Source organism: Manis javanica, chromosome 4, assembly GCF_040802235.1.
Source record: "Manis javanica isolate MJ-LG chromosome 4, MJ_LKY, whole genome shotgun sequence".
Lineage (NCBI taxonomy): Eukaryota > Metazoa > Chordata > Mammalia > Pholidota > Manidae > Manis > Manis javanica.
The window spans coordinates 100,707,984-100,779,757 of NC_133159.1; the positions used below are offsets into that span (position 1 = coordinate 100,707,984).

The window sequence follows — 71,774 nt, forward strand, 5'->3', positions numbered from 1 at the left end:
CTTGATGAAACATTCTCACTCTTTCTTTTAGTTCAATATGTGGTTTCCTTCAGTTTTCAACCTATTTAGGAATAACTGACATAGTCTGTCTAATACATCGATGTGTCTGCATCCTTAGGGACAGTTTCTACTGATTGTTTTTTTCCTTGTGCATGTGCCATCACGTCTCATTGTTTTTTGTTTGGAAACTAGACATCTTAAATACACAACATTACAACTCTGATCAGAATCCTTCTCTCCCCAGAGTCTGTTGTTGTTTATCTATTGTAATTATTTTTATTTGTTTAGTGATTTTTCTGAACTAAATTTCTAGTCGTTGTTCTCTGTTGTATGTGGCCATGGAAGTCTTTGCTCATTTAAGTTAGTGGTCAGCTAATGATGGGACATGGATTTTCTTAACTACCTGGAAACAATGTCTCCCAGCCTTTGCCAAGCGACTGTGTTGTGTGTGGGGTTTTGCCTTCAACAAACAGCCAGTCAGTTCACAATTCTGCATCAGCCTTTACTTCTGCTTGTGCAAAGCCTCCAGATAGCCAGAGGTGAGAGCTTAGGCTCTTCCCAGATCTTTCCTGAACATGTTTATAGCCCTGGAACTATGCACAACCCTATGTATAGGCATAGCCTGCTAGATTTTGAGAAATATACTGGTGCTCTCCAAAACCCCTAAGAACATCTCATTCTCCATATCTTCCTTTTAAGCTCTTAGTTAGTCTATTGTTTGCCCCAACTGTTATTCACCTCTTCAGGTGAAGTTAAACAGCCATCAAGTTAAACAATTGACTGTAATTTTTTGTGACAAATGTCCTTAGGGATGAATCTGTTTACTGAAGAACACTGGGTCAGTGAGGCCTCCTAGGGAGCCACTAGCCAGACTGAATGATGAAGTTCTCTGTGAATGAGGCTTTGGAGGATCCACCCCTGTTCTGCTTCCTCTGGTGGCTGCCAAACCAAGCTGTTGGATTTAACAGTGAGTATGGGCTATTAATTTTAAAGATACTGTGGAGTTGGAGAGTAAAATATAGGAAAAGTTAAAGTATCACAAAGCTCTCTTGTCTTAGCAACAAGATTCAGCTGTATTTCTTGAATAAAAACTCCCCAGATTGCTATAAGCTTTTGGTTAATTTCCTGATTTTTGAAAAAGTTTATTTCACCCATTTTTTTGCCAGTTTTTTCATTATTTTAGGAGGAAATAATTTTTGAAGGTCTTTTACTCTGCCATTTTCACTGACATCACTTGCTTCCATGCTTTTGAATCTGTTGTTTTCTTTTTCCTGGTCCACCTTTCCCTTTCTAAACTCCCTTATGAATCCTTTCCACCTTTCAAGTATCTGTGTAAATGTTCCTTCTTCAGTGAAGTTTCCCCTCACTTGTGAGGCAATATTACACTCATTAGCTTGTCACAATCAATAGTCTTGCTTGTACTTATCACTGCTGTATTTATTATCACCCTGTATTGTAATTAAGCACCTGTGTTTCTGTTATTAAAATGGGCCTTTTTTGTTTCTCTTCTGTGTTTGCAGTTCTTCATTGTAGGGGCATACGCATAAGTAGAAAATACAAAATCTACTTATCAAGAGATTAAGACCAACTTATTGATAGACCTCCAAATGGAAGACAGGTTTGTCAATTATGTGTTCTTCTATCTACCTTACGTATAATTTTTCTGGGAATAATTGGCTTTTAACAAATTCAGGATTACAAAATATATGAAGAATGATTATTATATCCCCATCTTGTAAAGAAAAGCTATTGTAATTCCCTAGTAATTATTGCCATGGCTTCTTAATCTTTAACTGGGTCATCTCAATTAAGCTGAAGTATTTATAACAGATATTTTGCTTTATAAGCTTCTAGAGGTAGTTAATAAGGAGTTAAGGTGAGCTATACTGTGTACCCAAGCTGAAAGCAGTGGGCCTGTGTGCCATTTCTTTCATCAGAAAGGAAACTTTCTGATAGGACCTACCTATGATTAATTTGCTGCACAGTGTCATTCAACATTGCCTTTTACCTTAGATCATTTTAGTTTCATTTAATGCTTGAGGTATAGTTAGACTGAGCTGTGAAGCTGAGAATTTATGTAATCTTGATCTTCATTGGATATTGAAGAGGAAACCAGAATCCAAGCTGTACCTGGTGCCAAGAGCCCAGGAGCCCTTGCATATCTCCACTGCTACTGACTGGCAACTCGGAGTTATAATAAGGCAAGAAACAGGATCACTATTTGAAATAAAGCCATATGATCTGGGGATAAAGGCTTACTCTACTTCTTGGTTGACGGTGTTCTCGCTGCTTATGGTTGATGGGTGTTGTCATGGGGATGGGAGAGAATGATTTGGGGGGTAGCCAGGATAGGCATTGCAATGTGGAAGAAGGGGACTTAGCCTTTACATCCTTTGTTAATAGGACTTCATAAGGGCCTCCCCTCTGAAGAGGGCCTGAAATGTCATGTTGCCTCTCCTGAAGTTCAAATGCAAAATGAAGACAGTAAAAGTACACCACAGTTCTGCAAATCAGACTTGTCTCTCTCTTCACTCTGTTAGCCCATGATCCCAAGGAGACTTAGCTAGTGAAACAAGAACACGGGAGCAAGAAAATTTTCAGTGTTTATATGATGAGTTTAGGAACTGAAGTGAAAGGGTTATTTCAACCGGTATCAGTCATTTGGCAATTTGTTCCACAAGATTTTTTTAATGAAATTATTATAATAAAAACTCATTGATATTTAGGTATCAAACTTCATTCATTTCTAGTCTTTCTTACTGTTGTTATTGTTCTGTTTGGGTGGTTTGGCCGTGATCACTTTCACTGAAGGAGCACCTGCCCCAAACAAAGAGCTGAACTTATTTTCTCAACGTTGATTGTAGATATTAGCTTCCATAAACCAGTTGCAGGAAGCCACTTTTTCCTTGGCATTTGGTGTCCTTAATTGTGCTTGAAGAACAAATACTGTGGTTTCTGAGAGTTCCTTTCAGTGAGGATACCCCAGCTTGCACTTGAGAGTTTTTACCTTTTGCAGAGGTAGGAGAGGGTGTCCCCTGGAAGAAAGATTTTACTTTAGTAGAATTCTGATTTGGATGCCTAATTAAGAATACTATGTAATCAAGACATCATCAGGAGACTCATTTGGAGTAACTACTAGACCTCCTGAAGAAAAATAAGAAAGAGGAATCATTCCCTCATTTGTGGAGTGTAACAACAAAGCAAAACTGAAGGAACAAAATAGCAGGAGACTCATAGACTCCAAGAAGGGACTAGCAGTTAACAAAGGGGAGGGCAGGGGAAGGGCGGGTGGGGAGGGAGGGAGAAGGGGATTGAGGGGTATTATGTTTGGCACATATGGTATATGTGGTGTCACGGGGAAGACAAGTAGTGACTCTGGCATCTTGCTGCACTGATGGACAGTGACTGCAGTGAGGTACTGGGGGGAACTCGATAATATGGGTGAATGTAGCAATGACATTATTTTTCTTGTGAAACTTTGATAAGATTGTATATCAGTGATACCTTAATAAAAATAAAAAAAGAAAGCGGGAGTCAAGGTTATGATAATAGTAAGCTTCCTATGGTCCCAGGATTGAAACTGCTGAGCCAGAGAGGAGAGAGAGAGAGCTGTCCCCAGCTTCCCGTAGACATGGAAAGACTAGCAGAAATATGCTCCACAAAAGCAAGAAACTCACCCTTCAGAAGACACAAGTTAAAAGGTTGTTGCACTCTCCTGGGCAATTGGTTGACGGGTGGCAGGGAGTGCAACAAAAGGTGGGACCACTATGAGGTCTCTGTCTAGCCCTGGGAAACCCAGTTGAGTGTCTTATCTGCTTGGTGGTGATCACAGAGTGCCGCACACTGGGAGGCTTAAAACCATGAGATGTGACTTCTCATAGTCCCAAGAGCTAGTAGTCAAGATTGTGGTGTCGGCAGATTTGGCGTCCCCTGAGGTCCATCCTGCTGGCCCGCGCAGGGCCACCCTCTTCATTGTGTCTTCACATGACCTTACCTCTGTGCACACTCGTGCTGGTGTCTCTTCCTCTTTTATAAGGATGCCAGTCTGACTGAATTAAGGCCCCACTCGGCCTCGGTTTATTTTTTTCCTTCAAGTCCCTCACTCCAAATACAGTCGTATTGAGAGATTCTGTGGGTTAGGAATTCAACATATGAATTTGGGGGTAGACATAATTCAGTTCATAACAAGAGGGTCAGTAAACTCCACCACTGTGGGGTGGGGAAGGGAGAAGCCTACTAAAAAGGACCTGTAATTTACTTGGCAACTAATGACCATATAAGGATAGTCTGAAAACTCTTGGATGGTTGGGACTTTTCTCCCGATTTACCTTTTACTGACAGCAGCAGTGGGTTTGGTGTAAGGAAAAATGCTAACACTCCTGAGGGAGCCAAGTGTTATCAACATACCAAATTAGCCAGAAACCTGCTGAGCACTCAGGAGAACACCAGGAGGTGTAAGACACCGTCCCAGACATCAGAGAGCACAAAATCTCATTAAAGCACAAGGTAGAAACATGTGGAAAGTTATTAAATACAGAAACGGCTGCCCTGCCATGGGCCAGGCACCGAGAACTCAGCAGGGATCCAAGCAGACCTGGGCCTGGCGTCTTGTGGCTTCTACTCTCGAGGAGGGGACAGACATTGGTCTAATAGCCACTCTAATAATTTCAAACTATGACAAGTGCTCTGAAAGTAAAGGACAGTGGGGCAGGACTGAGTGTGACAGAGAGAAGAAATCCATCCCCAGGGAATTCTGAGGAACTGACATGTAAGTTAACGATTCGAGAATAAAGAAGAGTTAACCAGGCCAAGAGTCAAAGGAATGTTGTCCCAGCAGAGGGTGATGGGCTGTGAGTGCTAAAGCCATAAGCAAAACATACTGTAAAGAAAAAAGAAGATAACAGTTTTTTATGATTATATAAATGATGCAAACTTATAGAAAATATATTTTACACCAGAAAGAATTTAAAAAATTACCTGAAATCTCACCTTCTTGAGATAACTATTATGAGAATATAGGCTGAGTGATTTGTACCCCATTTATTAACTAATAAAAACCATATGTACATTTCCATACTTTTTTGTGTTTTACATGTGATACTCTTTCCATGTTACTATATGGAAATATAAATATATACTATATATTATTATATCTTTTCCACATTACTACAAATTATATTATTTATATAAATATACCAAAGAAATAATCATATATCAGATATATGTAATGATATATTAATATGTATATTATGTATGCATATTATAATAATATGGAAAAGTTATAACAGTATGTAATTTATGTATTATGTCTACATCTATATTGTGTGTACCTCTATCTTCAGACTATATTTGTAGTACACAGATATAGAGACACACATACACACACCAAGTGGGTGTTTTGTATGTCACTGTTTTCAAGACTGGAATTATAGTATGTATCCTTCTAGGCATGCTTAGTAATTTGTTATGGACAGCCCTCCTTGTTAACTGACAAATATGTAACTCAATGACCCGTACCCTAATTGGCCCCCAGAAAGTGATTTAATTGGCTTGGGGTGGGGCCCAAGCATCTGTGTTTTTCAACAGTTCCCCAGATGATCCTATGTATAGGCAGGGCTGAGAACCACTAATCCTAATCATTCTTTTAAATAGTTGCACACTATTGTGTAATATAGATGGTCCCACTTTTATTCAGGTATTCCACCATTGCCAATCCCTTTCTCTGCATTATAAATAATGCTGTAATTAACATCCTTGTACTTACATTTTCCAGCTTATTTGTAAAATGGAAATAATAATAGTACTCATCTCATTGGGCTGTCTTGTAGATAAAGCAGCTTAATATTCGTAAAACATTTTAAATAGTACCTGGCATGTAAAATGTACTTAATATGGTAGCTATTTTTTTGATGATCAATATTTATCTCTCTTGCATGCATTATTAGCTATTATTATTAAAGATAGCATCATTATTACTAGTATCTGATAGTCTTATATATGATTAGTTCTTTGGTTTGGATCCCCAAGGGTGAGATTTCTAGAATATATTTTTTTAAATTTGGGTAGATAGCCAGATTACTTTCCAAAAAGGAATAATAATTCAGTTATACCAGCAATATTTCTGAAGTACCATTTCTTCGAATCCTTACCAGCAACAGGATTTCCTACTCTTTTTAACACTTGCCAGTCAGATAAGTAAAAAGTGATATTACTTCTTCAATTCATTACTTTATTTTGTATTTCTCACAGTGCAAGGTGAGCTGAACATCTTTCCCATTTTTTAGGTCAATTTGATTTGTTGGTGGTGATTTGTGAATGAGAAAGAGAGAAAGAAGAGGGGAGGGAGGAAAAGATTCTTCTACTGTCCTTTGCCTGTATTTTCTATTTGGATATTTGTCTTTCACTTATTATTTGTAAGAGCTCTTTGTTGACACATATAGTGACCTTATTTCTTCATTTGTCATAAATGTTTTATCCCAAGCTATTGTTTAACTTTTTAGTTTTTTATGGTACCTTTTATTGACATAATCAGTTGTAATGTTTGTGTTATCAAATATACCCAACTTTTCTTCTATATCTTCTGGGTTTCTTAACCCAATTCTTACATTATACATATATTCTCTTAAAATGGTTTTTTAAATATGGACTTATTTTACATTAAAAATATGGTGTGAGGTAAAGAAAACTTAATTGTCTTCAGATGAGGAGCCAGTTTTTATAGCACCATTTATTAAGCCACCCTTTCTAGCTTGATGCTTTTAGAGAAAAAATAAGTTACTGGGGCTAAAACTTTGTGGGATTGTGGGGAGAAGAGTAGTAAAAGCTGAGAGTTGAAAAGTAGGCAGGAATCAGGTTACACAGGGCTGTAGGCAAAAAATGGACTTTGGAATTTACCATAATAATGCAATTCTGTTTAAGAGTTTTGAGTGGGAGAGTGATATGATCCAGTGGAATTTTAAACCCCAGGAGTCTCATATCTTTGTGGGACTCCCATATGTCTATATGTAATATAATTTTTTTTCTCTCCTTTTAGAAAAAAAGAGTTCTCACTTCAGTGTGGAAATGGTGCAGAGAGGAGCAAGTGAGGAAGTAGAGGGATAATTTAGAAGGAATTGCAATAGTCCAGGAAAGATATGATGACAATGTAGAGTAGCAGTGGTAATGACAGTCAAGAGGATGGATGGATGGGCCTAAGGGCTCTTTTAGGGGCACACAGGATTGAATGGAAGATTGGATGTGGGAGGTGAAGGCTAAGAATTAGTCAAAGATGACTTTAATTTGGGGATGATGGTGGTTCCTTTTTCTGATCCCCTTAAAAGTGGATAAAGAGCAGATTTTAGAGAAATATTAAGAGTTTAATATGAAAGAGATGAAAATACTCATAAAGAAACATTATAAGTAAATCTATGGCATAAGCTTTGGAGAAAAGACCTTTGTTATATTATTTAAGCCATTCTAGATGATCAAAAAATATAGATGACTTGCAGCATTGTTTGTTTCAAAAGCAGAAACTTTGAAACAAAGGAAATGCCCATCAGAAATGGAGTAAATTGTGGCACATTTATACTCTGGACTATTATATAGCCAAAGAATGAATTCTGTCTATAGCAGTAAATATGGTGGGGTGGGGTAGGAATTTCTACACTATAGTTAGGGAGTGAGATGCAGAGAAAGTTTATTTAATATTATCCAATTTTTATAAAAAGAAACAACAAAAAGAAAACCTAAATGGTATGTATATGCAAATGTAGTGGTGATGCAGAGATTTTTTTTTCTTTTCATATTGCTAATGTATCCACTAGTAGTAAGAATATATTAATTTTATGATAGAAAACAAAAACTAATCAATTAGGTTTGTTGATTTTGAGAAATCTTTAAGATATCTAAAACGAGATTCCCAGTTGTCAAGATATTATAAGGCCTGCTGTTTGGAAGAGAGGTATGGGCTGGAGGTCATCGGGAAGAGTCATGGCAGCCAGGGTGCTTGAAACCATAGGAAGAGAGAAAACTACTAAATGGTGTGTGTAAAGTGAGTGGAAGATAAAATCCAAGACCAAGCCCGAAGGAACTCTAGCAAAGAGATGTTCAGTGGAAGAGGAAAGTGCTAATGAAAGAGACAGACATGGAGCAACCAGAAATGCCACAAGAGAAACAAGTGTTTTGGGGACAGTAGACATTGAGTGCTCTGAGATTTAATGAACCTCACTTTAATGAAAGTGGTCTTTGTGGATAACCTGTAAGAGAAATGACTTCCCACCCCCACCATTTCCTTTTCACCACAAGGATATTATTGTCAACAATTTGTTCAGCGTCTTTCAAAGCTTCTTTCTAAGATAACATGAAGACAGGTATTCATAAGCATATACAACTCAAAAGAACAAAGCTTCCTAGGGTAAATTGTCATGCTTAAACACCATCCATCCAGTGGTAATGGAAGAAACTGGGGTCAATCTATGAAGAAACAAGGCCTTAGGACAATAAATTTTTAAAACAGAATTTTTTTTAGCAGAAGCATCATCGACAAGCTGAATGGAGCAAATTGTTAGATAGTCCTGTGCTTGTGGCAGAAAATACCCAGGATGCCTTGGAGCAGCCATTCCAGTTAAAGTGTGGGAGAGTGTGTCTCCCAGACCTACCTCTCCTCTCCTTTCTAACTCCACTGCCATTACCTTAGTTCACTGTCTAATCTGATCACCTCTGAACTAGTTCCCTGCTAGACCCTACTAGTCCTCAGGGTCTCCACCTACCATTATTCAGGTGGTGTATTACACGAGGAAGCCTGAGTGAGGGACAGGTAGAGCTGAAATCTCATGTGCTCTCCTTACCAAACCATGAGCCTTCGTGTGGGCTGCTTCTCCTGGAAAATCTTTCTCACACTGGTGTGGCTGGCTCACCAAGCATTGGCTTTTAGGACTGGGTCTGCCCAGAGGGGATGGATGCCTGCTCTAGTTTGTGCAAAGGTATTAAAGTGGCTGGGATCAGTCCTGAATCCCAAGACAGCAGTGAACCAGAATCAGTCTCTGCCTACAAGGCTGACAGGCTAGTAGATATGGATAATCTCACAGACAGCTAGCTGCAAAGTAAATCACTTTAAAGAGCAATTTCTGCTGTGTTATCATATTGCTCAAAACCCTTCAAAGGCTCTCCAATGCCCTTAAATCCAGACACCTTAACCTTGAAATGAGGACATGTGTAACTCTCTCTGAAGAAATCTGACATCCTCCAGGTATGATTTCTGTAATTTGACTATGATATGCCTAGGTTCATTTTTTATTTTTTTGCATTTATTCTTCTTGGTGTTCTCTAAGTTTTCTGGATCTGTAGTGTGGTATTTACTATTCATTTGGGAAAATACTCAGTCCTTATTGTTTCAACTATTTCTTCTGTGTATTTCTCTCTGTTTCTTTTGATATTCTCATTGTGTGTATGCTACACCTTTTGTAGTTATCCCACAGGTAGACTGCCCTGACCATAGTAGCTGACTGTATTTCCATGCCTGTTTCCAGCTGTTATCCCTACCCTAGTTTGCCCCGCCCACCTATCTGAGCACTTACCTCCTGAGTGTGCACTCAGCCTTTCCTCCCAGGCTTCCCTGCAGCCGCTCCTGTCTGGACCTGCTGGGACTTGACCCATCAGTACAGGCTGATAATAGTCTTTAAACTTCGGGCCTCTCTCCCTCTACCTAAACGAACAACCTATGAAATCAATTGGATCTTCGCATTTTTGGCACCCAGCACAGGGCTCGTGCCAAGCAGAGAGGCAATGAGTTTGTTACTGTCTGAGGAGGTTCTTTTAAAATTTCTCCGTGTACTTTCAAGTATTTCTGTCAAATGCTTGCCCTTGAAGTTGTGTAGCTACCTTGAGAAGATAGATATGTACCACAGAATGATATATGAATGTTCTCTTACTGTCTCTGACCTACATATATTTTTGTTGCTTTTTCTATCTTTTCTGCCTCAGCATGATACATCTTATAAAGAGAGCCAACACACAGGAATATCTATTTCACAGTTGTGCTAATAGTATTTTCCTGCTTTTGAACATTTATGTTATAGGATCGGGTCTGTTTTCTAATTATGCAGAATAATGTTTGCAAGACTGGAAAGCAAATATAAAAGAAGCATCAAGAAATGAGTTCATTTTATTATATTTTAAATAGCATTTTAACATTTCTACCTTTTTTATTGTAAATAGCATATATTTATTGTAGAAAATATATAAACAAGTTCACCAAAGGAAAAGATATAATGATTCCCCTATCAAAAAAGAACAACTGTTAACTTCATTGTGTATTTTTCCTCCCCACTCCTCCTTTCTCCAACATACTGTTAAAGTTTTCCAGAACACCTGTTTATTAAAATATATCATTCAGAAAGACCATTGTCCATGGCATTACTAGAACATCTACATTTCCAGAATTACCCTCCTGACCTTCCACTGATAATATTGGAATTAGTTATTTAAACCTGACTTGTTAGCTGTCTCCTTTTAAAGGTCAAAATCATCATGAGCATTTCAATAATTATAATTTACAAGTATGATTAATATGCTAAAAGGCTGTGGTGGATAAAGTGGACAGCATGCAGGAAGAGATGGGCAAAGAGAAGGAATATCTAAGAACAACAAAGAATGCTTGAGATAAAAACTGCTGAAACAGAAATGAAGAATGCCTTTGATGGGCTTATTACTAGACTGGACGTGGCTGAGGAAAGAATCTGAACTAAAAGTTCTGTCAATAGAAACCTCCAAAACTGAAAAGCAAAGAGAAGAAATATTGTAATAAACAGAACCAAGTATCTAAAGACCGTGGGGTAACTAAAAAAGGTGTAACATACACATAATGAAAATAACAAAAGAAAAGAGAAATACACAGAAGAAATACTTGAAACAATGACTGAGAATTTCCCCAAATAGTAGATACCATGCCACAGATCCAGAAAGCTTAGAGAACACTAAGAAGAATAAATGCCAAAAAAAGTAAACCTAGGCATATCTTACTCAAATTACAGAAATTAATAACAAAATCCTGCAAGAATGAAAAATTACCTACCTATAGATGAACAAAGATAAGAATTATATCTGACTTCTCAGAAGTGATGCAAGAAGATAAACTGAAAAATTTAAAGTGTCGAGTGTAAGAAACACCACCCCTGAATACTGTGAAATTATCCTTCAAAAGTGAAGGAAAAAGAAAGACTTTCTCATACAAAAATTGAGAGAACACGTAGCCAGTAGACTTGTTTTACAAGAAATGTGAAAAAAAGTTCTTTAGAGAAGGAAAATAATATTAGAAACATGGAACTACATAAAGAGGAACACTGAAGAAGGAATGAGTGAAGGTAAAATAAAACCTTTATTGCTCTTATTATTTGATGTAACAGAAAATAGTTCAGTTCGTTCAAAATAATAGCAACAATGTATTTGAGGATTTATGCTTATATCTCTTTTGGGGGAGGGTACTTATTATGCTTATATATAAATGAAATGAAATGATAGCAATGAAGGAGGGATAAAGGCATGGAAAGAAGGAATTAGGATTATTTTGTTATTAAAATGTACTCAACACCACCCATGAAGTCTATAAAATGGACTACTTATAAATTTATAAACTCCATTTCAACCACTAAAACTTTTAAATATAAGTTTAACTGTTATGCTTAGAGAAGAGAAAATGGAAACACATAAAATGCTTAATTAAAACTACAAAAGGCAGAAAAAGAGTGGAAGACAAAAATAGGAACACAGATCAAGGGCAACAAATAAAAAACAGTAAAAAATATGGTAGATATGAATCCAACTATCAATAATCACTTTAAAAATCAATGGTTTAAACATTAATTCACCGAATAAAAGACTGTCAGTATAGATCTAAAAACAAGGCCCAACTATATGTTGTCTACAAGAAACCCATATGAGGAAAACTATAAAACTCTGATTAACAAAATTAAAAAACTAATAATGCAGAGATATTCCGTGAGTTAGGAAGACTCAATATTGTCAAGATATCAGTTCTTTCCAACTTGATTAAATGCAAGCCCAATCCCAGCAAGTCATTTTATGGATATTGAGAAACTAATTCCAAAGTTTATATGGAGAGGCAAAAGACCCAGAATAATTAACACAATATTTAAAGAGAAGAACAAAGTTGGAGGACTGACAATACATGAGTCTTACTATAGAGCTATAGTAATCAAGACAGATGGTGTCAGCAAAAGAAGAGACAAACCGATCAAAAATGGAGAGCCTAGAAATAGGCCCCCATAAATATAGGCAGCTAATCTCTGACAAAGGAGCAAAGGCAACACAATTGATCAGAGGCAGTCTCTTCAACAAATGATGCTGGGACAACTGGACATTGACAAGCAAAAAAAAAAAAAGAATCTAGACAGAGATCTTACCTCCTTCATAAAAACTAAGTCAGAATGGATCAGACACATAAATGTAAAACAACCTATAAAACTCTTAGAAGATAACATATGAGAAAACCTAGGTGACCTTGGACTTTTTAAATATAACACCAAAGAAACAATCCAAAGGAACTAATGGATAAGTTGAACTTAATTAAAAGTAAAAACTTCTGCTTTGCAAAGATGATATCAAATGAATGAGAAGACAAGCCATGGACTGGGAGAAAATACTTACAAAAGACACATCTGAAAAAGGACTATTTATCCAAAATATACAAAGAATTTGTATAAAACTTCTTAAAACCAACAATAAGAAAACAAAAGCCCAATTAAAAAAATAGGCCAAAGACCTTACAGACACCTCATCACTATCATATAGATAACAAATAAGCATATGAGATGATGTTCCATCTCATATGTCATCAGGAAATTGCAAATGAAAACAACGAGATGCCACTACACATCCATGAGAGAAGCCCAAATCTGAACACTGACAAAAGCTGGAGAGGATGTGAGGTGGCAGGAACTTCCTGCCATTGCTGGTGGGAGTGGCACAGCCACTTCAGAAGACAGTGTAGTGGTTTCTTGCAACACTAAACATACCCTTTCTATAAGATTCAGCAATCCCCCTCTTTAGTATTTACCCAAAAGAATTGAAAATATATATCCACACAAAAACCTGTAACTGGATGTTTGTAGCAGCTCTATTCATATTTGCCTGAACTTAGGAGCAATGAATATGTCCTCAGTAGGTGATGGATAAATGAACTGTAGTACATCCAGAGAATGAATTATTATTCAGCGCTGAACAGAAATGGGCTATCTAGTTATGAAAAGACATGGAGGGGCCTTAAATGCATATCATTATGTGAAAGAAGCAATCTGAAAAGACTACATATTGTGGGATTCTAACTATATGACATTCAGGAAAATGCAGATCTATGGAGACAGAAAAGAGCAGTAGTTTTGCTGGAATTTATTGGAGAGCAGGAGGAAGGATCAATAGGCAGACCACAAAAAATTTAAAAATTATCTATGGTGACTTTTTTAGGGGAGGCAAAAGTTCTGAATTTTAGCACACGTATTGCTTCATGAAAACCCCCAAATCAAGACACACGACAAATTCACCATCAAAAGCTCCCTCATGCTTTGCCTTTCTAGTCACACCCTCACCTCACCCCAAATCCCTGGCAACCTCTGATCTGTTCTCCACTGTTACAGCTTGGCCTGTATTGACAATTTTTGCAAATGCCAAATAAATGGAATCATACTATATACAACCTTTTGAAACTGGGTTCTGTCCCGGGCATAATGTCTTTAAGATCCATCTAAGTTCAGTGTCTCAACAGTTTGTTCCTTTGTAAGATGTACCAGTTGGTTTATCCATTCACCTGTTGAAGGGCTCTCAGGTGGTGTCTCACTTTCAACTATCACAAATTTAACTATCATGAACAATCATGTACAAGTTTTTATGTAAACAAAGTTTTCATTTCTCTGGGCTATATACATAGGAGTGGATTGCTGGGGGTCAAATAGTTGACTTCATAAGAAGTTACCAAGGCATTTTCCAGAGTGGCTGTACCATTTACATTCCCATCAGAAATTTATGAAAGTTCTAGTTGTATCATATGCTTGTATTATCAGTATTTTAAAAAATAACTATTTTAACACTTTATATTATCAGTATTTTTAAAAATTTTAGCCATTCAAATAAGTATGCAAGTAATGGTATCTCACCCTGTTTTTAATTTGCCTTTTTCTGATGGCTAATGATATTGACCAAGTTTCCAAGTGCTTATCTGTCATCCTTCTATCCTCTTTGATGAGGTTTCTTTTCAACACTTTACCCATTTTTAAATTGTGTTATTTGTTTTCTTATTGTTGAGTTTGAGAGTTCTTTGTATATTTTGGATACAAATCCTTCATTGGATATGTAGTTTTAAAATATATTCTCCTAGTCCATATCTTGATTCTTCATTCTCATGACAGTATTTTTGGAAGAACAAAATGTATAAAATCTGATGAAGTTTAACTTACCATCTTTTTTCTTTTATGGATCATTGTTTGGTGTCATTTCTAAGAACTGCCCAACCCCAGGTCACAAGGATTTTTCCTCTGTTTCTTCTGAAACCTTTATAGTTTTATGTTTTTCATTTAGATCTATGATCCATTTTGAGTTAATTTTTATTTAAAGTATGAGCTTTTTATCAAGGTTTATTTCTTTTCCTGTGGGTGTCCAATTATTCCAAAACCTATCAGTTAAAAGGAATATCTTTCCTCCACTGTATCGTGTTTATACTTTGTCAAAGATCAAACGGCTGTGTTTGTGTGAGTCTATTTCTGGACTTTCTATTTTGTTCCATTGATCCCAGTGTCTGTATCTGTTCTCTGGCTCTCTGTTAACTAAAAAAAAACTACAAATTTGTCAGATGTCGTGAGCAGCAGAGAGTGGGAGGGAAAGCATTCCCCCATGTCCCCAAGAACTAGAAATAATTCATTCCTCCCATCACCTTTATCCCACCACCTCCCAACTCAGATATCCCAGGAACTGAGGCAAACAGCTCAATAAAGTGACCAGTTAGCTTCATGATGTAACCAATTAATAATGTCTTCTTCCTTAAATGGTCTCCTCATTCTCAGTGTTTTCCTGGTGGTGTCAACTGAAAAGTGTGCCAGCCTCACATGACCCAGAGTAGAGGGGAAGGGAGCTGTACCCTGAGTTAGGGAGAAGTTTCAGATGAAAATATGCCTCTTAACCAGGGAGGGAGATAACGAAAACTGAGAAATCTATTACTATTTAATTTGAAAATAAAGGGTCACCCAAGCCACAGTGGGAGTTTTATTACGTTGACAGCTTGTCTCTGTTAAAAATAAGCTCCTGAGCTTTTGCCTTTCAGCTTGGGCTGTTTGAATGAGGAGGATCCAGAATAACATTCCAATGCACAGAAATACAGATGGATGGACACACAGGCAGGTGGCAACAGATCTAGATAGTATCCATTCCTATCCCCTGGCATAATCTGGGATCATTTAATATATACTATTTTGTAACTAAAACAGATCGTCTTTTCTGCAGAGAAAGCTGGCATTGACAGTGCTAATTATTTATTATTTCTTTTGATCACCAGCTATACAAGTGGTAGAGTTGTTGCTGTTAAAGTACACAAACGTTTTCTCCCTTCATGCTGACGCTGAAGGGCTACTCCTCTTTCTGTATGTATTGGAATGATAATTGAATTTAAGAAATAATGTACTTTTTATTGAAATGGCCAGATGGAGCCAATGCCTTTACAAAGACACATGGGTGTTTGGATTCCAAGATCCACGTGGCATCTTCTAACTGTTGGGCAGTTTTCCAGCAGTCCTGACAGTTTGAGACTATGAATAGTGGCTTCCTTCAGATGCAAACACATCTTATCCTATTGCTCTGATATTTCTGAGTTGAAGTCAGCTTTTCCAAGGAATATTTCCCCATTCCTTTCCCACTTTTGCTGTGTTCCTAAGTGGATGAGTGAACTTTTACTCATTATTCATCTTTTACTTTTTTCACTTTATCTTACACCCATAAATAGGATGGGATTAGATTGTATAATGAGAATAGGGGCCACCCTCATTTATTCATTTGTTGTTGCATGAATGCATACATTCCACTAATATTTATTCAACATCTACTCTGTGTCAAGTACTGTGATCAAAAAGGTAAACCTTTGCCTTCAAGGAGCATATGGTATGATAGGTGGCAGATAGTACAAGCAAACCAGCAAGTGGTCTAGGAGCACCTCACAGAGGCTTCTACTCAGCCTTGCGAATTAAAGCAAGTGGCAACAGAGACAAATCTCAGAGGACAAATGCAAGTTGGCCTGGTGAATGCCCAGTGAATGACAAAATGTCCAAGCAGAAAGCACTGTTAGTGTAAGGGCCCACAGAAGCCATCAAGGCTTTTTCAGGGAACTGCAACAATTTTAGTATTACAGGAGCTTAGAGTAGAGGAGTAGGCTTTGTATTATGATGTATTTGATAGTACAGTATTGTCAAACAAACACATACACACACACACACACACATACACACACACACACACTGGAATATCCTAGATCAAGAATATATTCTTGAATCCACCACAGGCTCCCCCTCCTTTCCACTGTTCTACTCTACCCTGATTCATTTTATCACCTGCCTGGCCCACGGAAGCATTTGAGTTTGGTGTCTTCTACCTCTGAACTTAAACAAAGATCAAGTTCAAACTATCTCAATTGTCATCTCTGGTATGAGAGGAAAGGAGATAGCTTTCTGAACAGATGTGAAGACCAACCTTATGAAAGATCTTACACAGGAGATTAGACCAGGAGAATTTCTTACATACATTAAAAGGATCATTTTCCTCAGGGAAAAAATAGAGTATGAAGACAAATATTTATTGAGGTCTTATCATGTGCCAGGTACTCTGCTAAGTTCTTTTATATAAGGTCTTTCTATAAAAGGTGATAGTAGCTTAAGAGGTCACAGGTGCATGGATGATATTAAACTTGTTATTTACAAAGTGATTTTACATATCTCGGAATATTTTATTAGAAAGTAACTTTATAATGTTTATAATAAATGCCCACCGTTATTTGTTGAGGGTCAGTTATGTGTTAGGTGCTGGGTCACCCTGGGGCGCAGAACAGAACCTTGGCCCTGTTGACTCTTAGAGCCTTCTTCACAACCAGGATAATTACCCCTGGTCCTCGAAGCTGTCATATTTGAGTCATGTCAGAGTTTGTAACCTTGGTGAACTTTAACAAATTTGTATATTTAGGGTTGATCTGGATCAAGCCAAGCTTTATCTTTCCTGGGATGAAAATCTCAGCTGCTGGTCTATCAGTAGCAAACACTTCTTTTGGTGAACCAGGTGACATTATCTTCCCTGGACGTTTCCTATTGATGGTTTAGGATGTTGAATACCTTGTTAAACTGACTTTAAAAAATAACTTCTTGATCCTCACAACAGAAATTGCGCCAAAGTGGGTTTACTTGTTCAAACTGGTATTTGGGGTGAGTCGTGAGAAATGAGGATGCTTATCTGCTGAGAAAGGAGAATTGGACTTAAGTTTGAATCCCTCTCAGTAGTGTAGTGTAGTGCTACAGGCAAACCATTGCTAAATATATACATATTTGCTAATCCGATATCCAGCTGACCAGAGACCTGTAGCTGCACAGAAATGTTGTCTTCGCCAATCTGTCAGAGGTCCTGCATTTGTGGGACTGGCCTGTAGTTTGGAACCATTGCCCATAAGGAGCTGTATTGGAGTAAGGAACTGGTTATTTCAGTAGCACCCCTATTTCCCAGGTATGGCATCTAGGTCAAATCAGACTGTAGCAGGCCACCCTGAGCACATGCCTCTTCCTTCTTTTCCTCCCAGGCTCCTTGATTGGCACTGTTTATTGTTTTCCCTGTTCACATCTGGCAAGTGCCACTGGGCCCTAGTGAGAGAGAATTCCAGCTTCAACATTTTGATTCCCTGTAGTCGTGGAGCAATTGATGTCGGGCAGCCACAGGTGCAAATTGATGAAATTTTGTGTATCTGATGACAGGTGTCTGGGGTAACCTTGGAACAGCAGGAAAGCCCCCTCCCCCACCCCGGAGGAAAGGGACTCTCAGGTTAATAATTTTAATAAGGCAGAAGTAAGGACAAAACAAGCACCTAGGAAAAACAGGAGGGCTTTGATGAAGTTGAAAATGAGGTGGAGAGAGAGCTCTGAATTGCAAGAAGTTCAGATAGAGAGACTTTGTTCTGTTTGTGAAAAACCAGTCGTTTGGAACTATTGACCAGCTCTAAGAGAAGCCCAGGGAAAAAGATTTTGAAATATTCAGGAGCATTTGATATCAAAAGAAAGAGATTTAGAATTATAAATAAAAGAAAATGGAAAATCAAGATAGTTATGAGGAGGAGTATCTTTACACTATTTCTAGCAGACTGCAGATTCACAGAAGGAACTTGTGGAAGCTGGATGAAGACAAGACTAATGAGGCGGGTGGGGCACGAAGCCGCGAGGATCTCTTTCAGGCCTGGCGGAGAACGGAAGACATGCAGGGGCAGTGGGTGGCCGCAGAGAGCCGAGTAGCCCAGGAAGCCAGCACCGTTGCTGGGAAATCAGAGGAAGCCCTCAGAGGTGGGTTTGGAAAAACCCTTGCTTTGGAACACTGCCCAGAAGTGAGCTGGCCTTCCAGAAGCACTATAATTTCTTTAGATCATCTGATAGCAGACTCTGATGTTTACCAACTTCAGGGAGATAGGGCCACTGTGAAATTTTTTTTTTCAGGAATAAAACTAGCCCCAGCCAGCCAGACTGGGAATTTACTGCCTGAGCTGTTTTACAACATGGTTTTGCTGGCAAAACCAGACCCGAATGTTTCCTTGACTCCTAAGGGGCCTGTTTACACTGACTATATTTATTGCCAGCTTTCGAGTGGGAAGAGGGAGCTTATATTTTAAAGGTCAGCAGGTGAGCTAAAGGGTCCCTGTTGTGTTCTTCCTGGGTGTGCCTGTGTGTACACAACAGCCTGTATCTGTAACTGCTCATTCCAGGCCTGTGTGGTGTGTGTGTGTGTGTGTGTGTGTGTGTGCTTTCCCACGTGCAAATTGCTGTGCCCCTGATCTGGTTGACAAGACCTGCTCACTTGTTTGTAGGCATAATCATGGGTGCCAGGTTGGTTGTTTGGCAGTTCCCTATTTGTTTATTGTAAAGAACGTAAATCAATCTTCGGGATTTTCTGGATTGGAGGGTAAGGGATATTTACTGTCAACAGTTTAAGAACAAGGAGATATAAGATACTGAGCTTAAGGGTGCATCTAGTGTCAGGACGAGAGCATGAAAAGGCAGGAAGAAGCCAACTACAGGCTATTTCTGCACTGAATAGAATGTTTAAGTACTTGAGTGTGAGATACAACTTGGAAAATTGCCCTTTGGTCAAGCACCAGTCAACAGAGCTAATACAGTGAAATCAGATTGGACTCAAATTCAATTTCACTAACAACCTTTTAAATTCTGGTTTTTGCAATTCCCCAAAAGATGACTGATGGAAGCCCACCAATTTGGAAATGAGAACTGAAGAATTGAGAAGACATGTCTGTACACATTCCCAGAGAAATTTAGCCCCCAGAGACTAGTGTTACTAGGAAAGCAGCCCACGGGTGTTGCCCTCCCCTGAGCCACCAACCAAATCGTTGCTGTGCCACTCAGGACTGACCGGGAAGCCATGAAACCGCTGCCTGCAGTAAGCATAGTAGACTGCCTTCTGAATCAGATAAGGACTGCTGCTGGTGTCACCACCAACTCCTCCCAGCCCTCCCACCCCACCAACCTGATTCGGAAGGGATTTCAGACTGTTTCCACAGATGGAGAAAATGCTCCTCAGGGCCCAAGACTTTCTCTCTTAAGAGTGTTTCAAGACCTACCATATTTCAGTCCTCAGTTTGAGGGTCTAGTACCAGAGGCACTTTGGGTATAAAATGTGGAACAGAGGGTGAGTTAGAACTTGGAACTCCAGCTCTGCCACTAATACTTTTGTGGTCACTAGTAAGGCACTTTACTGTCTGAGCCTCAACTTTCTTCTCTGTAAAATGGGAGTAATAATAGGGCCTCTTCAGGGTCATTGAAAGAGAGTAAATGAAATTAGTAAAGTTTTCTGAAAAGTATAAAACCAGTAGATTCAAAAATAGATATCGTTATATTTTTAGTCCATGTCAATTAAGATTTAATTTAATTTCACTTTATAGAATCTTAGACTCTTAGAATGTTAGAACTTGAAGAGTCCTTAAATATTATCTAATTTAAGCCTTTCCATTTACATATGAAGCTACTAAGGCACAGAGCCACCCTTATAACTAAAACATTTCAACCAAGAGTCAGGGACTTGTGCAGGGTTTTCATGCCTTAACAAGTAAATAAAGCAGAGCTCATGATTGCTGTCATAAGGAAAGTTAATTTCTCAGGCAAAACCATTAAGAGTGATAAACAGAGAAAACACGATGTTTTTGTATAGCATAATTATACATGTATGTATTACAATTTTATACTTTATATATATAAATTTATATACTTTACATAATTTTATACTTTATATATTTCTATTATATTATAATTTTAATTATAATTAAGCTTAATTATGATTAAAATTATATTATAATTTTATACTTTATATATAAATTTTTATACTTTATATATATATTTATGTATAAATATAATTTAGAATCATATTAATTACACATACTCATTTTTATGTAATAGTATTATATGTAATTATATTTTATACAGCTACATTAGATAGTTAAAATTAGAGCAAACAAAGTGATTTCCCATTATGCAGCTCCTTTTGGGAGCTATAAATGGGCATTCAGGGTTTAGCTTCAGGGTTCATTGAAAATAATGCAAAAATAGTATAAAAGGTGCTGGCAGCTTGAGGCCGTACAAGATCTCATTCAAGTTTATCAACAGTCATCTGACACCGCATATTACCTCCATTCTCACAGATGTAAATACAGAGGCTCATATGGAGTAAATAACTTGTCACACAGCTAGACAGTGAAGGTGCTGAGGTTTCAGTCTGCTCTGTTTTACCTGAAAGCCATATTCTCCCCTAACCCCTCTGTGTCTCTATAAACACACACCAAGCACCTGCTTTGTGCAAAACACTGTGCCCAAAACATGGGGCTGGGATGTAGGGTGCTAAGTGAGAGTGCAGTTCTGTCTTTCAGGTATCTTTCAGGATGGCTCTGCCCTACCTGCAGATTTGTGCATGACTCCAGAGGCAAAAGGAGGAAGTTCCTTGTGCAGACAGGCAAAAGCTTAATATAACACATGGCAACCATGAGGGCTACAGTAGAGGTGTACAGTAAAGGTGCTGGAGGAGGACAGAGGAGCGTTAGCTCTGACGAGACAAGTGAGTCACAAACAGAGGAGTGGAGACAAAGCCTTAGAGCATGTGTAGGATTCTAGTAAGTGGAAGAGCACAGGAGGGTCCTTCCAGGCTAACAGAACCCCATTCAAGAAGTTGGCCTGGCTTTCATTTCTGGTCTCCTTGTCCTTGGGAAGACAGAGCAGAGCAGTGTTTATGGACATGGGCTTCAGCATGGTGCTGTCTGGCTGTGGATCCCTGCTGTGTGACTTAATTGACTCTGGGACCCTGGGCAAATTATTTACGCTTCCTGAACTGCAGTGTCTTCATCTGTAAAATGGGAATAATCATACCATCTACCTTAAGGGATTATCATGAGACTCAAAAGAGCTAATCCTTACCAAGCATCCTGCATACAGGAGGGACACACCAGTTTTGGCTCCACGGGGCTGCTGGTGCTTCTGCTTCTGCTACAGATGGGAGCTGCAAAGATCCTGTGCTTCGTGGAAGAATTAGCCTGCAAAGATGTGGATGTGGTGGTAACAAGCCTACTGTCTTATCCTTATGCATCACTGAATTTAAGTTTCCATCCCTTTAAAGGATGGGAGGGCTTTCTAGCATCTCTTGAAGCTAGAGATGGTATCTGTCGTTATTTTATTTTTAAACTGATTGTTAGATTTAAAACAATTCCCAAATTAAAAGTCTGACTTCCTATCGTGTGGAAGGAAGTGCTGAGCCTTTTCTCCCTGGTAGTTTTTGTTATGGATGACATTTGCACAGACCTCATGCTCACAAGTATGACCAGGCCTGTGTGACCTTCCTGGTATACTATTTAGCACCACCCCTCTACCCATCTCTTATGAAAACGTTACCAGAATGCGAGTCAGAATGATGTTATTATAGGGAATAACCTTAACTTCTCAATAATTTATATTTGAAACAGTAATTGTTCACCAACTTGAGCTATTAATAGTAGCAAATGATGTGTGGGAAAACAGTGGGCCTAGAACTGCAGCTGGGGAGGAGGGAAGTATCCAGGAATGGGGGTGGGTATGTGCATGTGGGCACATAGGCATGCCCTGCATAGAGGGAGGCCCCCCCAAAATGGATGGCACCCTTAAAGGGTGCCTCTGATGACTGTTCGCATAAACTCTGTGTTAGAGTAACTGAATCTGCATGCTAACAAATGTGGCCCATCTTTCCCAAGGTCAGTTCACAGCAGGGTTGGGTTAGATGGCCCAGCAACATCTAGCATCATGTGCCTGAGTACCGCAACCCAGTTCATCTCTACTTCTGCTCTGTCACATCCATAAACGCAGTCTTTTAAGAAGCAAAACACAACTTTGTTCATGGGACTAATCAACAGAGGGTGTTAGTTACCTAAACTAACTGTTAGAACCCTAAACAGGCCTCTGAGATCAAGTTTGGATTGAACCTGCTTTGATTACATCTGCTTAATTGTCATGTTTGCCCCTTCAATTTTTTCCCAAGCTTTGCTATGAAATACATTTTGTGATAAGGCTGCTTCAAGGCTGCAGATGGCTTCTTGCTTTCTTCCTGAAGTTTGAGAGTCAATAAAGAGGTTCTGGAGTTGGACTGGCAGCAGGTGTCTACCTGTGAGGGAGCCTCCTTCCTTCTCCAAGATCACTCCCTGCAAAGCTGCCTTGGGCCCCATTCCCTGCTTTTCCACACCCTGAACTGGAATCTTCTTGCTCAGACCTCACTAGGCTGTGGTCAGGACAAGCAGAGGAAAAAAGCCTAGTTTGTGATTTATACCATGGAAATGACAGGAGTTATGGGGGACCCAGCCTGGGAAATGCCCAGCACAAGCCCCTTCTACGGTTGCTGAACAGGACTGGGTCCTGCATAAGAACGCACTGCAGGAGTGCAGCCAGAGACTCGGAGGATGGGAGTGCCCACCACCTAATGGGAAGGATGCTCCCACTCCACTGAGCAGCTCAGGCACTGGAGGTCAGGCCTGTCCAGGGCAGGGCTCTCCGTCATAGCCCTGGCTAAGCCCTGCATCACTGTCAGGCCCCTGCTGTGTTGCTCTTGTGTGCCTGTGGGATGCTGGGACAGTCAGTGATGCCCAGATAAATGGAGACTTTGCACTTGCTATTTAGTGATCCTTGTCTCCAAATGGAGGGCATGGTTAGGTTCAGGAAGAGGGTAATGGCATGTATTACTTCTGGAGCTTCTACTTGGGGATGTGGGACAGTGGGACAAAGAGCTGAATAACTTGGGTGTTAGGTCTAGTCATCCTGGTAATGACCAGTGTGACATTAGGACAACCACCTTGTCACTCTGGCTTTCTGTAAAGGTACACCAGGCAAGATGACTTCCTCGAAGACCCTGAGTCTAAATTGCAGCAGAAGTGTTGGATGAAGACAATCAAACCAGATTATGTGGCTATAGGCCCAAAAAGTACTCCCTTATTCAGTCACCTTCAGAAATAAAAACAGGTAATAAAGATTATAATGAGTAAGAGATTCTAGATATCTTTTAAGGAGTGTGTGAACTTGTCCTACCCAGTAAGAAAATTCCACCATCAAATGAGGGCTTAATTTGTAGAAGAGATTCATAATGGAGAACCTATACCAATAGGCCCCTCACCGTGTGTTAAGGGCATACACACACATACGCACACTTTCTCTCTCTCTTTCAAGCTTTTGTCAGTTAAAAATTATTTGAAGGTGTCAGTATTACGTATCTTCCATTAGTTTATTTGCTTGGGAAATGAAAAATAACATGTATGTACACTCATCATTATGTTAACTAACATTCAACTTCTATGGAGTCACAACAGTGGACTTGGAGAATTTGGGGGATGTTAGCCTTAGTCCCCGACACATTCTGAGACCGTAACTATGTATCTGAGAATACTATTTCCCAACCACCCTGATGGCAATATCCTTTCCAGTTAGCCTTTGTGTTACTTTTTTTCCAGTATTCCTGATCAGACTTCTAGGCCCTGAACTTGTCCAATGTGACTTTGTCAGTCCCCACCCAGGCTGGAAAACATGGCCTGCCACTGAAACCTTCCCTTGCTCTTTTATCATCTGTATCTTGCCCAGAAAACTCCAGTCTTAGTGCTCCCACTGTTAGCTTTGCGGAGATGAGAGGTGCTGGAGATCCTCTGGTGTCTGAGCTCACTGGTATCCCACAGCCTCACGGACCTGCCCACAAACGAGCCCTGGCACTACCAGGCAGCCTTTACATGTGTGCCTAGCCTGCACCTCGTTCTTTAGAGAAACTGTTTCCAAAGTCCGTCACCTGAAGTCCCTTACCTTCTATCCCTCCATCTCAGCACATTGCTGTATCTCCTACTCTATAAAGAAAATAGATGTCACACAGAAAATCTGATTCCTACCAATCCCCACCCTTTTATCTGTATTCACACCTACCTTTCTTTGCTTCTGATACCCCAAACTGAATTCCTCACCAGGATCCTGGATTTGCACACCTTTCTGGCTGGGAAGTCCTTACTCAGTGGTTTTGTTCTCCATTTGCCTCTTCCTTCTTCACTGGTTGTTTTCTCTCAGCATTTGAACGTGTTCAAACCTGTGTGTCTTTCTGAAAAAACCTGTTGCTGTCCTTGTTTTTTTTTTTCCTTCTCTAGCCAAACGTTCTGGAGGAGTTGCTCGCCTGTCTTCACTAGCTCATCTCCCATTCAGTCTTAACTCACTGCAATCTGGCTTGATGCTCATCACTTCCCTGAACACATCAATCCTGTTCTAGCTGCCAAACTGTGGACATTTTTCAGGCCTTATCTCACTCGTTGCTTGCTGTTAACCTTGTTCTCAAAATTTTTTTTCCTTGATTTTCAAGGCTTCTCTGTTTATTCTTCCACCTTACCATCCTCATCCAGGACAGTCTCTGCTCCCACAATGCAGGCACAATTACAGTTCTTGCCTTGTGCTCCTCATGCTAGTTAGCTGTCATTTCCTCGTTCCAGAACAACTTTCATGCGTTTCTCTTCCTAGCTCACTCCAAGTAATCTTTCAAGATACAGCTGTGATACATTATGCCTCTACAAAGGGCATATTCCCTACAACCTCCAAACGAGATGACATCTCTCTTTTTCTGAGAACATATAGCATCCTGTGCAAACTTCTAGAGTGCTGTGATTTTACTTTTCAGTTTGTCTTGCTTTGTCCTTTCATCTGTAAACTTCTTGACAACATGTGTGCATAGAGCTGGGCATGAAATGGATGTTCCACAGAAATTGGTTGAATGGTGTTGAATCACAACACATAGGAGAAGTCCTACACTGGTGAGAACACTTAATCATAGGCCTCAAAAAGCAATTTTCTTTCCTTTTGGCATGGTAAGTGATGTGGCCTCTCTGTGACCACCTTCTCTCTTCCACTTCCACACTTTGGAGGATGCAGCATATTGATAGTTTACAAAATGCTCAAGACACATACCCTTGGTCCTTTCTCCTGCAATGAATATAGTGGGATGGACATTTTGGGGGGATGGGGATGGCCACTGGTGACAAGAAGATGATATTTAAAGCTAGTATAACATGATCATCTTATTTAAGGTCAGACAAGACATGGATTTTGAAAAGACAATTAAGTCTTCATCCTGTTTCCAATGAGATTACAAGCTCATTGAGAACAAAGGCCTCTTACATTGCTTGTTACTCCTAGGCACCTAGAGTGTAGTAGATGTTCAAAGACAGTCCTTGTGCAGGGATATATACATATAAAACAGGTCTCAGGCTGCAGATGAGGCCAACTGCCCCGTTGTACCCAGAGATACTCTCCACTTTCCTGTCATAGCCCCCGTACTTATATTCTGTACTTATGTCTGTGTTCCCCACCACTGAGTACAGGGTTATCTGTGTTACTTATTTCTGTGCCCCATAATGTAAAGAGTGCCAGGTACATGGCACTCTTGATGAACTGACTTTATAGATATGTGAGTAAATAGATACTTATGCACACTTGAGCCCTATGTCCACATGTAGATGGCTTGTTGGTTGGTAGGAGATATGAAGTCTCAGGTGACTGGACTGGTTGATGACTTAATGTAGGAAACAAATAAAAATCTCTCTGACTTGGGCTTTTTTTCTTGATCAGTTTACAGGTGTCTTCAAATACTCTAGAGTATATAGAAAGAACCATTATGTAAAATGCAAGGGGAATATAAAGATTCACGGGTGGGTGTTGCATTTAGGTGTATCAAATACTGCTTCTTACCAGTTCCCAGCCAGGCTCAGCAGCAGCTCTCTGAGGGAGAATCTTGTAATGGCACCAGCTCGCAGCTGCCTCCTGAGCAACGTAACAAAGAGCCTCTCCATTTCAGAAAACCTTGCAGACTCTTCCCAATTCTTCATGTGGATTTTTCTGACTCTTCTGGAGTTTACTGAAAGTTCCTTTGTGTTTCCCACAAACACCTATCCCCCTAAACCTTAAGTATCCTCTAAGGCCTCTATTTTTTGGTGTTCTATTTCATATGGGTATTCTCTGGTTCTTTGAGATTTGCTGTGCAAATCAGAAGAAATAAATGCATACCTTTTCCTATCGGTCTAGTAGCGAAAGGAGAGGGTGAGTATGGAGGAGAAGGAAACCATCACTGACTGACAACATAAGCAGGAAAAAAATCTGTTGAATGTTTTCATGTCTTAAACATCTAATAGTCACACCAACCTGGACAGCAGGTATTATTATCCCATTTCATAGACTCACCAAAGTTCACAAAACCCTGGAGCCTCCTTTCTGACCCTTGAGCTTCACCAAGCATATATCTGCTTCAGAATTTGCTTTCCCAATTGGCTTTCAGGGCCCACTCAAATGTCACCTCCTTATGGAGGACTTCCATGACCACACAACCTAAAACAGTAGCCTGGAAATAACCACGTTTGCGGGTCTCTTCACACTCAGGTTGACTTGCAGCGCCAGTGGATTTCCCAGATTGTGGAAGAGGTGCAGAAAGTTGTCCACCACCTGATGACAGAAATCAGCCACCAAGACATACGATTTCAAGCCGTCCCTTACTCTGACACATACAATGAGAACATTAAGGTGAGCAGGTCTCACTTTCTCTGAGTTGCCCACCCACAGAGCCATGAAGTCTGGGCAGGCAAGTCTCAGTATTTGACAGACACACACAGCACTGAGACTACTAACCGTACCTCACGTTTCTGCAGGAACCCTGAGAATTTACCATTCACAACTCATTGCACAGATGTCTCACTGTGGCCCCCACATTGCTCCTTTACAAATGATAAAAATAGAGGTTTATAGAAGCCAAATGGTTTAATTATGTTATAGTAGGCACTAAAGCCAGAACTCCACCCGGGGTTTCTGACTCCAAAGCATGCGCCACCATAATGATTACAGTGAGGTCAGCACATACTCATTTATTAAGCACCTACTCTGTTGAGTAGGGCACTTAGTTATAGGCTGGGGACTAGGTAAGAGGGAACTCAGGACATTGGTGAAAAAGTCTGTTGGTTGCAGGTGGAAGAAGGGAGAAAGTAGAAGGGGTGGCCCTTAGAAACTTCAGAAGCTGTGCCACTCCTGTCCCTGCTGTGGCATTCCACAGCGCCATAAGCTACTAGGACCCATATGTGACAGTCACCATGCATGCAACACTGTGCTGTGGGCAACACTGTTCTCACAGAAATGAGCTCAAACTTACAAACTACCTTGTGGAACAGACATTATGACTCGATCTCGTTCAGAGATTGGAGAGGTAAAGCTCTGAGTCACTCTGAATTCCCATGCTCCTTTATCTTGATTTTTCTTATGACACATAAGAACCCTGTCCCTTGTATTAAACTGACACATATGCACGCCGTGTCTCTTCCACAACACTGTAAGTTCCTTGATTGTAAGGATCGTGCTTACTGATTGGTCTCCTCCTAGCACCCAGCATGGTGTATGGCCCACTCAGCTTCTGTGAATGATTGAATGAATGAATGAGCAAAAGAATTAGTACCTGAATAAAAGACCATCACTGGTACAGCAAGGTTGGTGGGCACAAGGACCACCACACGTTCTGGGACATGTAGATCTGGGGACATAGTCAGATCTTAGAAAATTTACCCTGGGATAAAAGTTATAAAATGAGATTGTATCCTGAAATGTCAGAACATCATCTGCCAACATCTACCACCCTGCCAATCCAAATTAGACAAATGTAGAACAGTGACTAGGAACAGAAACAGCAACACTTTTCCTAGAACTATATCCTAGGAAATTTTCTTCTGTGGTCTCACTCAGAATTTATAGCTTAAAATATATCTTACATTTATATATATCCTGTTATGCACATTAAATCTTGAAAATAATTATAGTGAGGCATATAAAAATGGCTTATTTTATCTTGGACCAAATTCAACATGTATTTATTAAGCACCATTTACATGACTAGTAACATTCTAGCTGTGCTCTTGAATTCACAGGTATGTGGGTTCAAATAACATAGGTTTTAAATGCTATAGTTTAGAGTTTTTTACCCACTCTCTTTTAATCTCATCACCTTTCTATGGACACTAGAAGCCTTGCGGACCCATCCCCTAAAACATCAAACTATTGTTCTCTGAGAATGAGGCAGAATCAGTGTTGCTGATTTCTGTGTTCAACCCTGAACTGGTCAATTACTAGGCTCTGGGCAAAGGTTAACCAAAGTTTAACCGAATACCACTGTCAGAACTTCCCATGGTAAGGAGGCAGCTCCTCCAGTGCGTGGCTGATTGATGGGGAAAGGCGCAGAGTGGAGAAGGCTGCCACGTGATGTGGTCAAAGGTCACGTGCCCTGTGGTGGTGCTGTACTGTTGACCCGTTTCTTCTACCCCTTGGACTATTGGCCTGAACTGGTTCCTATAGAAACAGAGTACATAAACTCTGATTGTTTGCTTTTCTCCATAAACGTAGAGTTATCTCAGTAACTCACATTGTCACAATAAACAGGCTTTCAGTGCACGTGTAATTTTGTTAAGTGTTAGTCATTAATACTGGCCATGGGTCACCAGTACAGTCAAAAAGAAAGGGAGGCATTTTACAGAATGCTTTTACCTCCTCTCCCATCCCTCCCCGCCCTCTATTTACACCAGCTCTTTCACCCTCCAGGTCATTCTTTCTTAACTGAGAGCCAGCCCTGGGTAGAAAAACAACTGCTGAAGAAGCCATCAGAAGGCCCAAGCTCAAGTTCTGGCTCTAACACTTACTGGCTCTGTGTCCTTGAGATCTCAGAGCCCCTCTGATTCTCAGGTTCCTCATCTGAGAATCATTAACAAAGCCATCTCATTGTGTAACTGTGAAGATTAAACAGCTAATGCATGAGAATTGCAGTCCTTACAATGTGGAATGCAGTCAATGCTAATACCTTTCCCAGATTTTCCTTCTCCCCCCTGAACTTTATGTGGCCTCTAGAGGTCCAGGTTAGGTGCAGTCAGTTTCCTTGCAGAGTCATGAAACAAGGACTCGGTGAGTTACCTGACCTGCCTGAGATGTTTCAGTGGGTTAGTGGCAGGGCAAAGACGGAATCCTCTGGCAACAGCAGGTGCAATTCTCTGTTCACCTCACATTGCTGAGGGTCAGTGGTTAACTGGGCTGCCCGGTTCAGCAGGTCAGCTTCCCGAGGATTTCTGTGGCCTCCCAAACCTAGGACCCACACTCATTCTCTCTCATTTCCTGACTCCAGGTTTTGGCCCCCATCACAGTCCCAGTGAAAGGTCTCGCCGGGTACAGGGAGGCCCAGGAGCTGCACTGGCGGTACTACACCCTGCAGGGTGCCAGGCTCTCCTGCCCCCTGAGGGACTCCGAGGGCCTGCAGCAGTGGCTGCAGGTGGAGCAGTTTATGAAGAGCCTATGGCAGTGGCACCAGGCAGACGTGAACATCGAGGAGGACATTGTGCCCACTAAGTTCCTCCACGTGTTCCGGAAGCTGGTTGATGATGCGATTGGGACCTGTCACCTCTCAGGTGAGCTGATCAGGAAAAGTCCAAGGGCAATGTCTGGCATTTCCCCTTTTGCTCCGTGTGGGTGTTATCTGAAGCTCATGCCTGTGAATATAGATAATCATGTGCTCTTTACATATGTTCAGCCCTCATAATATGAACCAGTTGTTTTTTCTGCTATGACACATAGAAGAATGGAATTCAAACTCACAACATGCTCCCCTGTATTTAAATCGATTTCTGCTGCAGCACAGATAGCACAGGCTTCACGCTATGCACTCCTAGGAAGCCAGCTTAGAAACTTGGGTATTCTTTTTACAAAGCAAGTTCCTCACAAACCTCAGAGTTTTGTTAATGGTACATCTCTACAACACCCTCCAACCGACTACAGCACCCCAGTGTGTTGTCACATTTGGAAACCACCGATTTTGTATCAAAACGAAACCCAGAAGCCATAAAGAACTTGGTTAGGTTTATAGCCCCCCAATTTTTTAACTACAGTATAATGTGGCATATGTGTTCCCCCCACCCCGTTTTGTTCACATAGAGTTAAAAGATGAATTTCAAACCGGGGGAAGAAAGGACTAATTACCTTAACTGTAAAAGAGTATAAGCCAAGAAGAAAAAGTATGAGCAGACCAATAGAAATAATGACAAAAAAAAAAGACTCAGAAAAATAGTATGAACTGCTAGTAAAAATAAGAAAAAAAATGTGCCATCTAACATATTTCAAGAAATGTACGTTAAAATACTGAACAGGTTGAGATGAAGGAGTGTGAATCATGCTAAGTGTATAGTGGTGAGTGTGTGAAACAGGCGCTTTCATGCCTTGCCCCTGGAAGTGTAAATTGGTGCCTACTTTTTAAAGGGCAGTTAGTCCATTTTGATTTTTATAGTATGCTTACTTGGGAATTCAACAATTCCAGTTTTAGAAATATATCCATATGCATACAGAAAAACATGCCTGGGGATATCATAGGCTTTGTAATAGTAAGTAACTAGAAATAATCTAGATGGCTAACAAAGGACAATTAAATAAATCATGCTACTTCTGCCTAGTGGACTACTACGTAGCCTTTAAAAGAATGAAATATATGTACACACACACACCCACAGTTATGAAAAACTCCCAGGCTAGACAATTAAGTAAAAACCCAAATGCTCAATAATATGTGATTCATTTGTATAGAAAGAAAAGGACTTAGATGTACATTTACTTGCCTAAAACAGAATAGTTCTGAAAGGTTCCATGATGGAAATAGCTCACATTCAGTGGATTTTACTATATATAGATGCTTTCATAGACTATTTAACACTTAAAACAACACTGTAGCGTAAGAATTATCTTCTACCTGTTTTTACAGGTGAGAAAACTGAAATTTAGAGATTAAGTAACATGCTGATGTCACACATCAAGTACACAGAGTGAGCCGGCAGCGAGGGGCAGAGGTGGGGTGTGGGCCGGGAAAGCTGGTTCCAGCAGGGGCCCATGTCTTCACTTCGCAACACTGTTAATAGTGAAAGTGCAAATAAGAGATTCAAACCCGGCCAGGTTGATGAGGTGCTGCCAGTAAATAATGCTGAAGTGGCAGATGTCATCAGGCAGTTCTGATGAGACTAGACAGTAAGCTCTTCATCACACCCCAGCCGAAGAGAGGGAGGTCTTCCTTTTGACCCGGGTAACACAATGAATGAATGAGCTTCCATTTTCATTTTCATCTCCAAGCGAGGAAAAGCAAAATAATAGATTCTGTCTCCTCATCCTTTTCTGTAATGAGGTCAAACAAACAAAAAAACTACTCTATCTTCTGAATGAAGGGAGAACAGATTAGAAATGAATTCTAGTATATGAGCCTGAAAACTTTACCAGATGCATTTATTTTCTCTCTCTCCCTCTCTTTGGCTGGAAAAGGCAGCAGGGGCTTCTTTCCAAGCATCCATTGCCTTAAAAGAAAAGGCATCACCAAAGCCTTGGGGCTGGGGAGAAGGGAAAAAGAAAAGCTCACCAACCATGAGATGTTCCAGCAGCACTTCTATCAATGTGGACTTAGCTAATGGTCTTAAGTTTTGACATAGACACTCCACCCTCAGCGTGCTGCTGACACTGAGCACTGCCCAGCCTATTGCAAAGAGCTAGTCAGACCCACTGCTCCCCAGTTCCTTCTTTGAATGCTCATACTAAGCCGAGCTTTCTCTCCTCATTGTCTGGCACTTCCCATCAGGTAAAGTCAGCATGCTAACAAACAGCTCCGCAGTTTGGGTTGCCGTGGAAACATCCACGTGTCAGGTGGAACTAGAGCTGGCCCCTGCCGTGGAGATCCCCACCTCCTGGTCCGAGAAGGCCCAGTGGCTGCCATGTCTGAAGCACTGGCCTTCTCCAGAGAGAGTGGAGTGCATCAAGGTATGGGTGGGCAGGCCCCAGCTCAGCAGAGCAGAGGTGCTCACAGCTTAACCAGCTGGGGCATCACTGACTGCCAACTGGAAATAGAAGGAAAACAGTTTTCCCTAGATCAGTGGTTCTCAAAGTGCAGGCCCCAGAACCCGCAGCAGCTCCTGACAGCCTATTAGAAATGCAGGTTCCTGGGTCCTACTCTGGACCTACTGAATGAAACCAAGTGGGCAGGGCCCAGAAATGTGAGTATTAAAAGCTCTCCAGGTGATTCTGGTTGGGCTCAATTTGGAGAACCGGTGCCTGAGGGAAAGTAGACATGGCCTCTCCAAGTACGTGTGCAAGTTCAAGGTGGCTTGCCCCAAGGCGCCCTCCATGTCCCCTGTGAGATGGACTGCCTTCCTGGCGGTGGGGGCCCCAGACTAGTGGACTGCTTTGGAGGTGGCTTTCTACTCTAGCAAGCATCGTCCTTCTCGTCTCCCCGCTGTCTTCCTCTGCTTCAGCCTTTGGGGTTTGCCTTGCTGGCCTGTTCCAGTTACCACTGGCAGCTGAGCTTCCTGCAGGCAGAGCAGGTGCTGCTGGAGCAGCTGGATGAGGACGGGGGCTGCCACAGGAGATGTTTTCAGGCCATGAGGCAGATGAAGGAGGATGTCTGGTGTCCAGGGAAGAGGCCTGTTATCACATCCCACCATCTGCAGGTGAGTGTAGGCTGCGGGCCATCCAGGGAGGCTGGGGTTCTTGGTCCCCTCTGTAGGACCAGGTCAGAGCAACTCAGAACAGGGGTGTTAGTGATGAGCTCAGGATGGGGCTCTACTATCCTCATTTGCCATCCTGCAAATTACCACTCAGTATAGAGATGCATAAGCCCGGACTATAAGTGTATGCACGACACCCCTGCCCAGGCGAGCAGCCTCCTCCTCTTCCCTTCCCTTACCCACTTGCCTTCTTTCTCTTTTTGTTCTTTTCTCATTTCCTCTTTTTCTTCTTTCTCTGCCTCTCTCTCACTGTCTTTCCAGTCTGCTTCATTCTGCAAACCAACATGTGTGCCCACTCTGTGCCAGATACCTGCTGAGGTTCAGAGGTGAATTACATATGGTCTCTGCCCTTGAGAAACCTACTCTCTGGTGAAATTTCGTGAGTTGCTCAAACCTTGGAGGAATTCATGTTCTTTCTGGTGTTATGACTCAGTCCCCACTGCAGCCCACATGCAGCCACTCATGCACACACACACTCAGCACAGGGCAAACCAGGAAATGCTCATATTACCACAGGGGCATTATGGCAAATCTGAGCTTCTAGGCTCCAGATCACAGGGCAAGGATTTCCCCTCGCTCTGCCAGCACCTGTCTCCTTTTGCCCCAAACCCAAATTATACATTCATGAGTGCCTTCACTCAGCAAATGTTTACTAGGGGCCAGACCTGCCCCTGCCGTGTATGCTGCACCTGGAGGTACCAGGTGAACAATTACAGACGTGTTCCTGCTATCATGCAGCTCATGGTCTGGCAGGGGAGCAGACGTTGGTCAAAGGGTCCCACAAGTGCAGTGGGGAGCATCAGGGAGAGCTGCTGCATTCTGTGAGGGCTCAAGGCAGCAGAACCTGACCTGGACTGGGACAGCACTCCTTGCCTTCAATCACATTCCCAACTCCTCTTTCTCAAATTTCTGACCACACATGGTGAACTGGGCATTCACAGGACACCATGTGCAGCACACAGGGGATTCAGACTCTCACAGAAAACACAGCCCAAGCCTAGCTAATATCTGTTGGGGAGCTTTAGCCCTTCTCTCACACCTTCTGCTACGCAGGGGTCACAGGTCTCTGGGGTAGCCACCTGTCTGTGTGATGCTTTCCTTGCATGCTCCTACTTGTGCCCCTCTCATTTAGAGGACAAGCATCTTCCAGCTCCATGTTGCTCTTTCAGCTCTGAAGTAAGTTATTTAAAGGCAACTGCTACTGAACACTTACATCTCTCCCAGTGCTTTGTACATAGCAGTTACTCGGTAAATATTTGTTGATCAAAGGAATGAATGAATGACTTCATATCTTATTTAACCTTTTACCCCACAAAATCCCTAGTCTTTGCTTTGCTTTCTTATCTTCCCTGATAACCTGTCCTCCCTGACCTGTCCAAGAACATCTCACTTATACATACAGAGGCCTCTCTCCAGAGTTTCAACATTCTCAACATGTCCCCAAACATCTTCCCCTAAAATCACACACCTGTTCTCCTTGATCGAGGGCATGAGCTTCCTGCAGATAGTCTAATTCATTCGGTGGATTTAGCTTCTTGCTTGCTTACCTTTCTATAGGCCACACTAGGCAGAGTCAGAGTGAGATACAAATTCCAGTCTGTCTCATAGTAAAGCCCCCTAACCTTAACCACTGACTTCATTGCTTCCCAATTAAGATGGATGGAAACAGTGACATTAAGTGGCATGAATATTTTAGGCAAGATTGAAAAGGGCCACCAAGGGCCTCCCAGCCCCTGACTGATCACAGAAATGCATACACCGTAAGATTTACTTTTATTCCAGTGGCTTCTCAATCACTTAGAGGATTTTAAGGCAACTTTTTCAATTGAAGTTGCCTACGGGGCACAGTAGAATTGGGCATTCTCAAGAATGGGCATGTATAAAGAGGGTTATTTGTTGAGAAGGGTGACATGAGCAGAAACAGCACTCCTTGGCTTTCCTCTGGTCCCCAACCCTTGGCCCAAGAGCAGAATGTTCTCACATCTAGACACTGGGATGGCCATGGCTGTTAACTGTATGATGTTAGAACACCAGCACCTTTTTTTTGTTTGAGTGTGCAGGATCCTTGCCAAGGCTTTAGTCTGAGGGAATGCAGAAAGGATTGGGTTGCAAAACAGCCTCAGGAAGGATGTGCCTGTCAGGTCACCTCCCCTTAAGTCTGACACTGTCTGATGAGGTCTTTCTCTCCTCCCCAAAGCAATTTCCCATGAAGCATGGGATTGCTTCCATGATTGGCTCCTTTATTCCTACAACCACGCAAAGGCACAGAGGCTTGATTATATATAATAGACTTAACTGTTTTGGTTTGCTTAGGGAAATAAAAGCTCGACTACAAGAGGAATTAATACAATTTTTTGTAGGTAGGTTATCTTGACTAGTGCAAAATTACTGCCAACTCACTTACTCAACACAATATAATCTAAATAAAAACATATTCAGTAGCTTGCTGTGAACCTAAAACTCCTCTGTTACTTTTTAGTAAAGACTGTTTTAAAAAGAGTCAACAGCTAAACCATAACATTAATTATTTCATTTAGTCAATAAATGTTTGTTGACTTCTCTCATGGGCCAGTTCCTCTGCTGGGTGCTACTAACATTAGAGTGATTATAGGTATAGTCCTCTGCTCTCATGAAGTTTACAGTCTAGTAGGGGATCACATAAATAAACATAAAAATGACCACTGCTGTGATCGTTGCTACTTATGAGAAGTACATGTTGAAGAGAGTGTTCAATGGGAGTCATAGAGGAATTCGACCTGATGGATGAGTTTCCTGGGCCAGTTGGGGAGGAAGTGCTCCCTGAGAAGGAGTCAGATGTGAAAGGCCCTGTGGTGAAAGAGGGCATGCATGAGGCCGGTGTGGCTGGAGGAGTGCAGGAGGGAACACAGAGCAAGACAAGGACAGAGACAAAGGTAGGGACCAACCCATGTAAGCCAACACATGTTTAACCAACAATGGGAAGACAAGAAACACAGATGTGTACCTCAGAATGATCATGTTGGCTATAGTGTGATGGTCACAAGAAGAGATGCAGCCTGGTTAGACGGTTGTCACAGAGGTCCAGGGGAGATGGAAGAGAAGGGTGATATTGGAGATGAAAGAAAGTGGGTAGATTTGGGAAATACTCAGAATTGGCAAGATTTGACTGTAGGTGTGAAGCAGGGGGATGACTCCCAGATTTGTATCTTGCATAACTAGGTGGATAAGCAACTCTGGGGGCAGACCAGGTTGTGGGCAAGGCTGTGAGTTCAGTTGGGACATATTGACTGAGATAACAGATTTCCAAGAGATACCGAGTAAGAAGTTCAGGAGAGAAGTCTGGGCTGGAGAAAGAAAATTGCAGAACACCTGTTTTTAGTGGGGATTAGAGCTGCTGTTGTGGAAGAAGACAGTGAGAGGAGAAGAGAGTCTGGTACTGAGCCTCCAAAACTCCACACTTGAGAGGCAGGCAAAGGTAACAATATGCCGAGGAGTAGCCATAGTCCCAGAGAAACCCAGAAAGCATGATATGGCCTGGAAGCCAAGTGAAGAATGACTCAAGACGGAGGGTTTGGGTGGGATAATCAGATTCTTCCAGAAGTCAGGTAAGGCGAAACCTGGAAAAGGCTTGTTGGATTAAACAACATGGCCAGTGTACCTTAGGGAGAACAGCTTTTGAGGACTGATGGCAGAAGAATCTCCATCAGGGAACTGGAGGAGAGGAAATGATGACATATAATTGAGATGTTTCTTGATTTTGTGGAGAGCTGAGAGGGCAGGAAGACTGGGATTGGGTGAGCAGGAGAGCTTTGAACAGGTTTAAAGCCAGGGAGGAAGAAGAAAGTCAATCACATATAGCTCCCGGAAGGAGAGGTCCAGAGCTCTCCAGAGGGACTCACCCAATTGGGAGGAGTTGCGAATGCAGAGAGGAAGAGAGAAAGATGTCCATGCAGGCAGGACTGTATGGTTTGCAGGCATGAGGGTTTCCATTCTCCCCATAAAGTAGGAGGCAAAGGCATCTGCCACGGATCGCAGATTTAAGGAGAGTGTCAATCATTGGAAATATCAGTGCAGAGAGAATAAACTAACACAGGTATAGGAGACCAGCAGGGCAAGGCTGAGAGTCACCTGAGGTCAAGCATCAGGAGCTCACGGCAGAACCAGCTTGCCCCAGGTGACTCCTTTCTCCCTCCTTCCAAGTCCATGTAAGCTCAATATATTGTCCTCAGTGGCCCAGAACAATGTCTGACACCACCTCTTCCCTCCACAGACAGTGCTCTTTTGGACTTGTGAGAAATATCCCCGCTTGAAGGACTGGCAGATCTTCAACAAAGCATTCCTGCGCCTGGTGAGGAAGCTGCACAAATGCGTGAGCCAGCACTTTCTGAAACACTATTTCGTGCAAAAGAGCAACCTCCTTCAGTATGCCAACTCAGGTGAGTTGGACACTGTGGCCCAGAAACTGGCCTCCTTCCTTAAGAACCCCCACATCAGCCTGCCCTGAGGCTCCCCTGCCCAGAACTCTCTTGGAAATTTCATTCTGGTTTGACCTCGTTCATTCTCTGTGGATTGTTCCTAGGCAGATGCCAGGATCCTGCCTAGGAGAGAAGCAACATGCAGCAGGGGAAATTACATCCACACAGTGATACTTAAGAGAGGAAAACTGCTTCAAGATGTCTGAATCAGGCCTCCCTGGAGCCAAGCAAGCATCTCTAGCTACCTCTTTTGGGGACAGCTCTCATCAAGCCCCTGCAAGCCATAGATTCTGAACCAATGACAGCTCTGAATTTATTTTCCTTTGCTCAGGCTCTGATTGTTTGAATGGGAGGTTGGAGACAAGAACCCCTTGAACAAACAGTAAAATGGACAAGGGCTTACCTGATGGGGATGACACCCAAAACAGATAAATAGACAGGATTATTACAAATTGTAGCAAGTGCCCTGAAGGAACAGGATACTGAAATAGAGCCACAGATCCTTGAAGGCTGAAAATGCAAGCAGCTGAAGGGGAAGGAAAAGGGGCCAAGGGCAGACTTGGAGGGGCTGGCATGAGTCAGATCACTTGGCTTTGTAAAGCTGGTAAGGAATTTGTATTTTATTCTAAAATCAAACGTGTAACATTTGGCCTCTTCTGGAGCAGAAGGGTATCATGATCTGATTTGCATTTTAAGTGCCTGTTCTAGTGGCTGCATAAAAGGGGCCTGGGGAACCACCCAAGAGCATGAAGGCCCTTGAGCTCATGCATTTTGAATTTCACTGAGGACCTCAGTGCCATACACCCAGTGCAGTATATTAGCCAGGAATTCTAGATGTTCTTAGGGAAATCAATAGTTTATTCTGGTGCTTGTTTATGCTTCTCAACTCAAAGGAATCCTTTATTAGAACATGTTCCCCCAAAATATAACAGTGAAATTCCCAAAAGCATGAACTGATTTTTTTTTTTCAAGAAAAGTCACATTTAAAAATAAAAACAATTACTTTTTCAAAAATACTGTAACCACATGATGGAGTCCCTGGTCTGTCACATAGGAAATCATGGTTTCAAAATGTTAGGAAAAACATCCTTCCAAACATACAGTAAATTTATAATTTTTGAAAACATGAAATGATAAGCAAACCAGTGTTTTGTTAAGTCATCAAGCTTGCATTCAAATTGTCATATTCTTGGATTTTGAGAAAAATCATTTTTAAGAAGGTGGTAGATACGTAAGCGTTTTTTTTTTTAATGATGGAACAGCTGAACCAAGTTTTAAAACAGATGTACAGTCACGGAATGCCAAAAACAGTGAAAGCTGACTGCACCGTTGATTTGAAATGTGTGTATGTATATGAGAGGAGTGAGACTGACACACTCCACAGTCTAATTCCCAGTAAATTCTTCCCACCATTCCCCGTGGAGCTGTGGCTTTCAGGGAAGTGGGGCCACCTGCCAGATGGCCGAGTGTTCCTACTTGCTGGCCAGCAGAGGGCAGTGAGAGACTGCGTGTGAGAAGAGCCAGGGTCTCACCCACACTCCTCAGAGCCCAGCAGGTGTCACCCTCCTTGGCCCATAACTTCAACAGGGAACCAGGGACAGTGGGTTTCAGCTGAAGTTAAACTGTTGACTTTTCCTGCCATTTTGGCTCACCATCACAGTCTTTCTGCCTAACGCTCATATTTAAAAAGGGAGCCCATGAGAGGATAGTTCATCTATTCTATTTCCCAAGACAGATTCCACAACTCCGAAAAACCTGGTAATGTTGCTCCTTTGTTCTGATTGGCTTTTTTGTTTTTCCTCGTCTCCATTCATCTCCAGTCTTCCAGGCATAGGACTGTTCCATGGTGGGATGGCTGGTGCTCGGCTGCCACCTGGGGTGACTGCATTTGCGCCCCAGCTCTGACACTAACTGCAGGCCCGCAGGGTTTTCACCCTCTCTCCATCTCCATTTTCTTGTGGGCATTGTGGTGGGCTGAATTGTGCCCCCACAAAATTCATACTTTGAAGCCCTCACCCCCAGTACCTCAGAATGTGACTGTTTTCGGAGACAGTGCCCTTAAAGAGGTAATTAAGTTAAAGTTAAAAATGCAGCCGTTAGGGAACTGTTTTCCCTAATCAGATAAACTTGATGATGTTCTTAGAAGAGGAAGACACTATGGTCAAAGTGCAAAGAGAAGAGGCTGTCTGCAAACCCAGGAGAGAGGCTTCAGCAGAAACCAATACTGCAGGCACCTTGATCTTCGCCTTTTAGCCTCCCAAACTGTGAGAAAATATCTGTCTGTTGTTCAAGCCATGTAGTCTGTGGTATTTTGTTATGGCCTCCCTGGAAAACTTACACAGGCATCATAAGAGCATATATACTTCACCACTTTGGTTAAGGGAATAAATGGAATAATGGATATAAAAACTTCACTTATTACCTGCCATGGAGTAACTGTTGAATAAATGTTTGACATTTTAGCCTCCTGCTTCTCATGGCCATTCCTCTGCCTCTGCTATTTCTGGTAACTATCCCCATGTATAAGTAAAGAAATTAAAAACTCTTACAAGGAGAACATGCATAATATCGTACCACAAACCCCATAAAGCTGTCTTATCCTTTGTCCCTCTCGCTAAAATAGAGGAAGTATCTCTCCTGATTTCTCCACATGCAATAGACAGATGCTCCCAGCTTCTCAGGGACATCTTTACATTTACTTCCTATAGCGTCTCCCACATCCTCCTGCAACTGTCTCCTGCCTCTCTTCTCCCCTTCACTGTCCAGCTTCCTGAGGTACATGCATCTCCACTGCCTTTGCTCATCACTTTTATTTGTGAAAATATCATACATGCAAAGAGTCTGAACGGTTTAAAGAATAATAATGAAATGAACTCGAATATACTCACTAGACAGATTAAGAAACAGTATTTTGCAAGTACTTTAGAATGCTCCTGTGTACCTCTTCTATTCCCTTTCCCTCCCTCCCTGACATAAATGATCATGATCTCAAATTTGATTGTAGTCATTCTGCTTTTCTTTGTAGTTTTGCCACCTCCCGTACTTCATTGAACCTAAGCCCCCAGCAATTAGGAGATGCATTATTTCATGTCTAAGAAAACATCCTGTTAAATGTAATTGCAAGACACCACTGATTATAAGCTACATCCCATTTTTAGAGACATTAAAATGTTAAAAAATATGTTTTAGAATGAACAAAATATGACTTACATATATCCTATTGTCTTTTTAATGTGTCTGTTTCTGAGCTTTATATGAATGGAATTGTGCTGTATGTTCTTCTGTGATTTGCTTATGCCCGAAGTATGCTTTTGAAACTCTCCCATGTGATTGCATGTGACAGTAGTTTGTTCCTTTTCACTGATGTATAATATTCCACTGTAAGATTATGTCACTTTATGTTTCCATACTTGAGCATGGGGGTTGTTTCCAGTTTTAGTGATTTGCACATTCTTATGCAGGACTTCTGATGTACTCAAGTCTTTTAAGGGAATGTACACGAGTGAAATTACAGATTTAGAGAATATTTTAAGAATATATGTATGTGTACATTTACGAGGTCATGTCAACATATTTTCTGAAGTGGTAACATCATCTAAATTCTCCATTTTAGTGAAGGTGAATTTTCAGTGGCTTTCTCCATTATAATAGAGCACATTTTGTGTCTTTTTAAGAAATCCATCCCATTTTTAATGTCATGGAGATACACTCCTATATTGCTCTCTAAAATTGGATAGCTGTGCCTTTCACCAGAGTTAAGAAGTGCTCTCTGGTTTTTCTATTCAAATAAAATCAAGATAATCCCATTGTTTGCAAATTTGGTAAAACATCCAAAAAGCTGACTGGGCCTTGCATTGTGTTTGTCAGAAGATTTTAAACTATTATTCATTTTCTTCTGGGGATAAAGGTTATTTAGGTTTTCTATTTCTTCTTGAACAGGTGTTAATTTGTATTTTTCCAGAATTTATCCATTTCATCTGTTTTCAAATTTAGCAAAACATTATTCATAATATTTCATTGTTATCAATTTAAATTCTGATGCATCTTTGCCCATCTTTTTGATAAGTCTGTTAGAGACTTTTATCAAAGAATCAATTGTTAGTTTTGTTGATCTTATCTATTATATATTTGCTTTCTGTTTCATTAACTTCTGTTTATATCTTTCTTTCCCTCTACTTTCTTTAGCTCTATTCTGATGTTTTTTTTTTATATAACTTTTTAAGAGCTTAGCTCAGAAATCCTGTTATTTTTCTTTTCTAAGTATATAAATTTCCTGTTAATATAATTTTAATGGAATTGCACAGGTTTTGGTATATTGTATTTTCATCTTTGAGTTCTATTTAGTTTTAAATTTCTACCCATTAAATGCTTAGTTCTTAAAAAGTAATATTTTCAAATATACTGTGTTCCCTAGTAATGTTTTTGTTACTGATTTTTAACTAAATTGCACTACAGTCAGAAGTGGTCTGAAAGGCGCTAATCCTTTGCTACTCAGTGAGGTCAGCTTTTTAGCCGAGCACATCTTCATTGTTTCATGTGCATACAAAGAAGGCACGTAAGTTTAGATGCAACATTCAAGAAATGTCAATTAGATCATACACTGCTCAGATTTCTATATATTAAAGATTTCCTTGTGGCTGCATTTTCTTACATTTACTTGGAGAGTTGTTTTAAAATCTCTCATTAGGAGTGTGGATTTTTCCATTTCTTCTTACAATTCTGTCAAAATTTTGCTTCATACGCTCTGAGACCATTATTGTTAGGGACATACAGGTTTAGAATTTGTATGTCTTCCCTGCTAATTGGAGATTTTAGTGTTATAAGGTGACCTTTAAATTATTGAAACAATTTTTGCCTAAACATTAGTTTTGTCTGATACTAACATAAGGACAACACTTAATTTTGGTTATTAGTTACCTAGTATATCTTTCTTCATCCTTTAAGTTTCAATATGTTTGTATCTTTATGTTGTAGATAACTGTATCTCTTGTAAATGGCTGGTTTTCTAAAAAAAAAATCCCATCTGACAGTTGAGGTCTTTTGACCATGTCTATTTACACATGAGCAACAGAATTTATTGCCACTCTCTTGTTATTTACTTTCTATTTGACCCATTTTGTAAATCTCTGCCACTCTCTCCGCCTTCTTGCCTTTCCAAATATTAAAGGTATTTTTTTCTTTTTTCATTCCCTTTCCCCCCCTTTGACTCATTTGGAAGGTCCATATGCTACCTCTGTACTTTTAATGGTTACCAAGACTATTTGTCCATACAAACTAAATTCTACAGATGAAAGTCAAGTTAATCAATACCTTTATTTGCCTTCAACAAGGACTCTGGGAAGTTTGGCTCCATCAGCGCCCCCCCCTCCCATGTTCTCTGCATTCGTGCCCCAGGATTTTGGTTTAGCCTGTTTGCTACCCCTCCACACACATACACACATGTACATAAAATGGATTTTTTATTATTAGTTCATAAAATTATTCCTTATTTACATATTTGCCACTATCTTTTCTCACCACTCTTTCTTGAATCTCGAACTTTCTATCAGGGATCATTTTTCTTCTGCTTGGACTACATGCTCTAGCATTTCATATAGTGAGAGTATGCAAGCATAAAATCTCTGTTTTTTGGTCTGAAATTGCCCTTAGTCACCTACATTCTTCAAAGATAGTTTCTCCAAGTATTTTCTTTTAGGTTCACATAGTTTTTCTCAGCAAATTGAAGATGTTTTCCATTGTTGCTATTTACAAGTGAACCACTAGACCATTTGCTGTTTCTTCATAGGGTGTCTGCCTTTTCTCTCTAGCTGCCTTTAATGATTTCTTCTTCTTCCTCTGTGTCTGTCTTCTCCCTACCCCTCCCTTCCCTCTCTCCACTCCCTCTCCCCACCCCTGTTCTTTCCCTCAGACATCTGTCTCTCTTTTTCTTTGGATTTGTTAGGCTTCCTGAGTCTGAGGAATTATTTCCAGTGTTTCTGGAAAATTCTCAGCAGTTAATACTATTGCATCTTCCCCATTCTTTCTATATTCCATTATACGAGGAAAGCCAATTTAATGTATAGTAGACTCTATTCTACCCTCTATCTTTTTACTTAAAATTAACTTGTTATAATCTGAATATTTTTAATCACTCAAAATTGCATTCTTAGTAATTTCTTTGGATCTGTCTTCTAGTTGACACTCTCTTTAGCTGCATCTAATCTAATGTTTAATTCATGTACTGAATATTCAATTTCCAGTGTCATAGTTCTTATTTAAAAAACCTATTTGGTTATTTCTCAAGACTTCCTGTTCATTCCTTAAAAGCCCTTGTTCCTGCTCATGTTCTTAAGCTTCTCTTTTATTTGTTTAAATATAATAAACATAATTGTTCTATATTCCTTGTCTGAGATTCTAATATCTGAAATCTTCAGTTGTTTCTGCTGGTCTTTGTTTATTTTTTTGCTGGTTGTCATAGAGCTTGTTTCCTTGAGTGTTCTATAGATTTTAAATGTGAACTGTTCACTTTTCCTTAAAACTTTTATCTGTGAGAATTGTTTGAAGTCTGGGTTGGAGTCATCTGAGGTACTTAGAAATGATTTTATTTTTAATCCTGCCACTTATCTGAGAGTACTAACAACCCAAGACCATTTAAATTAAGTTTAAATGTTTGAGATTTGTCATGCCTATAGATAGATGGATTCAGACAGAAAACATTTGAGTCTAGCTTGTGGTTGCAAACCTTTGGGGGAATTTTTTTCCTCCATCCAGTGCCAAGGTCAGGACAGGCTAGATTCATTCTTCATGGCAGATTTGTTTCTTATTCACCTTTAATCTAAGGGCATAGTCTTTGCGCTCCAAATTTATGCAGGAGAACAGTACTAGATTTCCCACCACAGGCAGGCCCGAGACATTCCCACCTGTCCTCTAGGCTTGTATAGCTGCCAATGAAAAGTCCCTGTCTCTAGGGGTCACCAAACCCTTCAGGATAAAAGTGACCTTTGTTGGTTCATTCACTTACCTTGTTTTACTTAATTTTTGGAGTCTGTGGACTTACTACTTTCATTCAATCTCAGGGAGACTTATAGGGGTTTTAAAATATATGTGTTTAACCCAGCATTTTAGCTCTTTCAGTTGGTAGGGTTATACAGAGTGTCTAATCTGCTGTACTACTGGATACATAGCCTGACCCAAGCCAGCTGGAATAGTCATTCACACATAAACTCAAATGTGGCTTCTGCCCCACACTCCATGCTAAATCGAATGCCACTTCTCAGGTCTCATCTTACACAACCTCTCAGAGGCATTTGGCACAGCTGACCTCTCTTCCTTGCCCTAGGAGGTTCCTCTTCTCTAGGTTCCTGTGACTGCACTCTCTTGCTGCTCCTTCTTTTCCTTCTTGGTCTCCTTTCCCACTTCTCCTCTGCTACCCCTAAAGGTTGTCACCCCTCCCTCAAGGGTCAGCCCTGGGCTCTCTTCTCTTCAAACTCTACACACTCAGCCTAGGCAATTTTACCCATTCCTGTGCCTCCAAATATCATCTGTAATCCCTGTATGTCCAAGGGCACAGCTCCAGCCAGGCCTCCTGTATACTCTAGATAATTCCTGGTGTTCCCGTAGGCAGTTCCGACATAGCAGGTGTGAACCCCACCAAAGGTGGGCATCCATGACTGCTCAGGCAGAATCATGTAATTCTTGTAGAGAATTCCTCAAGCTGATACTCTACAGGCCATCAATACCTTTAATATATAAAAGGTAGCTTTTTTTCTTAACTGTACAAAGGAAGCCCTTTTTAAAAAAATACCTGAGTACCACTCTGTCCATTACCCAACACCTCCAAAAAGTGGAGAGAAACAGATTAGTCAAATCTTGGAGGGTAAGGGGGATCAAATAAAATGAGAGGAAAATGAAAAGCATTTTTAAATTGAAAATATGGTAGGAAAAATAGCCTAAAGAGAATTTTTAAAAGTCAAATATAAATGTGGTTCTGTAACTTGAAAGAGGCCTAGGGACGTCACTGATAGTATGTGATGAGAAAGAACATGTATGTGATGTCACCCAAATCTCTCTGGATGGAATAAAGAGGTGAAGGACTCATTTCCTGCCAGGTGCTGGGAAGATGGCCCTTTGCCCTTTGGGAATGGCCTTGGCTGCAGAAAACTGCCTTACCCAGGGTTACTCCCCACTTCCAAGCGCAGCCCAGACCCAAGCACTGATCAGTGTGGTATGTAAAGTCCCAGCCCTGCACCCCAGATTGGGATGACTCCGAGGCCTGCTCCCACTGCTGAGTTTCCTCAGGGCTGGGCTAAGGCCTGTGTTGGTCCTGCATTAGAGCTCAGCTATCTGCTCCACCCAGTCCCACCTCCTTCCCCTGCCCCCTGCAGTTGTTGATCTCCAGAGCACTCCCTAACACCTTGCTGCCATCTCCATCGCAGAGCTGCTCTCCCCTGCGGTGAAGTCACCTTGTAACAACACAGAACAGAGACTCTGCAGGCATCTACTGGAGACCCAGCTCGGCACTTGTAGCTGTGTGGTCTGGGGCAAGTCTCTTCATTTCTCAAAATGCTTTTCCTCATCTGAATATCCTGCAGGATTGCAAATGTTGGTTGTTCTGTCTAGAGTCAGACAGCCCTGGGTTAGAATTCCAGCCCTGCCATTTATTAACCTGAAACTTTGGTTATTACTAAACTCGACAAGACCTCAACTTCTTTGTCTATAGACTGGGTAGAGATGATGTCTTTCATCCCGTTGTATCCCCACTGCGTGGCACGTAGCAGACAGTAACCCTACAGTGGATGAACAAATGAAGCTGCTGGCAGGGATGGTGCAGGTTTCTCACCAACGCCCAAGATTCTGGTTTAAGCATTTGCTAGAACAAATATGCCTAATTGCTTTAGAGTATTTTGACATGGTGCCTGATATACCCTGGGATCCTCTTGTTTCCATGTACCACTCAGAACCTGAATCCTCTTTCAGTTTTTCAAATCATGTTATTCCTCTGCTCATAATCCTCCAGTCACTTCATCTCACTCATACTAAAACCCAAATGTCCTAGAAGATCTACACTGGCTCCCTCACCTCTCTGAATCTGTTTGCTCCTCTTTTTCCCCTTTCTCACTCTCATCTCCAGTCATCCTGCTTCCTTGCTCTTCCTAGAACCCCCCAAGCATGATTCCACCTTGGGACTTTTATACCTGCTGCTTCCTCCTTCTGGAGACATTCCCTAACTTCCTTATATAAAATAGGATCACTGCATCCCCGCCTCACCCCAGACTTGACATGCTGTGCCCTCTTTTCTGCTTTATTTCTCTCCATAGCACTTAACACCAGTTAGACCTTCCTTCCTGTTTCTTCCTCCTTCTCTCCTTCCCTCCCTCTCCCTCTGCCTACCTGCCTGCCTTCCTTCCTTTCTCCCTCCCTTCTTCATCTATCTGTCCATCTGTCTATCTGTCTATCATCTATCATCTATCTTCTATATCTATTTCTCAATCACTGCCACCAGAGTGAAGCTCCATGAGAAAGGGACTTTATTTGTATTTTCAGAGTTACACCTTTACAGTCCTGGGTGCATATAGTAACTAGTAACTGCCCAAGAAAAAGAAGTGTTGAATGAGAATGTTTGCAAAACCTCTTCAAAAACTATCCATTCAGGTCTCAAGTTTCTTGGATTTTTACATGCGTTTGGTTTGTTTTTTCTTAAAGCAATAAAATCTTAGAATTTTCTAGCTTGGAGAGAGAGTAGAGTTCTTTAGATTCAGAGTGGAGGAAACTGAAGTTCAGAGAGGTTGAATGACTACTCAGATCACAGACTTTGAGATAGTTTGTAAGTGAGGTATAAATTGCTTTTCCATTCAGCAGCCCTTGAAACCTCTAAAATGCAAACCTAAGAAATGTAGGAAATGAAATCTACTTCACTCTATGGCCAGTCATACATTTTTTGGTGATTCTTCCTCATCTGTGTCCTCTGCTCTGACTCCCGCCCCTTGCCCTCCACCCTGGTTCCTCCTTCAAGGTTGTCAGGACATTGGCACTGAGTTGAGTGGGGTTCCTTGTGGGATACAGACACTTGCTATCATGTTCTTGCTCTCTCCGTCTTTCATGCCTTCTCCCTCTCCCCAAGGGAGAACTAAAAGAGTCATGGCACTTTTCCCTGAATTCGGAATATTATCTGTGGGCTTAACAGAGATGGGTATGTGACAGAATTACAAGAAGTAATCTTAAACGGGCAGAAAAGATCCTGGGGATGAACTGGGCACGCCTTCATTTTAGAGGTGAGAAGGCTCAGGCTAAAAGAGAAGAGGGAGGGTGCTTTGGTCAAATTTATTATGTTCCAATCTGAACTCCTGATCTCCCCTGTCCAGTCTGCCCCTCCCTTTGGTAAACGGAGTCATTATTCAAGCAGTTGTTTTTGCCAGAAACCCAGGAGTTATCCTTGAATCCTCTCTTTCCATCACGCAGCACCTTCAATCCACCAGCAAATCCTTCTGGCTTTACTTTCTAAATATAGTCCAAGCATGAGTCCCACGCCCTCCAGGCTGCCCTCAGCCCCAAGCCAAGTCATCCTCCTCTTCTCTCTAGACTGCTGTCTAGAGATTTAACCTACAAATCTTCTGTCAGGACCTAACCCTTCAGGACTTCCCCATTGATTTCCTGGCACCCCCTCTTGCCACCCCACCCTATCCACAAGTCTTCCCCACTCAAGAATCAGAGTGGTCTTTTAAACATGCAAATCAAATCATGTTTTCCCCTCTCTAATCCTCCCAATAGCTTTCACTCCTCTTAGAAAACAAACCTGAAGCTGTGTACCATAGCCCACACGATCTGCGGCTTACCTTCTCTCTGCCCTCACTCACTATCACTCCCTTTCCTGCCTTCCAGCCACAGGGCGCTGGCTTCCTTACTTTGCTTCAATTTCTTTCCTGCCCCAGGGCCTTTGTATCCCCTGCCAGTGGGGATACTGCTGCATAGTGGCTGTAGCTGGTGTTTGCTGGACACAGCTAGCATGGCTGGGGCCCAACGTGTGCATTTAGTGGAAGCTGCAAGCAACACACACACTTTGCATTTAAAAAGAGCACTCAGAAACGATTTTAGGCCCTCACTGTCCCTTCCTGTCAAGCATGGCGACAAACAGTAGTGGTTTTGGCACAAGGTCTCTGTCTAGTTCTCTCTGTCTCTGAGTCTTACACCATTCATTTCCTCTCATTCAACCAGCTTTAGTTTTGGCTGTGTGACTTTATTTTGTGAGCTTCTGTCTTCTGTTCTTACACTTTAACCTATAAATCTTCTGTCAGGACTTAACCCTTCAACACAAGGAGTGCAAAAACCGAGTGAGAAGTGCTCCTGTGAGGGAGAATGTCTTTGTAAAAGAACTGGAAGGCATAACAACGTAATGCAGAACTCTCCATTATCATTTAAGATGCCACCTTTCTCTTCAGGACAGAGAGGGATATCCAGGTAGTAGGTGGCGCACCCAGCACATTGGGCGCTTACTAGGTAGGGAGTGCCTCAACGTGTGGCTTCAGACCTGAGAGACCAGGTGAGCAAGCCAGGCTGCCCTGGCGCGGTGGAAGGCACGGTTTGGGTCATTCAGTGGTCGGGGACAGAGGGACCTGAGCTCCGGGCTCCTTCCGAAAGGTTCCTCACCCACACAATGAGGGGCACCAGGAAGGTTCCCTGCCCTTGACTCCCTCTGTCCAGGGGCTACTATAGTGATCTGTGCACTTCATAACCGGGACATGGGCTCTTGAAGGAGCGAGGAGCAGAGCGAGGGGACAATGGGCGCGCTGCTCCCTGCGCGAGCGGGCCGGGCCCGGAGCTCTGCGGGCTGGAGCCTGGGGGAAATGAACGAGGGGCGTCTGCAGCACTGTCGCCCGCTGTGTGATTCTGAAGCAGCAGGGGGCGCCCGCAGCTTCCCTGCGCGCCCCGCCCCCAAGCTCGCTGCCCGCTAAGAGCGGGCCAGGACCCCGCGGACGTGGACGCCGCCCGGCCCCGTGGACCTACGGCCCAGGGCAGGCACTCGCCGCGCGGCCTACCCCAACGCCGGCTCCGCGGACGGGCAGCGCTCGCTCACAGCGGCCCCCACCTGAGCCCTGCACCCTTGCGTGACCCCGCGGCTCTTCGGTGCCCGCAAACTGTTGTGATCCGCAAGGCTGACCGCGCGCTCCATGGGGCCCCTCTTTTGAGAGAGTACTTATCGCACGAGGGGAATGAAGGACCCTCCAGCACAGACACGGGTTCCTGCGACACGTGTGACACCTCGGCTCCCAGCCACCTCCCCTGAAAGACAAGGGTATGCGGAAGAGGGCGGGAAGCTCCACATGGGACTCCTTTTCCCTAGAAAACGCCAGAGGGAGAAGGAGAAGCCCCAGGGGGTTGCGGTGGAAGGGTTGGGAAGGGGTGAGGCATCCTCCAGGGAAGGGAAGGACACCGACATGTGTGGTACTTCCTATGTGCCGGCACATTGTGGGGGTGCTTTATGCTTTATCTCGTTTAATACCCTCAGCAACCCTTTGAGGTAGGTGGGCATAAACCCATTCTGCCAAGGCTCAGAAAGAGAATGGAACTACCCCAAGGCCACCGTGCTGGATATGAGGAGAGCCATGTTTTGCACATTTGTCCTAATGAATTTCTTACAGTGCAGGTGACAGGTGACAGGTGACAGGAGAGAGACGCCGAGACAAAATAGACCAAGGCCTGGGTTCCAAGTGGAAGCCTCAGCCATCTCTGCTGGTTCCGCAGCCAAATGAGCCACAGGACCAAGGGAGAGGGGCTGGCAGCGGGGAGCCACGCCCTCCGGCCTTGACCTAGGACACTCCTCACCTGGATATGGGTGAAGGTCCTTGAAGAAAAGGAGAAGGACTAGTAGAGCAGGTGGGATAACAGTGGGTGAGACAGCTCCTTGTAGAATTTGCCCTGGGCTAAAATTTTCTAGTTGTACCTTTGAACACCACAAAATCCTCAAAACTCACTTTCTCAGTGGTTAATCATTCACTCTCTCCACAGGCCAGATGACCTTTGCAAGGTGGTTGGGATTTTGTTTGCCTTTCTTAAAAGTCCTGGCGTTTGTGATTGGAACAGTATCCTTTAGGTGAAGAAGAAAGGAATTTGGGTGCAGTACAGACTTGGTTTTCTTCCTGTGTTCCATCTGCCAGGAGTTCGGAAGCACTTTCTCAACTTTCATCACTGAGAGGATGAGTTCAGGACTCAGAACTAACTGATCATTTCTAGCTGGGGCCCTGTGGGGTGTTGTGTGCTATAGTACCCTAATCAGCTTTGCACATAGAGACATACAAGTTTTCAATTTTAATATAACCATGTAAAAAGTAATTGTCCTCCTTTAAGAATTATGGAGGGCAAACTGGCCATGTGATCTGGGACAAGTCAGCCAACCTCTAAGCCTCAGATACCCCTTCTGCCCAGAGGCAGAGAACTTCCAAGTTGCCTTCTGAGGCAGATGCTCGGCAACCTGTAATCTTGCAGGTGACTATGAAAAGCTATCCCTGCTCCAATGACTTTTTGACTCAGCGATTAGAGGAGCTTGTCAGGCTGCACCCGAAACTCTGACATTTTGATGGCTGGACAATTTCCTAGGCTTCCCGCTGGGCACTCCGATTTAAGATCCCTAGCCAAACACATCATCCCTCCCCTCTTCCCTCTTCTCAGCCTGATTCCTCTGGCTGCTCTGTTTCTCTTCCTGGCACCGAGCTGGGCAGCTCAATAGCATTTTTGAAGTCTGCTGTAATTCATCCTCCATGTTCATTTGGCTCCTGAGACATGAACCTTCTCGTTGTGAAGTGCCCGTTTTATTTATAGTCCCATAACTTCTACCCAGTTCAGGGCCTCGTCACCTCCACATGGGCCCTTGCTCCTACCCTGAACACCCTCAATGGCCTTCCTCCTTTCCCTCCCTACCTGACCCGTGAGGGTTCGCTACCAGCTGCACTGCACTAACCCTCAGCTCTGGCCAGTCACTCCCTGCTACAGACCCTTGAATGGTATCAGGCTTCAGCAGAGCTCAGCGCCCCTTCCACACAGCCCAGATGTTCTCACCTCTCCCCACATCTTCACATTTCATCTGGAATGTGCAGCTTCCATACCTGCCTGTAAAATCTATCTCTTCATCAAGGCCCATTGCAAATGTTACCTTTTCCTTGAAATTTTCCAGGAGTCTCCATTATGGATCAATTTTTCATTTATTCATTGAACAAATATTTATTGTGCACCAGCTGTGTGCCAGGTGCTATTCCAAGCACTGAGCATTCAATGGTGAGGTGAGTAAGACGGATGAGTTTCTGCTTGCAGGGAGCATACTCTTGATGGATAGCAGAATAGGAACAAATACAGAAGAAAATTATAGATTCCAATAAGTATAACAGAGGAGCATAGATCCATCGGCCTTCACTACAGTGGCTTATAACCTGCCTATTTATGATCAAATACTCCCTTGTAAGTCCTCTGAGGGAAGAATCTGAGTCTCCTTTACCTTTGTAACTTCCACCATGCCCAACCTCATCATCTCCGTGTAGCAGTCCCCCAGTGTGTGTTTGTGAAAGGAAGTGTGGAAAGAAGTCTTGGATTCAGAAAACATTTAAGCAAGTACTCCTGGACAGCAAAGGAGCACCTATTAATGTCTTTACCTGTTAAATTCACAATTAAAATATAAGGAAATTCTCATCTTGTAGTTTTCGACTTCTCAATCCATAGAAATGGCTGTCAGCATAAAAACCTCACTCCAGATAGGAGACGTGATGTCGGGCAGGGGATGAGCACGGTTACAGACCTGGGATTTAGTGCCTGCTCCACCACGCAATTGCTGAGAGGTTCTGAGCAAGATCCTTAATCTCTCTGAGCCTTACTTTCCTTGTATGTAGAATGGGGATCATAAAACCTGCCTCAATCCAAAATTGATTCAGGATTATCCTGGTCCTTTGCTGGCTCTGTTTGGGAAACTAAGGCAGGCTATCTACCCCCGAAAGAAGAAACCTTTTAGAGACAGAGATATTTTAATATGTCTAAGTCTACCATTCTGGATCCTTAAGGAAAAAAAGAACAAAAAGAATCCTGGGACGCCAGGATAACCTTAGGCTGCCTAAGAAGCAACTGGCTTCTTTCTTATTCTTCCCTAAAATATGTCTTCCTAGGGTTGTACCTCTTCCAACTATTAGGGTTTATTGCTTCAAGCACACAATTGCCTTCCCTAAAAAGCATGCCCAGATGACCCCATAAAAAATGAAGTCACTTCTTGCCCTTTGCCGTGATTTGCTAGTGCCACTATCTGAAATGTGGCTTGCCCATTATCTACTCACCAAACAGATTGCAAAGGCCCTGCTGACCTTTCTCTAGCCCACCACTTCCTTCCACCAGAGTTGCAGACTGTTTTAAATATTCTGTGTCTGCCAAAAGTCATTCATCCTTGCAGCCTCCATGCCAGACTTATTTCAGTGCGGTTGCCTGGTAGGGAATGACTCAGCCTCAGGACGTTGCAGTCAGAATTAAGCCTCTTGAAGCATAATATTAGTCCAAAATGATGTGATTTCAGTAAGATAAGGATTACACCAGTGACCACTGAGAAATACACTGCCCCTTGCTTGTCCAGAGTTTCCTGATAGGTTCCAGAGTCTTGGCAAAAATTCCTGCTACATTGTGAGCTGTTACTCCATTTTAAAATTAAGTCCCCCAAAAATGGCTTTTGGCCACCAAGGTCACCTTTCTGATAAAGAGGGGAGATAAACAACTGCTTGGACACATACCCCTCCACTTTGATAAATATTAATTGAATTGAAAAAGGTGAGTGATGCATACTACATAGCAATCTTTCCTTGGCACATTTCTTTCTCATTAGCATGCTCCAGGCACATCACCCACTCCTGACTGCTGCAACTAACCAGGACCCCGGTGAGGAGCTTCTGAAGTTTCTGCTCTCTCCTCTTAGCACAGGTGTAATTTTCTGGGGAGGGTGGGAATGGGGAATAGAGGGTTCTCTGAGTTTGTTAAAGTTGCAGGGAATTGGAGAAAATAGACTGGAATACTCTATCAATCCTTATTCTTGATGCCCAGCCCAGTCTACCTCCTCTGCCCTTACTTGGAACATGGTAGAATACCTTACCCGTAACACAAGAAAAGATAATCACAAAATAAAAAGACACCATCTGTATTTAAAGGGTGGCAGAAGCCTCTGTTGTGGATGAACTAGACTCAGTTTTATGGGGATTACCTGCCCCTGCTGGTGCTGTGCCTCAGCCCCTGCACTGAGTCCCAGGAGTGCTGAAATCCTTCTCCAGTAGGGTCCCAGCAGCTGCTGCCTTTGAGAAGAATTGCTCCTGCATTTACTTTCCATCCAGGGTCATAGGATTTCACTGCCACCACTATCTGGGGGTATAAGCACAGAGCCAGGAGAGTTTGTGGGAACCTCTACTGACAAGAGACCATCCTCTGAGGGTCGGGACCTGGCTCTGCTCATTAACTCATGTGAAGACATTCTACCTCTAAGATTCAGTTTCCCCAGCTGTAAAAAGGAGATCAGAAATATATTATCATAGGTGATTGTTGTTGAGAGAATTATGTGACATGCATTGGAAAGCACTTTGTACTGAAAGCATAGTACAAATTTTGTCACATAAATAACACACAAAATACGGTTTTGAAACTTTATTTTGGAAATTGAAATACAATAAAATTGGTGTGTATGTTTGTGTCCTTGTGTGTGTGGACAACTCTATGACTTATACATGGATAGTTGTGTAATGACCATCACCATAGTGATAATGCAGAACTGTATCATTGCCCCATTCACTCCCTGAAGGACATTAGTCGTGGTATGTTATTAATATATTGCTGTATTCAATTTGCTAATATTTTGTTGAGGATTTTGTATCTATGTTCATGAGGGATATTGATCGGAAATTTTCTTCTACTCTCACTGTCTGATTTGGCATTAGGATAATGCCGACCCCATAAAATAAGCTAGGAAGTGTGCTCCTCTTCTATTTACTCATTTCTTCTTGAAGCATTTGCTAGAATTCACCAGCGAGACTATGTGAGCCTGGAAATCTCTTTCTTAAAAGGTTTTAAATTATGAATTCAGTGTCTAGAATCATGAAAGGAATATTCAGATTATCAGTTTCATCATGACTGAATTGGTAATTTGTGGTTTTCAAGAAATTGGTCCATTTCATCTAAATCTGTGTGGAGTGGTGTGTAGTAATTCCTTTATTATCCCATTAATGTCTATAGCGCCTGTGGTTATAGCCTTCTTTCTTACCTGATATTGGTGATTTGTGTCTTCTCTCCTTTTTTTATTAGATGCTTACCAATTTTATTGATATTTTTGAAGAATCATTTTTTGGCTTCCATGATTTTCTCTATCATTCTTCTGTTTTCAGTTTCATTGACATCTACTCTTACTTTGTTATTTCCTTTTTCCTGCTTATTTTGCATTGATTTTGCCCTTCTTGTTCTCATTTCTTAAAGTTAGATGATTCATCTGACATCTTTCTTCCTTTCTAATATAAACACTTAATCCTATAAGTGTCCCTCTAAATATTGCTTTAGCGGCATCTCATAATTTTCCCTGAGTCGTCTTGCCTAACTAATGGATTATTTTGAAGTGTTTTGTTTAATTTTCAAGTTTTTGGACATCTTGCTACATATACTTTTTATAACTATTAAACCTAAGAAATCTAGAGAAGCCATTATTTTAAGAACAAAATAATTGAGCACCTCCTGTGTGCAAAGCACTAGGCTAGGTGCTGTTTTGTGTGCAAGGCTGCATGAGATTTAGATCCAAACTTCAAGGAACTGACTGTCTGGGAGGAAACCAAGACATTCATGCAAACAAGTGGGATGCACAGCAGTCTGTTATACATGTGTCTAAGGTGGTGCAAAGCAGTGCTGAAACAAGGCTCCTTTCCCACTGAGTTAGGGTGAAGGGTATGAGGTGGGCCTTGAGATTCCCGTAGTGAAGGTCTTAGGGGAGGACCATTTCTATTTAGAGGGTACTTTTCCTGGCAGTAGGTCCTGCCTAGGGGCACTGTCCTCCCAGTGCCCAGCACAGCCTGCTACCACTTGGCACATTTCGCCTGCTCAATTCACACATGCCTAAGGAGTTGAATGCAGTAATCAGACTCACTAGGCTGAGGTTCTTCCATAGGGTGAGGGCAGCTCCTAGCCCTTAGAAAAGTGGTCATTGGTGAGTGTTTTCTGGGCCAGCAGAGGTGAAGGTGGAGTGACAAAAATAAAACTACTATCTAAAGAGTATTCTACTTCTCGTGCATCCTGCCACTTCACAGATACAGTCTATCCTGTACTTTGTCAGAAATTGAGCAAGAGCCTAGAAGTCAAGGACTCAAACCAGAAACCAGCTTGTTGGCACACCCTGGAACATGCTGCCACATTGTGAACATGAGTCAGGTTAGTTGTTAGGGATCTTGGCCTGTCTGGTCTAAAGAAGCCAGAGAAATGCTAGTCAGTGAAGCCAAAGGAGAGTGAAATGGCAAGGAGTGGGAGAGAATATTGTCTTAATCCTGAGGGCTCAGAACCGTTGCATGAAGGAACAGGGAAATATGACGTAAAAATAGCTCCCATCCCCTTGACACATATCAAAGATCAGCCAAAAGAAAGAATCCTGGGGAACGTGAGATTGAGTGAACAGAAAGTCCTAAAACCTTATCCTTTTCATTCTTCTGAAGTTTTCAGTCATATTTTACCCCCTTTCCCATTTTTCCTCAAAAATTGATTTGCAGTATCTGCTTTAAGCACATAGGAAAAACAGACTAAAAGCAATCCTTCTGAAATTTTGGAATTTGCATTTTTTCCCAATTTATTTTGCACTTGCATATTTTGTTTTTTACTGAAAAAATGATTGTGTCTATATTGGTGATTTACCAAGAAGAAAATACTGGTATTAAGTCAGTCATCTAGCAAAGATTAAAATAACTAGGTTTAGTTTCATAGAAGAAATATTTTTAAAGAAAATTGTTAACTTCTCATTGAATTTCCTTGGGCAAGTTACTTAAGCTCTGTAAGTCTCAGTTTCCTTATCCATAAAACAGAAAAAAATAATACCTTTTCCAGGGGTTGCCATAACGTAAGAAAGATAAGATTGCAATCTTCAGCGCACCTAGCACAGCTGACTGCATGAATGACACAGTAAATCACCCCAATGCTTTACGAAATCCTATCATGGACTTCCAATGACGCTATGAAATTGGAACTGCTCTTGGTATCTTAGCATCTGACCCAACAATGAAAGGTTGATATGACCCTTTTTTTGTGCAAAAAATTAGTTTGTTCTAAAGAGGAATCATTCTAAGCAGAAGGAATTTTTATGAAAAACCAGAACCTGCTTTATGCAAAAACAGGACATCCTAAAGGACTTTATATTTTTTATGGTGCTTTACAGTTCACAGAAGACTTTAAATGACTCATCTCTCTTGGGTTACCAAAATCAACCCCAGAAAAAAAGCTAGGAGGGGATCAATCACTTTGGCTTTACATATGGGAAATGAAGACTCGAGAGAGTAAAGACGTCACCCGTGGGAATAAGGACTAGACATAGTCTAGTTCTAACTAAGGTCTCTATGGCCTAGGGAACTATGGCTAAAGCTCTTCAAGAGGAAGATTGAAGTCTTTTGTACTTACTGGCTCATTTTTGTAAAGCATTGGAGAATTGGAAATTCTAAAGCATTTTCTATAAGCATTTGAGTAATAGTTTGAGCTAAAATTTGATGTGTTTTCATGATGTCAGCATGTGGGGTTTTACCTAATTACTTCTGTCGCAAATGTGTGCATAAATTCCAGATGTGTAATGGGAATGAAGTGAGGGAGGATGTGCGAACCAAGCACATGACTGCAGGCCACTCTAGGCTCTGGACTGACCACTCACCAAGCCTCTGATGGCATGGTTCCTGCACCTTAATCATGCATTCTCAGCGAAGCCTGCCAACACGCAGCTTCGTGTCCCCCAAGACTCAGCAGGGGACAAGCCTTACAGATGGATCTGGTGTGCCCAGGAGGGACTGTGACCATTCTCTTTAAGAGATTGCTGCTTCCATTCAGTCTCCTCAAGTGATTCTCCGGCTCTTCATGGCCTACCCTGCTCTGGGGCAGACCTCAGAAGGCACAGCAAGCTTCAGCAGGCCTTGCAGTGCTCTCAGCCAAGCCTCAGCAGCCCCGAAGGGTAAGACTCACAGACATGGAGACTGACACCTGCTGCACACAGTGCCAGGTATCTCACCAAGAGCCAAAAAGAGTCCTTGCCTTGAGGCATGTATTTCTCATTTCTCCTGCTCTTACTACCTAAATTATTGGCTCTGAGAAGGAATTGGTGTCTTTTCTTTCAGTGAATTCCCAAGGTGGTTTCATTGCTGCCAGGAAGCAGGGAGGGAGAGGCAGCAAACAAACAGCCAGCCCGTGCTCTCGGTGAGGCTCCGTCCAGTTCTGTGGGGCTGCCCTGAGCACTGCCAGATGGCTAGCATCCCAGGACCCTGGGCACCAGCATGCTAATCTCCTACCCCTGTCACCGTGACACCCTAAACATTTGCCACTCCCAACCCCCACATTTTGAAATGCCTGTATGGTCCTATTACATGAAAATCACTGAATTCTCTTGACTAGTGATTTTTTTGTTTGGAAACATCTTACCCAGTGACGGTGGAGTTCGCAAACTCTGAACCACAGGCACAGTTCGGCACAGGGCCCGTTTTGGTATAACCGTCAAGCTTAGAATGGTTTTCATATTTTTAAAGGGTTGGGAGGAGAAGGAGGGGAAGTGATAGAGTCTGCACATGGTCTGCAAAGTTTACATTCACCCTGTGACCTTTACAGGTGAAGTTCATGACTCAGCGAACGATGGCTAAGTACCAACCATAATGCCAGGTGCTGGAGATACGATGTTCAAGAATACATCATTGTCGTCCCAAGGGAATATCAGGCAGAAAATAGGTGTGGGAGGAAATAAATGCACCGTAACACCAAGTGCAGTTGTGCAGTGGTAGGGTCTTTGGGGCTATGGATGAACAAAAGAGGGGCATCCAGCTCAGCTTTGGAGACTTAAGAACTACAGATAAGGGAAGCCTTCCAGGAGGAGGTGCAGGTATAATGAATCTGGAAAGAGAAATAGGTACTAGCCAGGAGAAGTGTGTAGTGAAACTCAGAAGAGGTAGAAAAAGCAGCCCAGGCAGAGAGAGAAGGGCATGTATAGAGGCTGCTAATGGGACACAAGTAGAGTGCTAAGAGCTGAAGGGGCAGAGGGGACTGAGATCTGTGCCAAAAGACTTTGTATCTCACGCCTAGAAGATTGGACTTTACCCAGGTTCAGATGCTGGCCCCATCACTCTGTGTAACTGCATAGCCTTAAGCAAAGTACTTATACCTTTCTGTGCCTCAACTGTCTCATCTGTAACATGTAGTTAAGAAGAGTACCTGTCCCATAGGGTTGCTAAGAACATTAAACGAGACAGTGTGTACAAAGCATGCAGAACTGTGGCAGTGCATCATCAGCACTCAGAAAATGTTGGTGACTGCTGTTGCCTTCAGTCACTGTTCTTGTCATGCTGTCAGCAATAAGCAGGCATTGCAAGCTGTGAGCACCTACCATGCGCCTATCTCTGCAGTAAGCAGTAGACACAGAGGCCTTACCTGTCTTATTATATCTGTGTGAGACTTAGATCGTGAAGACTTTTCTGCAGGCAGAAAGTGTTAGAACCAGTTCCCTGGTGCCGTTGGCCAGTCAGGAAATGGTACTTGTCCACCTGCTCTTTGCTGAAAGTGCTCAGGTCAGCATCAGCACAGTGTCAGTACAGTGTTTGCATCTGAGAGCCCAGGAAGGCTGTAGGTCTGGAATAAGAGCATTACAAACTCCTCAAGTTGGCACTCATATGCTTCCTTCCTTGTCCTACAAGAAAATACCAAATATGGCTTAATAGTGGAGAAAAGTGTCAAGCCTTCATCATACCAGACTCATACTTGACTGTGGACTGCTTTTTTCTGCTTCAATGGCCCTCCCAAGTCATCTGCTTTCTAAAATTTCTTTGGACTCATGAAGTCCTTTGGTGGCTCTCTGCTTCTTAATACAAAAGACATAAGCTCTCTACATGCATGTGTTGACCAACCCCGGGCAGAAGGACACGAGAGGGCAGGGCCCTCATCCATGAGTTGTGCCCCTGGGCTTCTCATCCCTGGAAATGGAGTCCACAATGCAGTGAGGAATTGTGCTGAACGCAAGAGGAGTCACTTCTGCTCTACTTTGTGGACTCTCCCTCCAGCTGCTTGCCTCAGCCCATGGACCCTTCTCAGACACAGACAGAGCCTGGAAACAGGCTGGGGAGTACATGCCAGTTTGCAGCAGGCAGGCCTCCTTTTCTTTTTCCTGTCAACAGTGCAGTGAGCAGAGAGGGCCCCCTCCTTCTGTTAAGCCCCTCCACAGCTTCTAAGCTGGTGATGGCCTCCAAGGTTGGCAGCCTCTCTGTGTAGGTCAGCCATGTGGTAGTGGAGCACCAAGGATGTAGAGCTGCTGAGTGTGTGGCGGGGCCTCTCCATGATGCTCTTAGCCAGGTTTCACCGTCCCCACAGCGGGAGCAGCCTGGTACCGGCAGCAGGCAGCCTCAGTCACTGAGCCCAAGGCCCATGCCAGCCTGGGCTGTGATTATGCAATCTCTAAGTGCTCTGGGCTCCTATGAGAAGGAAGACATTATCTCTGATATTATTGTATAGTAATGAGAAAGTATTCCTGGGCTCTGCAGCTTTCTGGCTGAGCATTCTGTGCATGGGGAAATATGCTCTTATTTATTTCCCTCCAGAATATCAAAGTTGACAGCACAGAAACACAGGTCTGTGGACATTTACAGACCATCTACCTCTCCCCACCCCACTCTCCTCTCCTCCTCAGCCAACCTGTCCTCTGCCTGCGGGCCTCAGGCCTTCTCCACTGTCTACCCACATCCTTTGAGTGTTTACCATGTACAGCCACTGTTTTAAGAGCTTTGCTCCATTGTATTCATTTAGTTCTTACAACAGCCCTGGGAGGTAGGGATTATCGTTCGCATTTTACAGTTAAGGAAACTGAGCCTAGAGAGGTTAAGTAACTCGCCCCAGGTCACACAGTAAGAGCAGAGCATGGACTCACCCTCAGGCCATTTGTCTCCATAATTTGTGCTTTTTAACCCTGCACTATTCAGCCTCCAGGTCTGGTGCTTTATCTGTGTGGATCTACATACAGAACAAACCATGGGCACCAGGGTGTTTGGCATCCAGGCCTGTGGACCCCGTGGAGTCAGGGAGCACTACTGATCCACAGTGACCTCTGGCCATGTGAGAAGAGCAACCCCTTGGAGGCTTTAGATGATTCAAAGTGGGCAAAGCTCTCCTTTATCCCTGAAATGCTCACAGAGCTTCTCAGGTAACCCCACAGTTTGAGTGTCTGAAATCCCAATGAGAGGCCTGGCACCTCCAGAGCAATGCCTGGGGCTCTGAGAGCTTCCGGGAACCAGCCCTTCTTTGAGCAGTGGAGCTATGGGCATCGGAGACTGGACACCTGGGCTCTGGGGCCAGCCACCTGGGCATGGCCAGTAGCTGGCCACAGGGACCCTCCCCAGAAATGCCCAGGCTTCATGTCTTGGAGTCTGTTACAGTCTATCTCAGTCCGGGACTGTCTGTGGTTGTAAGTGGACAAATGTGTATCATACATATGTGTCCATTGGGTTGCCACATTTTTGTCTACATTTTGCCCACTAGAGTCTATGTGTGTCAGGGCTCATGTCAAAATATGGATGTGTACCAATGTGAGCAAGAAGGATTTTTGTGTGTGAAAGCGGGACAGGCTGGAGGTATGTAGCTGTGTATACACGAGTGTATGTGGGGGCAAGTTCTCCATGGTGGTGCTTTTAGCCACCTTGACATCCTTCCTTTGCTGCTACGGGGTGATGGGGCCCTGCCTAGCGGTTGGAGGCAACTTAGTTCCTTTCAGCTGGATTTTGTTCCCGTAGGTAACAGCCCCTCCAGCTTTCCCGGATTCCCACTGGCTTCTGATTTCCCATCCTGCTCTGCTGCATCCATGTGGTCTGCCTACAGCAGAAGGGAGCTGCTAAACCTTTGGTTCAGAGGCAGTTTTTGAGCCAAAGAAAAGACAGTGCCTGGGAGTCCCAGAGCCATGGCAGGTCTCTGTCCATGAATTTCTGCATCGCATACCACTATCTCCTTTTGAACCAAGCCTCTCTCCCCTATCCCCAGATGGCACAACTCTTAATGTTGCTCTTAATGTTGAAAGATTGCAAAAGGCTTTCTAATTGTTTTATCAAAGAAGTTTCTCAGGCTTAAAATCTCAATGAGTTGTCTGAGCATTTAAGAAAATGACATCAATATTAAAAAGACTAAAAGCTTAAGTTTGCTAACAACTGTGTAAACTTCTTTATTTGCCTTTGAGGTATTTTGTCATTCTGGTTAAATAGATAAGTAGTGCTTCATAGCAACCTATAATACTATTTAAGCAAGTGCCAAATAAACTTTCTTCTGAGAACTTCCCGAAATCAAATTCAAAAAGGTACTTTTACCTCTAGTTAACTCTGATATTTTCCAGAGGGCCCCTGGAACATGTCAGAGGAATTTTTTTTTCCTCATTGGAGAAAGTATTTGACTAATTTGGCTTATTTATCTGATATATACTTACCTGCTTAATTACCTGGAAAGCACTGTCAAAGGGAATGATGCTAAACTTTGTTACTGTTTTTTTGTTACAGAAATATCCGAATTTCCTTGTGTCTACTGTCTTACAGTAAGCTCTCATCAGATCTTTAACCATTGTCATTTGTAAGTCTTTTGCCATTTATAGTCACTGTTTTATTACCCCTACACTAGTAAAGAACTAGATTTCAGCAGAACAGGTATTGGTTACATACGATTAAGTGAACTAAGGAAGATGGTTTTGTGACTTTTTGTTTCAGATGTTGCTGATAAAGTGTTTTAAGCTTTTTCTCTTAAGCTGGCAACAGTTTCATGAATGACAGTACCTTTATAAGCAGAATTGAAACATTTATCTTTCTCTCTACCTGACCCCTCAAGAATTTAAAAGCTTTCAGTATTTTTATGTTTCATGGCAGTGTGTTTATTTGCCTAAGTTCAATAAGAACCTGCTTTCCTTGTAAGAGGACCAATTAAAAACATAGGTTATACTACCAAGGCTTTGACTGGAATGTCATACCTGAGAGACACGTGCATATACTCAGATATGAACAGACAGCTTTAGGGAACTAAGGTTGACTTTATAAAGCCAACAAAGCCCCTTAGAAGAACTGGCCTGGTACCTTGCTTACAGAGTTCCCAGCAGCCTTACCAGGTGAGTAAGGAAGGTCACTTCCTGGCAGGCGCAGGAACCTCAAGAAGAGAGGAATTCACCCAAATCTACAGGTACTGCAGGCAAAACCTGATGGCAAGTCTGGCTTGGCTGTCTGGCCTCAAGAGGCCTTTAAAAGTTCAATCTGAAATTCCTTACAAAAAGTTCCAGCAAGGCACGTTTAAAAGAGCCTATGTAATCAATTGCTCTTCTTGCTGCACTTATGCAAATAATCAAGCCAATTCTTAATTGTTTTCTTAATCTGGCTAATTCTAATAAAAATAAGGGTGATTTTAGGGAAAAGTGTTGTTTCAATAATGCTGTCTTATCTATACTAAATCCTAATACCCAGAATTCTAGTTTCCCCATAATACCTGACTATAATTCTCAATTAGAGTCTTCATATTTCTAGTTCTCATATTCAGCCATGCATTCTTAATCTCGTCAAGTTTGTCCTTCCAGAATAGAAAATCCAACTCCAGATGTTGCTACTTAACCTAATAACACAATTTGTTTTATCTTGCCTAGAAGCCACAAAACTGCAAATAGTAATAGAAATGAAACCCAGAATAGAAGTGCCAACCTTCTGAGGCCCTCTCAACTGACCAGTGATGGAGACCTAGCTGCACCCTTTACTGTGCCCCTTCTCAGCATGAAGCAGCCAGAGTGGTCATCGCCCCTTTTCCCTAGCAGCAGCTAGGGTCTCCATCTGTAGAGGGGAGAATGAGACAGGGACCATAGGCTTAGACAGAATAAGGTGAGAGCCTCTGGAGAAAGCAAGGCAGGATATTTGCAATCAGAGCAATTGACTTAGCATGCAGACCCAGCTGTAGATGGCATAGTAAAAGGCAGGTTTCTTTAGCAAATAGACAATATCTCAACCCACCTTAGAGGCTGGGCACGCAGTCTTCTGATGTGCACCCGAACCAAGGCGCCAGTGCCCCAGAGAGAAATCAAGGCAGGAAATTATCTTTAATATTCAAGGACCCCTTGCCATCCTACTCCTTTTACTAACCCTTGGGCCCTGTATCATCAACAATCTGGTCCAGATTCTCAGAGACCACGTGGGGGCCATCCAACTGATAGTCCTCCATGCTCAATACAAGCCCCTAGTAATCTTGTTACCTTCAGACCATGTATCCTCAATAAACTGATAACTTTTATTAAAGATAGAATTAATACAGTCCAGCTAATGGTGCTAAGACAACAGTATCAGCCTTTATCTCCTTACAACTGCAAAACCTTATTAGACCCATGATTGGGTCCCTTCTTAGGATCCAGAGAAAGGGGGGAATGAAAGGGCAAGCTCTCAGATTCTATTTCAGCCAATTGGGACCCAGATCCTACCTCAGCCAATCAGGACCTGGATCCTATTTCACCCAATCAGAGCTTGGTCTCTCTCCTCTCCATTCAGCAAAGAGCTCACCTACCACCCTTAGACACTGCCAATTGACCAGAGCCACCACATATCACCCCACCAACTACCCCTAGATCCAGCCAATCAGCCAGAGCCATGACCATCACCCCACCAACTGCCCTAGAACCCCATAAAACCCTTGTGTATTGAAACTCGCTACACTGCCTTGGTGTAGATGAGAGATTGAGCTCGAGCTAGCTCGAATAAAGGCTCTTTGCTTTTGCATCGGTGTTGGCTCCTTGGTGATCTTCTGGGATTCGCGACTTTGGGCACAACAGTCAGTAGAGCAGAGACCCCTCTAGAGTTTGAATCTGGTGGGAAGGCCAGCAGACATAGGCTCTAAAGATAACCCTTAGGAAGATTTTAAGTAAATACTTTCCACAATTCAGATCACAATTCTTTTTTGTTTCCTAGAGAAATGTGACCTATTGTGAAGCCCATTTCTACAGGGGAGGAAATGTCAAAGTTTCCAGAATGCAGGGCCAGTTTTGGACAAGGCTCTGCTCTGGGGGGCCCAGCCATGCCAGAATGACAAGCAGTCTCAGTGTGGGTCGCCCCCATCCAGTCCCACCTCAGGGGTGGGCCCGGCGCTGCTGCCCCCTCCCCAGCTGGGCGCATTGAATGATCTGAGCCCTATCGGCTTGTGTCTGTACCCAGAAGCAAGCTGGCAGAAGGGAAGGCGGCTTTGCTTTGTTACAATTCGCTTTTCCCCCAGCATATGGCTCTCAGAGGTGGTATCTGGAGAGCACCGAGTCTCCAGTTTACCGGGACCAGCCTAGACTGGGCACATAGGGCAGTTCCCGGGCTGTGGAATGCCCAGGGGAAGGGCCCAGGGACCGGGTATAGCGCAATGCAGGCCGACTGGGACAAGCCAGCCCTGGCCAGCGACGGAGATGTCTTTCCAGTTCCTTCTCACTGCAAAGGGAGAAAAGGTCAGCGGGGTGCTGGGATCGCTGTCGGGGGCACAGCCTTCCCCTGGGGAGGTGTCCAGACCCGGGAGGCCGTCGGGGTGGGGAGAGCAGAGAGCGGAGGGCCGGGAGGAACGTGGGGAAGAGAGAGGGGGAGAAGAGGAGGGAAAGAGGAAGGAAGTGGGGGAGGAGCGGCGGGGAGGCGGAGGCCGGAGCTCGGGCACCTGCGGAGCGGGGCGGGCGCGGAGGAGAAGGCGGCGGGGCTGGAGACTCGCCGCAGCGGGAGGGAGCCCGGCCTGGTTTTAGTGACGCCCGGGGGGAGGCCGCGCCCGCGGAGTTGCCCCGCCAGCCGGGGATTTCCTGCCGGCTCTCCGGTGAATGGTGGGCTGTTGTCGCCGTGTCCTTCCTGGGGCGGGGGTTGAGGCCGAGCGCCTCCGCGGAAATGAAATGTTGTTGTACTCGCCTCTGCCTCCGGTTCGGGATTTGGGGATGGAGAAGATGGCTTCTCTCATAATTTATTCAGGTGGCTGTCACTGTGGTCACAGCTGGCCCCGGGCCAAGAGCAGAGCCGGAGAAATTGAAGCGAGGGAAGGAAAATGCGGCCACAGTCCCGACGGGCCGCAGAGAGGCCACTGCCCAGCGGTAGAGCCAAGCCGCGCAGTCCTGCTGGCCCTCCGGCCCCTGGGGGCCCCTGACGCGTGAGCATCGACCATCTACTAAGCACTTTTTACATAGCCACTCTTTATCCCCAGAGTGCCCCCTATATTACCTAGTATTAACCCCATTTTACAGATCAGAAAACTACAGGTCACAGAGGTTAAGTAACTTGTTCACAGTCACCCTTGCAGGAGCAGGAAAGCTCAGAGTTGAACCTGATCTCCCTGACTTTGCAATGTTTTCCTGCATACCAGGCAGCCCTCCTGGTTTCTCTTCTTCAGAGTCCCAACATTTCCTTCTTACCAGTGTTCTCCTCACCCTCTCTCCCTAACCCACCAGCAGCCCTGCTCAGGCACCCAGTTGCCCTCCTACCTCACTTCAGCTCTACTGTGTCTGAGAGGCTCTGGGACTAGTTCACACTGAGGTTTCAGTGACTGGGAACAGCCTGAGGTGGTCCCTGGCTTGTCTCTCCCCAAGATTTGCCTTTAAAAAAGAATCTCAGCCTCATGTTAAAGGACAAGTTCTTAAGGGAACTGATGTAAGTGACAGCCAAGAATGTGGAGCAGGACTGGCGCAGCAAGGCCTGTGGGGGCCCCAGCCGCACGTGGGCAAAGCCCCTTCCATCAGTGCGCATGGCTCTAGGAGGTGGGTCTGGGGAAGAAGAGCATCTGAAACCTGTTGAGAACCTACTGTGTGCCTGGCACATTCTCCACACACTTCACAAATGTTATTACCCTGTTACTCCTCACAGCTACCATGGGGGTACACATCACAGAGAAGGAAACCATGGTTTTCTTTGAAATGAAATAACTTGCCCAAGGAAATGCTGCTAGTAAGTGCCTGGGCTGGACTTCAAACCCATTCACTCAATCTGTCATTCATTAAGTGTATTTTTCTTTTCTTTTTTTTTTTCTGTGTCTAGGTATACGGTGATGAGATGTATGATCCTCCTCGGCTTATGTTTGTAAGTGGGGAAATAGATGTAAACAAATCAATACACTAAGGTGCCATGTGACAGTCTGATAGTTGCAGTATGGGGTTCCCCGGTGGGCCACAGATGCAAACTCTGTGGCCGCAGCTACCTAGGAGCAGGTGGTATGGAGGTGGCAGGGAGTCAGGAAAAAAAGAAAACCTTCTTGAAAGAGACCTAGGGCCAGGCCGTTTTCCTCACTCTCCCCGGTGCCGCTTTCAGAAGCCCTTGGCATGGAGGGGAGTGGGGAGAGGGGTCTCATCTGGGGCCTCTTTAAATGTCCCTCGACTCCCCTGCTCTGGCCACCTGACTTCACTGCGGTGTTTTGAGGATTATTAGATCGTTATGAAGTACCTTGTATTTCTGGTATTTAGGAGCAACGTCAATGTACAGGAATCATCTTCTCAGTGTTTTTTTTCTCCCCCGGTTCAACAGAGGTTGGTTTTAAAATATCTTTGACTTGAAGAACAGGATAAAAAAAACAAATGTGGGAGTCTGAGGTAAAAACAGAAAATAGATGAAACCCAAAGTATTTTCAAGGTGTCTTTCTCTGTGTTTCTGTTTGGCAGGTTTTAAAAGTGTAAAGCAGAGAGAAATTTATCTGATGCAGCATTTACATAAGAGGCACGTTCAGAAAAAGAGACTGTGATTCTGAAGGTGTCCTTATACTGCACTAAAAATCTCCCTTGGGACCAGAGGAGGTTTAAATTAGCTGGAGAGAGGAGGGAATAAAATCCCCCTTTCCAAATTGCAGATCTCTTCTAAATTGAAAATTTCACCTGAGGAAGTGATCACACTGTTCAAGAACAGACAAAGCCCTCTTTTGTAAGGGCTCCACCTTCTCTAACTTTCACTACAATTCCCTGGCTCTTTCTACAGCCACTTAACAAGTCCTGACATTGCGCTGTTCACAGCTATGTCACAGGCCTTGAGCACAGCTCTCAAAGAGGCCCTTGTTTGTAGTGGCTGTGCATTTTGCTCTAGAAAAATATCAACAAGCCATTTAATTGATTCAAGAATTCAGTCAGTGAGAATAGCACAAACTCTCCTGCACTTCCACAGGCTCTTATCATATGTGTGTGTGTATTTGTATGTATTTTCTCTAATGTCTACCACATATTTGCATGTTAAACTGCACAGAATTTCACAAACAGGGATAATGCTATTTACACAGTGTCCTGGTTATCTATTGCTGCATAAGAGAATACCCTAAACTTAGTAACCATTTACCATTCTGTGAGGTTGTGTGAATCTGAGGATCAGAAATGAGGGCAGGGCTCAGCTGGATGATTCTCCTGCTCTAGGTGGCATTAGCTGGAATGCTCAGTGGTATTCACCTGGTTGGTTTCTGATCTGAAGGGCCCAAAACAGTTTTTCTGACACACCCTGCACCTTGGCAGTGTGGCTATAAGGCTGGACTCCATGCGCTCCTTCCCTCCATAGACTCAAGGCCTCTCTGCCCAGTTTCGCCTTACATATAGACTTCCTACATAACAGTTCAGGTCTCTCAGAACAAGCGTTCCAGGACACATCAAGTGGAAACTGCTAGACCCTATCAAAGAGCTTTCTTTGGAGTCCAGCATTCCCTGTGTCTTCCTCACCCTCTCTCACCCTACCTCACCCCAGCCCTGCCTCAGGCACTCATGCCCAGAACAGGCACAGTGTCACCTCAGCTACAGTCTGTTATAGTCAGAAGCAAGTCACAGTGCCGCCCAGAAGTACGGGATGGGAAATAGACCACACCTCTCTATGGGAGGAGGCTTGGAGAATTTGATCTAAAATTTTATCTCTAACCCAGTGGCCAACTACACTCAGTGTTGCCAGACTTCATGTTTAAACTTATTTTTCTAGGGATAAGGCTAGAATCTGAGGTTTGGATGGAACTTAAAGATCATCTAGTTCAACATTCTAATTTTACAGGTAATATAAGAGAGACCAAGAGAAATTCGAGAATCTGGGGCTCCCAGATACAAATTCCAAAGGCAAGCTCAGATCCAAGTGTCTGACCCCAGATTCAATTAGATACTTACTGACTGCCTACTAAATTCACAGTGTGGCATTTATACTGAAGGAGGACAATACAAAGTTAAGTTACAAGTTTCTAGTGTCCAAGAGTTTACAATTCAGTGGAAGGGAAGAGTGAAGAAAGTAGCTAATACAGGAAAATAAAAACTGCAGAAATATGCCATGAATTTGATAGAAGGATAAATCCAATCTGGCGAGGTGGGTTATGAAGGGATTTCTGAAGATCTGGGTTTGATGTAGGCCTTTAAAGGAGTAAAACTATAGGTGACAATAGAGCAGGCAGCATTCTAGCCAGAGCACATAGGGAACAAAAAGAGAGAGAGGATAGCCAGAGATGAGGCTGAGTGCCAGGTTGAGGAGAAGGACAACTATGCATTGTCCACACACTCTGACCTGGTCACCCTGGAGATCCGAGGGGCACACTGTTCAGATAGCCATCCAGACCTACACGGGCCTGGGGTGGGTTCACTGAGATGCTTTACAGCAAACTCTCCTACGTGAGCACAATGAACTTGTTTCTAACCCAGCTGTTCTCATTGCTGACTGCACATTAGCATCTCCGTGGATGCCCTTAAAATATCCTTGGGTCCTACTAAGTTAGTTTCTCTGAGATGGGACCCAGATCTTGATTTTTTTAACTCCTCAGGTGATTTTAATGTGCTGGAGCAGTGGTTTTCAAAGCTAGTGGGCATCAGAATCACATGCAGGGCTTATCAAAACACAGACTACAGGCCCCACCTCCAGAGTTTCTGGTTTAGAAACCGTCAGGAAGGGGCCCAAGAATCAGCATCTCTAACAAGTTCCCAGTGTTACCCCTGCTGCTAGTCCCTGGACCATACTGTGAGAGCCATTGCTCCAGACAGTCAATCTAAACAGAGACACATAGAATCCACCTCCTTGGAAACTCTCTCTCTGGAAAGAGAACTAAGGTTGCACACTGCCTAGCCCAGAACCCTGCTACTCCAAGTGTGGTCAGTCTCTGGCCCAGCAGCACAGGCAGCGCCTGGGAACTTATTAGAGATGAAGAGTCTCAAGCCACACCCCAGACCCAGGGAATCAGAATCTGCATTTTAACAAGATTGCTCAGGTAATCCGAAGGCACAGTACAGTTTAACAAGCTCTACTCTTGAGTTAAATTCTGAGTGTTAATGCCTCCTAGACACCTGAATCTTGATGGCACCATAGCAGAGGTCCCCAGGCATAGTAGCTATAAGGACTTTCCAGAGTTGGGGCTCTAAGCCATCTGTAACACGTGAACTCACCTGAGCATTTTAACACATGAACTCTGAATTTGGATAATAAAGCTAGATAACAAAATATATTTTGTAAAAGCCTTTTAGCAGTTTATGAAGGACTTTCACCTATTACTAGTTCTACATCTGTTAAAAAATATTGAAATACCCAACTCAAGCACAAGTAAAGGGAAGCAAACTCTAATCACTCAAGTATCAGGAGTACCTGCTACTTTAAATTTCCTTCCTGGCTCCTACCAATGGGTGGCCCCAGGCCTTTTTCACAACCTTGGACCCACTTCCAGACTGGATGAAGCTGCTATTTTCAATGCAGGTGTTAATTACCTCCTTCACACTGGTCTGCTACCCTCAAAACGAAATGCCCCCAACTGTCTCTTAGTTTCTTGCCTAAGGAGTTTTTTTCTTCCTCTTTCCACTGTGGAGAGTTAATGATCTAGTCAGCATTTCACCCAGTGGGTTTGGAATTTGGCCTTATTTTCAGGTGACTTGTTCTAAACCAGTTCCACCTATGCTTACCATTGGTAAGATAATGAAAGTCTTCCTGACCCCTTCCAGCAGCCCACACCTCCTGCTTTAGCTTTTTCTCCAGGTAAATCCATTTAATCTCCTTCAGTGGAGGAGTGAAGCGTGGTTCAGGCTGCTGCCCTGACTCACGTCCACTGTCTCCAATAGCCAATCTCAGTATCTATTGGATTGTTCCCAAACCAGAAGAGCAGTCTTTCATAGAAGAGAAAAAACACCTGGGGAGGTCACTTCAGCTCTTTCAGCAGTGCAGGCATGGATTAAATGCCATGCTGGCAAGGCTCCAAGAGAGACAATTCCTTGTGGAAATTCTTGTCATTTTCTCAGGATGCATATTTTCTATTTTTAACAAAAGAACACCATTCTCTGAGGATGAGAAAAAGCTTTGGCTCACAGGAAAGAAGAAAGCCACGTCCAGGCCAGTAAAAGAGTGAGTGAAGCCTCTTGAAAGAAAAATCAATTTTCTTATCAAGATGTCGGTAGTTAGACTATGACTAGACACAGTCATCAAGATGACCTGGCAAATCAGGTAGTTTGCATTATCTTGTAGCAGGAAAGGATAGGAATAAACTATGCCAGGTAGGTTTCTTTGTGGGTATGTGTGTGTGGCCAGCTTTAAGAAAAACAATGTACAAAAATGAGTGCTTGTGAACTTGATCAATCAGGAAGGGATTACCTACATTGGAAAGATAATTTTCCCCAAGTTTCCTTAAATACTAAGTACCCAGGACTTGAGAACTCTAAGAGGAGATGGAGCTCCTTTGAGGGCAGCTAGCTGACTTGGTCTCGCAGGATGACAAGCACCCACAGAGGGATAATGTAGCCCAGAGTCTGTTTCTTGGCCTCGCAGATGCAGAAGCTCAGTCTGGAAATACAGAGCTGATAGGCCTCTGTAGAACTAAATACCACTAATCTGACTCAT

The 71,774-nt window shown here is 42.8% G+C and overlaps 1 protein-coding gene and 3 long non-coding RNA genes across 6 annotated transcripts in view; 3 read left to right on the forward strand and 1 right to left on the reverse strand.

Annotated features, from left to right (window-relative positions):
* Positions 1–2,668: 2,668 nt before the first annotated feature.
* LOC140848953 (uncharacterized) lies at positions 2,669–24,841 on the reverse strand. Of its 2 annotated transcripts, XR_012130287.1 has the most exons (4): positions 24,690–24,841; positions 21,687–21,802; positions 3,995–4,129; positions 2,669–3,035 (listed from the first exon to the last, which is right to left on the reverse strand). It is a non-coding gene; the product is annotated as an uncharacterized lncRNA (long non-coding RNA). The 2 variants fall into 2 exon arrangements; XR_012130288.1 differs by lacking the exon at positions 21,687–21,802 and having other exon boundaries at positions 24,690–24,840.
* Positions 24,842–26,540: 1,699 nt separating this feature from the next.
* Positions 26,541–37,841, forward strand: MAB21L3 (mab-21 like 3). The gene is made up of 6 exons (XM_073236204.1): positions 26,541–26,573; positions 27,177–27,317; positions 29,944–30,223; positions 32,422–32,600; positions 33,092–33,286; positions 37,593–37,841. Exons 1-6 carry the CDS (start codon positions 26,541–26,543, stop codon positions 37,824–37,826), a joined length of 1,062 nt encoding a protein of 353 aa, XP_073092305.1. The 3' UTR covers positions 37,827–37,841.
* Positions 37,842–49,617: 11,776 nt separating this feature from the next.
* Positions 49,618–55,210, forward strand: LOC108406317 (uncharacterized). The gene is made up of 3 exons (XR_012130286.1): positions 49,618–50,065; positions 50,412–50,646; positions 50,779–55,210. It is a non-coding gene; the product is annotated as an uncharacterized lncRNA (long non-coding RNA).
* Positions 55,211–64,877: 9,667 nt separating this feature from the next.
* Positions 64,878–71,774, forward strand: part of LOC140848954 (uncharacterized) — a 16,740-nt gene continuing 9,843 nt past the window's right edge. The window contains exons 1-3 of one of the 2 annotated variants that reach the window (XR_012130289.1): positions 64,878–65,449; positions 65,949–66,123; positions 67,005–67,046. This is a non-coding gene — a long non-coding RNA (uncharacterized lncRNA). Of the gene's footprint in view, positions 65,450–65,527; positions 65,807–65,948; positions 66,124–67,004; positions 67,047–71,774 lie in introns of those variants that run through there. The other variant, XR_012130290.1, reaches the window with a different exon arrangement.

What these genes read in the sequence shown, in the direction of transcription:
- MAB21L3 (XM_073236204.1), top strand. Translation starts at nt 26,541, where the DNA reads ATGGCACCAGCTCGCAGCTGCCTCCTGAGCAAC. An exon ending in CATACAATGAGAACATTAAG is followed by an intron (nt 27,318 to 29,943) that starts GTGAGCAGGTCT and finishes TCCTGACTCCAG; the next exon opens with GTTTTGGCCCCCATCACAGT. An exon ending in AGAGAGTGGAGTGCATCAAG is followed by an intron (nt 32,601 to 33,091) that starts GTATGGGTGGGC and finishes CCTCTGCTTCAG; the next exon opens with CCTTTGGGGTTTGCCTTGCT.